Source organism: Diadema setosum, chromosome 3, assembly GCF_964275005.1.
Source record: "Diadema setosum chromosome 3, eeDiaSeto1, whole genome shotgun sequence".
NCBI classification, from domain to species: domain Eukaryota; kingdom Metazoa; phylum Echinodermata; class Echinoidea; order Diadematoida; family Diadematidae; genus Diadema; species Diadema setosum.
This window is the reverse complement of record NC_092687.1, coordinates 11,788,877-11,860,965: the sequence shown is the minus strand read 5'-3', so window position 1 is coordinate 11,860,965 and position 72,089 is coordinate 11,788,877. Positions and strand designations below refer to the sequence as shown.

The window sequence follows — 72,089 nt, the reverse complement described above, 5'->3', positions numbered from 1 at the left end:
TGACAAATTTGTTACAAATGTGTTGAATGTTCACCTTCCTTGACCTAGGTTTAATTGGATGAATAGGAGAGCATGCATTTGGGATTTACGGACTTTAACTTGACTTTGACCCATTCATACATTTATGCATGGAGTAATTTTCAAGGTATGGAGAAAACGTGCAATTTCTGTATTTAATAGTAAATTGTTACCATTTTCATCTGGCCTTTGACCCTAAAATTCATAAGATAATCACTGTCAGGCAGAACATGCACAAATATGTAGTACGTTTTTAAGATAACTTGAGCCACTTCCGAGATATGGAGGAATAACTTAGTTCAGCACTTTCACTTGATCTTTGACCTTTTGACCTTTGAGGCAAAAACAAAAGAAAAAAAAACTTTCCAGAGAATCTCTGTTAGGCTATAATACATGCATACACGCAGTGTAAAAAAAGAAATTATCCTGCTGGCATTGCATACAATTGAGGGAAATAGTAAAATTTTGAAGTGTTGCCCTTGACCTTTGACCCCTGACCTTTGACCCCATGAACCCTAAATTCTATAGATAATCACTGCCAGTCAGTACATGTATATATACTATGTTCCATGAAGATACCTTGAACAATTTCCAAGGTACAGAGAAAAAAGGTGAAGTTTTAATTTTTTACTTGACCTTTTGACCTTTGACATTTGACCTCATGACCCAAACTTTCACCAGAGAATCTTAATTGGGTAATACATGTATACACTAAGTTTCAAGAATATATTTTCAGGCATTGCATAGATATGATGGAAACAGTGAAAATTTATATATTTGACCTTGACCTTTTGACCTTTGACCTTGAGCATGTGCACCCAAAAGTTGATAGGCACAACTTCACCCCCTAATACACATACATGCCAATTTTCATTAGGATACCTCAAAAGGTTTTGATAGTTACCCTGTCCACAAAATTCATTACGGACGGACGGAAAGACGGACGGAAGGACGGACAGACAACCCGAAAACATAATGCCTCCGGCACCACTTCGTGGCGGAGGCATAAAAACGCCATTAGACAATAAGTGGGGAGCACACTGTATACCATAATGAAATTTATGTCGAGAAGTAGGAGATGCAAGTTTTTGTTTGTTTGTTTGTTTGTTTGTTTGTTTTTTAATTTGCAATTGTCATTACTTAATCGTAATATTCTAAGACAGTACATTTTTTGAACTTCTCATCCAGGCATGTCTGTGCTGGAGCACTTTTCAAAGTTAAAAGCTGAATAATGCTTTGTTGTATTATTTCCTCTATTTCCTCAGCTTTTCGCTGGTTTCTTTTTTTTTTTTTGTCTAAAACATATTTTTGTGCAATATTTACATAACTGTGATGTATGTTGCTGTTGTATTTACGGTTGTATTATGTATTGGATATCATTGTGTATTGAATGACGTCTTGTATGGGGCCAACTGAGTGATTACCACACTGTTTGTGACACTTAAAAATGCAATCTATACAATGTCCTGAAACAAATTAACGCACATTTTTACCTGATGATAAAAGGCTTTGAACTTTGAAGTTTGAATATATTTTATAGACATATAATCATAGTAAGGATAAGAATGTGTGCTAATGACCGTTCTCTTTGGTATACCCTTTTCTTTTACTCTAATTTACTAATATCCATACTTAATAACATTTTCTAAACATCTAAATTGCAATATTGTTTTACGTGATATGTACTGTTGTATTATGAACAGAGTGAGGGATGGGTTTTGGCCCTAAGTATAGAATTAATGTGCCACCTGGATTCGACATCGAAAGGCTAACACTTTGATAAAGTTAGTAAATTAGTTTCGGTCCATAAAAACGGTATGAATTAAGATATAATGTATTATGTAATTGCGACTGTGATATTGCGTACAGTCATTTTATCATTGTTTTTAAACAGTGTCATTTATTATGGAATTTTTTCAATATTAAGATATTCAGGCTAATTTTATTGACTTCCACCTATCGTATTTGCAAGATCTTTTAATTTTTTGCTACAGGAAGAGTAATATTGATATAACTTCAATCTGCTAGTATTTTTTATTATTTATTTTATCTTAATTTACCTTTCATCTGACACATTGCACCTTTCTAAACATAAAAACAGTCACTCCCACACCATAGCCAATAGGTATTTCATGATTTAAAAAAACAATGACCAATTTTGAAAAAAAAAAAGAGAATTTCAGAAAAGATATTCAAGGAGAATCACTAGGGTCTTTAAGAAGCCAGGAATATTTCGGAATACATAATGGTTACCTCTCACCTGTCAATGCCTACGGACGGCAATCCATGGATTAAATCATCCGAGTTTTGTAGCCGTGAAAAACACGAATTTCCTCCATGAGAAAGAGAGAAAGCATGTATGAAATCGCCTTGGAGACACAAGACGGATTATGTTGTCAACGACTGATTGAAGACAACCCTCATGGTTGCTACACTGGAAACACCAACACAGATGCTTATCGGCTATAGTTATTAAAGTAGGCCCACGCATTCGTCATTCAAATCTGCCTTTAAACACACACGCACACACACACACACAAATACAAACACACATACACATATGTATATATATCCACACACACACACACACACACACATATATATATATATATATATATATATATATATATATATATATATACCTTATACCGTATACCGTATGTCCCCTCTCCAAAAAAAAAAAAAAAATGATAATAAATATACGACGGAACCCTCCGCAATAATAACTTGAAAAATCGTGAATCAATCCAAACACAGTTTCAGGGTATAAAAACTATTACTATATCAACGTCTTACAGAAAACCTCATCCAATTTTCTTCAGTGGCCAAAGAAAAATGAGAATTTTTGTAGCCTAGCATGTCAGGAACCCCTCCCCTCCAGGTTCTGCCCATTGTGTTCACAAATTGATAAGCAGCTCCAAGAGCATCCAAGTGCTAAACTTGGAAAAAGCATACCTATGACATGCTTTACAGTAATCCACATTTCTCTGTACCCACTGAACCAAATTTAATTGGGTTTTCTGCAAGATGTAGGTAAGATATTATATTCTTAGATCGTGAAATGGCATTCAGACACTTTAATCATATTGGAAGTTATCAATGCGAAAATCCGATTGTAATTTTTGGGACATACTGTTATATTCCTATACACATACATACATAGTGGCATGATGCTGACATGTTTACCAAACAATGTATGTGGTTCATTAGTTTATTACTTATCGATTTTTTTGTACTGGCGTCATTTTAGTTGGTCAAGACAAACATATCCGTTCTCCGTGTAAAAGTATATGCCTATGAACTCGGAAACCTACAGTTTTACAAGCTTTAAAGCTTTTATGTAGGCCCCATCATATTTCTTATACTTACTAGTGACATTGTCACACGATATGCCCATGTACATTTGTGTCAAGTATATATATTTTTTTCTTTTTCTTCTACAATCAAAAGACATGATTGTATATATTTTGTATTCTTGTTTTGTTGTCAATAATTTTGTAATCGTTTCATTGAGAAAATGGAAATATGAAATAAAATTTGAACTGAACTGAACTGAACTTTTGTCATTTTGAGAAGGATGCTATTATTGTGACATTGAAGACAATTGCTGTCAAACGATGGCAACTACGCTATGAAGTATAGTTGTAACATTATGTTTGTCTATTTCTCTTTGTTATTTTCCGTTATATGATATGTCTGAATATAATTTAATGCCCATTTGAACTATGTTTATTCACAGTTACGTTGTCCATCATTATGTTATGTCATGAAATTGCCGAATATGTTCAATTCATTTCATTTTCAATTAAACTAAGTTTATTATCATCATTTTTTTTTCAAAGGAAACATAACATAAACTAATAGAGAATGCTCTTAAGTATTTGACTGAGAAAAACATAACTACCTGTTAACAAATGAAGATAATACATGCATACCGGCACAGTACTGATTTATGTAAAAAAAAAAAAAAAAAAAAAAAAAATCGAGAGTTTCACTAAAAACCATGCTTTTATATTATAAACAACTCAAAGAATTCTACGATTACTCAATACATGTTGGAATAAAATAGGAGAAACACAACATGAATGCGGCGTATATTAAAAGAAATGAAGGCAAAATACATACGACACTGCCACCAGGCTATCCCGGTTGCCGGCGGTGACACGATTAACTTTATAGAACAAAACCCCAAGCTCCAAAATTCCTACATTGTTATGTTAAGAAGTCTATGACAATTTCGGAATATCGAGGGGTTTCATACTCATTTGATGTGTACATGTTACTAATTCACAATGGTCCATTATCATAGATGTAGTGATCATAAGGATGGTCTCCCACGTCTTGTGAAAGAGCAATAACAGCAAACAAACAAACAAACAAACAAACAAACAAACAAAACTTACCTCACTACACCAGCACTGTAATTGAAGCGACGCACAGACTGAGCCGTCACAGAAATATTTTACAAACAATAACTCCACTGTCCATTAGATGGTTATACGCGGCGTGTTTAAACACGCACGAGTTTGAAAACAAGAACAGGGTACCTTCCATTACACCTTGAGATTATGTAAAGAATATAGCAGAGGACGACCACCACGAGCTATTCTTGTTTGTCCGCTGCCATTTGTTTTCATCTTCCCGTTTATGGGTGGATGGGTGAGGTGGGATTCCATTGTTAATCTTTGTCTGCAGTTATGTTACAGATCTTTGCGTGGAAGCGTATATGTGCATGCGCACTGTACCTCATTTTTTGCCGGCGCCGTGTGAGCCTTTAAGACTCGATCGCAATGGAATATAAATTAGCCCCTTCGTCGACTTCCTCTAACTTATGTCGTATCAGATAATATAGTGCCTCTCATACTCTCTGTCTTTTTCTCATTGTAAAGATACATTCGTCACCGCAAAGTAGAGTATGATATACTAGTGTTCCAATGCTTCAGGAGGCACATACCGGTGAGTCTTACTGTACATGTACTTCTTTCATCAAAAGGGGTGTCAGCGTGAGTATTCGGCGTTTTTTTTTTTCTATCGATAGTCTCATATATGACGTTTTCAGTCTACCGTCATTTGTAACGAAAACGATAATTAAAACATATCAAGAAATCACTTTGGGTACAGATAAGTCTCAATGAGAGAGTGAGACCTAGAGTGATACTTTTAGGGTATATATATAAAGGGCTTGTTTGCAAAAACCGATAAGTCCATTTTTGAAGATTTTGAAGTACGATCTCTGTCATAAAGTACAAAATAATACCTTTTAAATGATATATTGGTCACAACTATGAAAAGGTATATTTTTTAAGTTATGGTCAAAAGAAGTAAAAATTTTCTTATTATTCTCTTTATCTTTCTTGACCTTTAATCTCAAATATCTCCATTTGGCAAATATGGACTTATCGGTTCTTGCAAACAAACTCTTCATATATATATGCAGGTGTTCATGTCTTTTAACACTTACTGCCTTCTAATGGAGAAGTTCCCGGCCTATTTAAAGTCTTTATGCAATTATAGTGTATCTTTTATAGAAAATATGTTTGAAAGATAAATTGAAGAATATGGTCCCAAAAATGCGCTCAGCGTCCCTTTAAACAATAAAGTCCATCATCACGTAAAGCAAGATAAAGCTTTTCCGACGATACCACACTGAAAGACAGCATGGAATATACTTATGATAAAAGAATTTCCCCGTGTTTCCATATCATTTCCTTCTCTTTTAGCAGCAGCTTTATTCACATTTGCGATCAAAGTCTTAAATTGTGGTGGAAACGCGAGGGTATCAATTCTGTTTAAATGGCTGTTGTCGTTCTTGTACATAGAAAACGACTCTTTGTAAGCCGTGAACACCAGTCTTATTAACCCGACTAGTGTACCCACCATCCAAACCCTGATAATTCTCAATTTTTGCAGGCCCTGATTTTTTTTTTATTATATATCGTAATAAAAACACAAAATGCCTAAGTATATTCTAGAAGTTAAGAAAATACTTTACAATGATTTAAGTGTTTCAGTTTCAAGCGATATGACACGTTCAAAATAAGGTATATCAGTATAATACTTTATTCTGTGTGTGTCAGTTGTCATGTATCATGGGGAAGAGACTCGGGCATCACTTTTATCAAAATGAAATCAATAATTGCCTTTATGAAATAGTATTTTGCTCGATTTTTCCTTGTCTTCAAGAAACATGGCAATGTTTTATAACACGTTATCTAACAAAGGTTTTCGTAGAATATTATTTTACCCTCAGTCACCTCTAAAGAGAACATATGGACAACGATGCGTCAAGAAGATTGTAACCTAGAATAAGGAAATCTCCGCTGCCACTGTGCACGACCAGGCAAGCTCCTGAGGGAAGTTCTAAATTTGTGAAAGTAGCCTAACCTCAAAATGGCGTGAGTTACGTAGTCCAGTTTGCTGTGTCAGAAGTGTAGAGATTTTTACACTGTTACAGTAATTTCTCCAGCTAGTACACTTTTTTTGCTCTGTTAGAAAGTATACTCTTCATTTTTTCTTCATAGTTTCTTCTTCCTTCCGATAATCAGGGCCTCACTCGGTATAATTCATATCCCTAGGTCAAAAGTTGCACGCGAACTCAATTACTGCTTCCATAATACCTAGTAGCCGTTAGTTAGTTTACCCAACGTGATTTTATCTTGCTTTCTTGCATTTGACAAAATGTGCCATACTCTAGAGTGTAACTGTCTTTCTTTTTTTTTTCTTTCTTCTTTTGTGCTGAGTGTATTTAGGAATAAGCCTCGCCGAACAGAGATCACGAATGAAGAAAAAACAAACAAACAATAAGGAACAGAAATGTAACTTTGGACTTGAATTAATTGTAAAAAAACACTTTTCAAGTTTATATTTCTCATAGCATATTTGGCTAAAAGTTAATATTTCATATTATACTGAATTATGAAAGGTAATTTCATTGGCTATCACCCTGGTAGACCAATAAAAAGATACATTTTTACGCATGAGTGACCACCTTTGTTTGTTTGTTTTTCTCATGGAAGGAACAAAGGTAAAAGTTGCAAAAATTAGCAAGTTGTCATTCACGCGTGCTTCTCATAAGTGTTCTTTCATATAACAATAATTTTTTTTTCATATAACAATAAAAAAGATATATCTAACACACACACACACACACACACAAATGAATTAAGTTGCAAAAATTAGGCATGATTTCTCTGATATTTCTAAAACCCAAGAACTTGTATGCTGGAATAGCGGCATTGCGCAATTACCTTCCACACTTATATAGTACTTAATAAGGATGTCTCTAAGCGCATTAATCCGAAATACGAATAATAACTAAAAAATAAAAACAAGAATTAAAAAACGTATAATATTGTAGTGCTCACCCAAGTTGCATAACATAAGATGTTAAATGATGTACTTGCCATTTATAAACATCAAAATGAATTGAATTGCTATTGAATTGAAATCAAAGTTAACTCTCCTCGTCATTCTTTCCTTACCTTTGCAGCGAACAGGAACGAAAATGTCTAGCCAAGGACGAAAGCCGATAGGCAGTCGGTGTTATAGCCGCAGTTTTAACATGATGGTCTTTATAATGGCTACTCTTATTCCATCAACCTCCCTGGCTATGGTGTGTGAGGTATGTTCCTGCCTCCCCCATCTTCAAAGTGTCACCTGCACACACGTCTTTGATGCCCCTTGCTCAAGCTGTTTCCATCTCAGCTCATCCGGTGCCTCTATCGATACCCCGGAGTGGCCCTCAAGCATCTACGCTGAGTTTTTTCAGGAGGTGGAAGACACAAAATGGCTGATGCTTGACCAAAACTCATTTCGGGAAGTTCCTCTGGATTTATTCTTGCGTATGCGGCAGCTTGCCAGTGTATCACTTGCCAAAAACCTACTGACTGCGATCCCAATGTTCCACAACAACACCTCTCTAAGATGGCTCCATTTAGGACATAACGCAATTCGCGAGATAGGGACACACCTTCGCAATGACGTCCCTTGTCTAGAAAGCCTTTACATTAATAATAATAGGATAAAGACTATCACACCAAATCAGTTTCCCACCACTCTTCGCACCCTTGATTTAAGGTTCAATTTGATAGAAAACCTAAACGAACGGGCTTTCTATAATTTGCACCAACTTGACAGAATTGTTCTGAATAACAATCGATTAACGCATATTGTTCCTGGGACATTCCGTCTGCGGAACCTTCGAGCAGTGGAATTGGAAGATAATTACATATCATGGATTGCAGCCGACGCCTTACACATCAACCTGCATTATCTCGATCTTTCAGGAAACAGATTAAGAGAGCTTGAGTCTCCAGTGGGATCCCAGAATCTGCGTTACCTATCTATTTCGCGTCAACAAAGCAGTCTTGTCCATATATCGCACTCCTTCGAGCAGCTTCAATTCTTGACTATTGAGGCAAGCAACGGAGAACTGCAACTTATATCTTTTCTTGAGAACACTCCAAACTTAATTTCAGTAGAAATCGGTCATAGTCCCCTGCGATCAATTTCCTTCAGTAAACAACTTTCCCTAGAAAGGTTGATGATTCACACTTCACAGGTTGAAGAACTTCGTAATGTTTCGAAATTATCAACTTTATCTGTTCTAATGGCTTTTGGGAACAAACTACGGATAGTGCCAATGCTCGCCGGTTTGATGATGTTGAATACTGTCGATTTGACAGACAACAGAATTCAGTCAGTACAAGCTTCGACTTTCCAAAACCTTGTCAGTCTTGAGTATCTTGCCCTAGGCAAAAATGCGATAATTTCAATAAGTGGACAATTTCAGACTCCAATCCTACGCACGCTAGATTTGAAAGAGAACAGATTATCTTTTATAAGTGAACAGGCATTTTACTTCACTCTCCTTGAATTACTGGACCTTAGTCAAAACAGTATTCGTGATTCATCCATCTTACCTATGACTCCATATCTTCGACATTTGGTTCTTTCCGAAAATGAAATCAAAGTCCTAACTCAAGACACCTTTAGGCTGTTGTATAATCTGGAAACATTAGATCTGACTGACAACATTATCACTGCTCTTCTGGAATTTCCCATCTCACCACGACTCAAAGAGGCAAATTTTGATAATAATCCAATTTATTACATCCACCCTTCTGCGTTTTTCACTGCACCACAAATCAACCGTCTCCGCCTGCGAAATACTGGTCTTCTGGCATTCGAAGCCATCGTACCCTCCCTGACATTATTAGATTTACGCGGTAATTGGTTGTCGGACATTCCTGGAAACCTTACCGAAAATTTTCCCCGGCTAAAAATTTTGCACCTTTGTGAGAATCCCATCGAGCATTTGGATACCCTTGTTCTGGAAGCTCTCCCAATAGTTTCTGTCTGTCTCGGTAGCAAAAAGACGGTGTCTATCTCAGCTAGCTCAATGAGCAGCATGAACAGGATCTTCCGGGCTCAGTTCGTGTTTTCATCTAATGTTACACTCACATACAACAATATCATCGGCCTCGACACAGAGAGAACATTTTCCTTGATTGGGGGACAAATTCATGGAGTAAATGACAGCAAGTATGTCGCCTCCTTTGTACCACATCATGTCTCCCTTGAAGAAACGATCGTAGACGACAAGGTCATTTTGAATCTATTAGGCCTAACTACTGGACGTTCACTCTCGTTAAGACGAATTGCCCTAATTTCACAACTTCCACTTCAAAAAGTAATGCCGCCTTTTCACAGATCAAACCTCATGAGGTTAGAGTACTCACTGAGTGGATTGAATGACATTCCTAGAATCTTTGTGCCGAGTCTTTTGACTTTGAACGTCACAGGCAACCTGTTGAGAGATTTTGATTTCGACAGTTTTGTTGACCTTTATCCAAGAGTTCTTACAATTGACTTATCTTACAATCGAATAAGCTTTCTGTCAAAATGTTCAAGGCCAGATTGCGTCCATCCTCTCGAGACATTTATCCTGAAGAGTAATGATATTTGGCGATTTGCAACCACGGAAGATGATTCGTGTCTGAATATTTTTCCTCGCCTCTCATTCCTTGACTTGTCAACGAACAGCCTGCAGTATCTAACCAAAGTCATTGTCCCAGTGAGTTCAAGGACTATGCCATTGCTTTATCTCTCGATTGTTGCAGACGACAATCCGCTCATTTGTGACTGTAGCCAACGATGGCTCATGACTATAGAAGATCTGTTGACAATTCAAAGAGGTGTGTGTACGGCGCCCATGATGAACAAAGATCGCTCCGTATCTGATCTTATTCTAGGGGATTTTCCGTGCCCGCCGTTCATTGCGACTGGGCAGATTTGCAAGGTCAATAACTCAACAATAACAGTGGCATGCCCCACAATATCATATCCTCAAGATAATGTCACGTGGGTGAGTTCGCAATTTCTCTCACCGATTGATGCTCTGATTTATTCAAGTACGTATCCCGACTCAATGGCAGTGAAATTAGATATTCATAATGTGATGATTAATCGAGCTATCAATTTATCTTGTACCACTGATGGTGTTTACATCCCCTTGATCGTTGATATTAACGTAGTTGCAGAAATATCTCCAGCAGAGATAGACAAGGAGGATTCTCAAAATGTTTCGTGGGTCTGTACATTTAAGGAGCGGTCCGTTGGGGAAACGAACTTTACCACCGTCACTAAGGATTATCAGCCTTACAGCACAGCTGGTGGACACAGCTCAACTTTTACCACCTACAATTCCTTTTTTCTGCTCTTGTTCAGTTTGCACTGGGTGTAATGCTCACGAATGATAAAGTAACAAGAGGTTTATAGAAGCAAGAGTAGTCCAAATTAGATAGTTCGTCCTACATTTCACATAACATTAATCAATTAAGCATTTCCCTAAAGGAAATTAGGGATAAGATTTAGAAAAATAATCACTACTGATACAATTCTAATATCTTGTTACTATCGACTTGATGTAATATCAGATTTGATCGATCACAGCTTTCAATGATCCAGACCTGCAAGGAGTGATTTGGGCATCCGAAATCGGATTATTAATGCATTCATTTATAATGGAAAAAATCTGCACGGATCAGCGAGCCAAACTTCAAAATTGTGACTTTACTTACAGTTTTCTCCCAAACTGCTATTTTATTCTTTAAATGTAATGTTACAGACTTTATCAAACATTTCAAACGGCAATATATATTTTCAATACAATACTCATGCATCATGACATTATGTTTTATAACAATAATAATAAATCATTTATTAAGCGCAGAAACTATGTCTATGTATTCTACTGCGCTTCAAGAGCTCTTAAGTTCCTATGTTGCACAATGCTGCATGGGAAGTACAAAAAAAAAAATAAGCCCATGCTAAAACAAAAAAGTTTTCACTTTTGATTTAAAACTATTTAAAGTCTGACATTTCCGAATGTCTAATGGTAATCTATTCCACAACCTAGGGGCTGCACAAGAAAATGATCGGTCACCTAAGGTAACTTTTGTTTTGATTTGGGGTATCTGCAATGTCAATCGATCATTTGTACTGCGGAGATTATGGCTATGAGTCTGAGATTTAAAGTTCAATAATTCACTGATATAACCAGGTGCCTGACCATTAAGAGCTTTATAAACCAGCATCAATATCTTGAAATCAATTCTTTGGCGAATGGGCAGCCAGTGCAATTCCTTTAGAAGTGGTGTAACATGAGCAAATCTTGGGAGATTACAAATCAATCTTGCACACGTGTTTTGTTGAAACCCCAGCATCCTTGGACATTAAAGATGACATAGGAGTTATTGAAATTCAGGTAAATTGGCACCTCGTCTACACCCACCCTGTCCACTGTCCACCTAGTCTAATGCCATCTCGTCTAAACCCACTTCGTCTACTACCAACTCGTCTACCAACCATATTGTCTATATGCCAATTAGTCTAATTGTCATTTCGTCTACTAGCCATTTTATCTAATGTCCAATTTGTCTAAGTCACATTTCGTCTAACACCCATTATGTCTATTGACCATTTCGTCTAGTAATCATAAGGTCTATGAATAGAATAGTCTACAGCTCATTTTGTCTAATACCCAATTGGTCTACAACTCATTGTCTAATAGTCAATTAGTCTAATAACCAGTCAGTCTACTGCCAACTAGTCTACTGCCAACTGGTCTACTCCCAACTCGTCTACTCCCAATTGGTCTACACCCAATTGGTCTACTCCCAACTCGTCTACTCCCAACTCGTCTACACCCAAGTGGTCTACTCCCAACTCGTCTACTCCCAACTAGTCTACACCCAACTTGTCTACTGCCAACTCGTCTACTCCCAACTCGTCTACTCCCAATTGGTCTACACCCAACTCGTCTACTGCCAACCCATATCTACTGCCAACTCGTCTACTGCCAACTCGTCTACTGCCAACTAGTCTACTCCCAACTGGTCTACTACTAGTTATATATATATATATATATATATATATATATTTGTTATTTAAGTTTACTTCATCCATTTTCTTTTTTCCCAGTTAAATAGGTTGAACACTTTTGGTGCCCCATTTGGTTTAAATTTTTATGTTCTAATTATGACAATTTTTTAGGAAAAAAAAGATAATGTCACAGTGTGAAAAACTTGCTGTGTTATTTTTGTGTTGGATGTGTAATTTATATCAGAAGCAATCATGCAGCATTTATATGTCCAAACTTCAACACTCCATCCATTCAACTTTAATACACAATCATAAGTATATGGTAAAAATGAAAAGGAACACATTAGAAGTACATTATCAGTATTCTTTATTCTGTGTGCCACGTACTGATGTATGTAAACGGTTAAATGCACAAAAAGGTTGAAACATATACACAAAAATATGATTCATGTACAATTTATAGCTACTACTAAGATGAATAATTTACTTGCCTGCGTAAATCCATACTGAGGAGTGGGGGGGATGATCACCATCACCACGATTACAAGCCCATAACCGGACCGGCGCAGCCTTTTTTGGGGGGGGGGGTGGGGGTGGGGTGGGGGGGGAGAAGCTTTGTGCCCCCCTCCCCCCCCCCCCACACACACACACTTTACAGGGATCGGATGCCCCACTCTTTTGCATGAAATATAAAGTGGGAGAAAAGTGGCAGCAACAACATAAAGACTTTTTGTTCTTGTTGCTTTTTTTTTTTTTTTTTTTTTTGCTTGTCAGACGACTTTCGGCGGAAAATCAGACCTTAAAAGTATGAAAACATTTTTTTTTTTTTTTTTTTTTTGGGGGGGGGGGGAATATCTGTGAGAGGGAGCGGAACGACGGGGAAGGGTGTGTATGGGGGGGGGGGGTATCCCTCTCCCACACGAGGAAGATTTTGCATTTTCAGACCTGAAATTCAGCGATCTGGTGCTCACTTGTGGTGAAAATTTTGTTTTCTTTTCTTAAAAAAAAACAATAAGAAAATGAAATATTCACAATATATTATTGAATGACAAAATCGTGGTATTTCAGCTCTTGCTGTGCGACATCACTGTGAAGGCCTACTAAATAATGGGGCCTATCATCGGCGTAGACAGGATTTGATCTTAGGAGGAGCGGTTATGTGAGGGAACGAATCAAGCGAGGGGGGAGGGTATGGTAGGGGGGTTTCCCCCTCCTACAGTGAAATCTCTTTGCGTTGAAAATTTTGACATTTTTCAGTCCAAAAACTGCCGTTTGTAGCTATATTCTTCGCTTTGGAAATTAAGGGGGGCACACCAGGCGCAACTGCTGTCAATCACTGGCAGCAACATCAGGAGAATGGCATAGCGATTAAATGCGAGCGAGCGGAGCGAGCGAGCATGAAAATTTTAACATTTTACAGTCTAAAAACTGCCGTTTGTAGCTATACTTTTTCGCTTTGGAAATTAAGGGGGGCCGCATCAGGCGCAACTATGCTGGCAATTACTGGCAGCAACATCAGGAGAATGGCATAGCAGTTAAATGCGAGCGAGCGAGGCGAGCGAGCTTGAAAATTTTGACATTTTACAGTCCAAAGACTGCCGTTTGTGGCTGTATTTTTTCGCTTTGGAAATTATGGGGGCACACCGGGCGCAACTGCCGGCAATCGGGCAGGAACATCAGAATGGCATAAAGACTAAATGCGAGCGAGCGAAGCGAGTGAGCTTGAAAATTTTGATATTTTACAATCCCACATGTCCTTTGTGGCTGTACTAGTATTTTTTCGCTTTGGAAATTAAGGGGGGGGGGGGGGCGCACCGGGCGAAAACTGCTGGCAATTACTGGCAGCAACATAAGGAGGATGGCATAATGATTAAATGCGAGCGAGAGAAGCTCCTCCTACAGTGAAATCTCTTTGCGTTGAAAATTTTGACATTTTTCAGTCCAAAAACTGCCGTTTGTAGCTATATTCTTCGCTTTGGAAATTAAGGGGGGCACACCAGGCGCAACTGCTGTCAATCACTGGCAGCAACATCAGGAGAATGGCATAGCGATTAAATGCGAGCGAGCGGAGCGAGCGAGCATGAAAATTTTAACATTTTACAGTCTAAAAACTGCCGTTTGTAGCTATACTTTTTCGCTTTGGAAATTAAGGGGGGCCGCATCAGGCGCAACTATGCTGGCAATTACTGGCAGCAACATCAGGAGAATGGCATAGCAGTTAAATGCGAGCGAGCGAGGCGAGCGAGCTTGAAAATTTTGACATTTTACAGTCCAAAGACTGCCGTTTGTGGCTGTATTTTTTCGCTTTGGAAATTATGGGGGCACACCGGGCGCAACTGCCAGCAATCGGGCAGGAACATCAGAATGGCATAAAGACTAAATGCGAGCGAGCGAAGCGAGTGAGCTTGAAAATTTTGATATTTTACAATCCCACATGTCCTTTGTGGCTGTACTAGTATTTTTTCGCTTTGGAAATTAAGGGGGGGGGGGGGCGCACCGGGCGAAAACTGCTGGCAATTACTGGCAGCAACATAAGGAGGATGGCATAATGATTAAATGCGAGCGAGAGAAGCGAATGAGCTTGAAAATTTTGACATTTTCCAGTCCCAAAAACTGTCGTTTGTGGCTGTATTTTTTTCGCTTTGGAAATTAAGGGGGCGCACCGGGCAAAAAACTGTTGGCAATTACTGGCAGCAACATCAGGAGAATGGCATAATGATTAAATGCGAGCGAGCGAAGCGAGCGAGCTTCAAAATTTTGACATTTGACAGTCCAAGAACTGCCGTTTGTAGCTATATTTTTCGCTTTGGAAATTAAGGGGGCGCAACGGGCGAAAACTGCTGGCAATTACTGGCAGCAACATCAGTAGAATGGAATAATAATTAAATGCGAGCGAGCGAAGCGAGCGAACTTCAAAAATTTGACATTTTACAGTCCCCAAACTGCCGTTTGTAGCTATATTTTTCGCTTTGGAAATTAAGGAGGGCGCACCTGCTCACAATCACTGGCAGCAACATCAGGAGAATGGCATAGCGATTAAATGCGAGCGAGCGGAGCGAGCGAGCTTGAAAATTTTGACATTTTACAGTCTAAAAACTGCCGTTTGTAGCTATACTTTTTCGCTTTGGAAATTTAGGGGGTACACCGAGTGCAACTGCCGGCAATTACTGGCAGCAACATCAGGAGAATGGCATAGCGGTTAAATGCGAGCGAGCGGAGCGAGCGAGCTTGAAAATTTTGACATTTTACAGTCCAAAGACTGCCGTTTGTGGCTGTATTTTTTCGCTTTGGAAATTAAGGGGGCACACCGGGCGCAACTGCCGGCAATTACTGGCAGCAACATCAGGAGAATGGCATACTGATTAAATGCTAGCGAGCGAAGCGAGTGAGCTTGAAAATGTTGACATTTTCCAGTCCTAAAAACTGTCGTTTGTAGCTATATTTTCGCTTTGGAAATTAAGGGGGGGGGCGCACCGGGTGCACCTGCTGTCAATCACTGGCAGCAACATCAGGAGAATGGCATAGCGGTTAAATGCGAGCGAGCGGAGCGAGCGAGCTTTAAAATTTTAAAATTTTACACTCCAAAAACTGCCGTTTGTAGCTATATTTTTCACTTTTGTTTGTCCCACTTTTATTTGAGAACCATCCCCCCCCCCCCATCGACGCCTCTATACATATTAGGTTGCTTTTGTTAAGTGAAAGATCTGCTGCACACTCTTTGATAAATTAGGGAATATACGTCTATGTCAAAAGTGTACAAAGTTTATCCCTTATCCTGTATAACGGACCTTTTGCATGTTCATGATTGCAATACAACGATCTGGTGCATAGTTCTGGCGATATTTGGACAATTTTCCATGAAGAAAGTTCGAGATTTGTCCTCATCTCGGGAATTGCTTGGGGGATAAATGATTTGTCTGTCTAAACACTTCCTTTGGGGCGGGGCAAATGCCCCTCTGCCCCCCATAGATTCGACGTCCCTGATCTTCCCTTGGTATGCCCATAGATGTATCCTGACTGAGTCATCAGTCACTGTCGTTTCTCAGGAATGAGTCAGGAAATGGAGGGGATTCAATTATGGCGATAAAGTTGTTGTTATTGTTTGTTTGTATGTTTTCGTACATATTTTGCAGATGGTCCCCAGTTACTCGCGTCATAGCATGTTTACATGTAGACCTATACTATTTGACGTTGTCAACGCCATTTCTTACAGTGTATGTCGATGTTACTTTCTTCGCGAGCGAGCGAAGCGAGCGAGCGCTTGAGAAAATTTTACATTTTCCTACAAGATAGAATACTGTTCAGCTCTGTTACCTGTCTGAAGGCCGGCGTACAAACGTCATGCAATATGCCAAAATTGATACAATCACATTTCTGCTTCCTCCATTTTTTCCCCTCAAAATTCAGGGGGGGGGGGGGGGGGATGATTGTACAGGCCATCCCCCCCTCCTCCATTTCAGGGGGGGATATATCCCCCCCATCCCCCCCCCCCGGGATTTACGCCCATGCTAAATAAGCATTTATATGTCCAAACTTCAACACTCCATCCATTCAACTTTGATACACAATCATAAGAATAATAATCCATCCAACGACACGCCCTCATCGTAACAACTAGAATAGTCTAATATTGATTTTTGTGCTAATCAAGGGCAGGGTTTGATATGAATAGTTCATGACAGTGAGACGGACTGGACACTAGACAAAGTGGTATATTCATTATTAGCATGACCAGATGGAAATGATCAGTTTGGGTAAATTGTTGAGAGTAAAACTATATCAGTTGGGAGTACACCAATTGGGTATAGACGAGTATAGACCAATTGGGAGTAGACCAGTTGGGAGTAGACCAGTTGGGAGTAGACCAATTGGGAGTAGACCAATTGGGAGTAGACGAGTTGGGAGTACACCAGTTGGGAGTAGACCAGTTGGTAGTAGACCAGTTAGGAGTAGACCAATTGGGAGTAGACCAATTGGGAGTAGACCAATTGGGAGTAGACGAGTTGGGAGTAGACCAGTTGGTAGTAGACCAGTTGGGAGTAGACGAGTTGGGGGTAGACCAGATGGGTATAGACCATATTGGGTATGGACAAACTAAGGGTTGGACGATATGATAACTAGACAAAGTGAATGTAGACTGAATGACTTGTAGACGAGGTGGGAGTAGACTAACTAGTAGTAGACAAAATAGATATTAGACGACATGGCAAATAGACATTGTGAGTGTAGACGATTTGGCTATTAGATCAATTGTTTTGTAGACGAAATGCTCCTTAGACGAGTTGGGTATTAGACAATACGGGTAGTGGGCAAAGTGACTATTAGACAATATGGGTACTGGACAAAACGAGTTGTAGACCAAATGGGTATTAGACTAATCGGTAATAGACGATATGCCAGTAGACCAATTGGAAAATAGACATAGTGGCTGTAGACGAGGTTACTATAAACCGAAATTCATACTTTATTCTGCAGTTTCGTGATGATAATGATAATACTAATGATTACGACAAACATAATACTAATCATGATAGTAATAATAATTTTTACATCTTTATAATCTTTATACTATACGAACATGACGAACGTTAGTCTCTACAGTAAAAGCACCACTACCTATTTTACAAGTGAGTCGAAAGGGTCTTCATGAGTGAATCTCTCTTGTCCAAGGACGTAAGCAGTAGAAGTCGATACCGCGACCTCCGTTTGCAAGTCAATGCTGGAGTCTAATTCACTATGATTGACATTACTGTGCACTACCGTCTTAACGAACACGGTAATAACATCATTTCGGTTACAACGAAATGAAAGTTAAGGCCGCAACATTTTCCACTCTATGTATATTTATTGTTCATTTGCTTGGTTATAACGAAATTTCGATATAAGGAAAGAACACTGCCGGTCCGGAGGATCTCATGTAAAAACGGGAGTCCACTGTATATCACATTTCTCCCATGTAAGAGCCTAATGCTCTTACAATCAGCTGTACAGCATGAACCAGAGTATCTGGTATCTTTGTCTCTACGCGAGAGTAATTTGTTCGTTGTGCTTAAAGGGATGGTATAGTTTTGGTTCAGATGCAGATTTCCAACTTTGTGTGTGTGTGTGTGTGTGTTTTGTGAGATAATTAAGAATCTCTTGTGAAATATGAAAGAACATGCAATATCTTGTAAAAGGTTCATAGCTAAATCCTTACCTCAACCAATACTATACAGTCCCTTTAAATTCATACCAAACCTACACCCTAATTCTTCTTATAGATAAGGCTGAATGTGCAATGTTTACGTACACCTGCGTCTGTATAAGCGGGGAGCTACTTTAACCCGAAATCAAGTGAACTCAGTAAAATTCAGATCAACTCAAAATCGCGCGATTCATTCATGGTTAATATTTCTTGTTTTTGTTTTGTTTAAGAATCCATGAAAGCAGAATATGAAAGCGCCAATGAAAAGAAAATTGGATTCCCAGCAAAACGTAAGAGCATTTGAGTCACCTCCACAGAAGGCAGGAGGAACAATATCAACCATAACATAAAAATCAATATGATTAGAGAGTATCGAATGAATCTAAAAAAAAACAACAACAACAACAATTTATTTAGAATTCCGTTCTGCGGTAGGCCTTTGACATTATCATACTTCATTTTGCATTGTTACATACGTGAACCTTTTCGGAGGAATACCAAGTTAGGCTTTGGCATTGCAGTCTTTTGCTTAATCTGTTCAGTCTGTCGCCGTGACTGTGGTAGCTATATGTCATATTTGATGCGAGGATTTTGGCACAAGGATTCTTAATGAAGACGAATAAATGATGGAGAGTGACATTTACATAATACTACACGATTCAGATTTGATATGTCGCATTCTGCATGTCGTGGTACCGAGTAGTACGTTAAAAACGGGCTCTATGTTACAGTATAAGCCCATTTAGGACTTTATACTGCCGAAAGGTAGCCTATTCCAAGGTACTTTGGATTGCCAATCGTTAATGATATTCACTCAGCAAGTCTTTGTAGTGTACACATTACCTTGTCTGGATTTTCTGTTTCAATTACATGGTATCTCATAATATTATGTGCATATGATGGTGTTTCATGCATTTTCTTTGCGTGTGTGTTTGCTTTTATCAAATTTATTCAATATTAAATGATAATTACTATGTATTAAATAAGATTTATCCGCTGAGAAGCTGCTCAAGGGCTGGATTGAATTTGACTTTTACAGAAAACTTAGAATGTAAATCATAAAGTTGAAGACATTTCATAACATCATCGCACGAAAAAAAAAAGCTGAAACGACCTTATTTATATATTCATTTCTTTGATTTCTAAAGGCATGGCTCCATCAGTGAGTTGAACACTTGTTCGTAAAGGTCTTGCATGAAAAAATATACATACAAATATTACAAGATGGAAACAACGTAGTAACAATAGAAACAATAGTTTTAGTGCATTGTGCAACGTAAAAAAAAAAACAAAATCAAAACACACTTAGTGATTTCATCATTCCAAAACATTTACGTATATAGAAATGACAGTTATACAGCTTCAAAAGGGTTATTAAAACACACAAATATAAATGTCATCTTGCTTCGCATGCATATAGACTGAATGTGAAATTCTGGTAAGACATCTTTCATATTTATTAAACTCTAAGCTTTCCAGCAATGTATATAGCATGACCATGTTATAGGATAACATAATAATAATTACGTTTATGTGATACACTTAAGGGATTTTGTGATATCACATATTCAATTCTTTATATCACAAATTAATAATGTGATTTAGAATTTGATTTTTTCGATACACCAAAATGGAATTCGTTATATCAGAAAGTAATTTCAAATGGTGAAAGGCTTGTCATATGATCACGGCCATCTGCTAAAATGCGTGAAGTCGTGAAGTAAAATACTGAGCCGCAAGTTATTTTCCACTTTTCTGAGTGAGAAAAACACATCAAAGCAATCTATACACTCACAAACTTTGGCTGGCCATTGAAACATATCTCTTCTTAAAAAGTGGTGGCCCGCCATCTATTTCTGGTAGCCCCGGGACACCGAGCCACTGCTAATGCCGACCCTGGATATTATGACATAAGAAAAAAAAAAAAAAAACCTGCAGATATTGGTTTCTTCATGGTATCCTGTATCACCCCAGGCTAAAGCTTCTTCAGTGTTGCCACTGCTCCACCAGAGGTCCCTGCAGTTATTATTACACTAGTGTTGCCAGGTACCCATTTGTACACATGGGTCATGACGGACATGGCACGAAGATAAAAAAAAACAAAAACAACAACAACAACGTCATGTCCTCGGACCTAATCACTTGGCTGGATCTCATCGTAGGTTTTCCGATTCAAAGTCAGAAGTTTTATCCACTATGCCACAGAATCTATGCAATTGAACAAATCTTACTAATTTTAGTGGGAGAAACTTACTGTAAATTTGTCACGTAATTAGTAAAGTACCACAAAACTTGTTTTTCAAATTCATGAAATTCTTCCGTCGAGTTGTTTTCATTGCAACTGATTGACAAATTGCCCTACATCCTTATAGCTGCATGCTATAAGGATTAGAACCAACACTTGCTGTCGGGCGAAAGCTCGGTGGTCTAGTGGAGATGACGCCTGTCCGGTGATCAGGAGGTCGTACATTGTGACTGCTCCGAGTGTGTACGCCCATGATTTTTTTTATCATGGCTACTACTAAAATACTGATCAATTCAGTTCTTATTTACGTCAATGTAGGGCAATTTGTCAATCAGCTGCAAACTTGTTTTCATTTCCTTCTTTAATAATGAACATAATATTCACCGTTGCAGGCATTAGATCTTTCATATGTAGCACCATTTGCCGTAATTGTCTGCATTTGATTGTCCGCCCACCCCCCCCCCTAATAACCACACATGTTATACTTGTGAAGATGATGGCTATCGCGGTGAGTTCTAAGACGATAGGGGTACATTAATCGTTTGTCTCTCGAAGAAAAATCGTAGGTGAGGTGTACTGGTCATTTGCGATTTTTCGTCGCGAGAAAAAACGATTTATTGTACCCCAATCGTCGCACGTTACATTTGACAAATTTGGTGAGTGAGATTTCCATCGAAAACTTTCACTCCTTAGCATATGAGATATCATTCCGGTTAAAGTCTAATTTGACAAGCTCATCGTCAATCGCTGCCTTTATGATATTTTCATCAAACTGTGGAAAGTGGCGTTTGAACACTGTGATCATCTCATCGCGTGATCTAAGGTAAGTTTTCTTTATGGACCCATCCTCCTGTTCTTCCAAGAGCGTGGCGTTGTTAATCGAGAGCAGTCGACCTTTCGGGAATGCTTTACACCATATTTTGTTGAGAATTTGTAGATCATCTAGAAACTGGGTGTGAAGTATTTCCATTACTTCGTCAAAGTAGGACACTTCAACAGGCATGTTGTAATGGATGGAGGAATAAGTGTACCATCCGTCCTTCAGGGATATCTTGAAGAAATTGGCGCCTGCCGGATCGCTTTCCGCGTTGTGCAGGCGTAAGATAAGGTCCCCTTGTCGCACAAACTTGTAGCGCAAGAAGGACTCGTGGTACTCTGGAGATTCCTTCTCAAAATCCAGCGGGATCAACTGGAAAGTCGGCCAGCCTCCTGTGCCCACATCCGCCAGGTGCTTGGTATCTTCCCCTGCTAGGTTGAAGACGATTATGGCTACGTGGGCGCTTCTAAAACCGTTGGCGTCACCGGGTACCAGGGCTACCCGGTATCCAAGAGCTTTGATCACCATGTAACATCCGACATTGTGGTGGTAGCAACAACCTCCAAACTTCGCCATTATATCATTCTTGATTTCAGGCAACGTGGGAAGATGTCTGTCCTTCTTGGGCGTAGCGATACTGTGGATTGTCTGGTATGGTATATTTTCCTGCCAGGAATACACGATTTCATTCAAAAGAGCGACTGGATCGGAGGCCACCTTGTCTTCAGGTGACGTCACTCCTAGTACTTTGCGAATGAACGTAAATGCTTCATCTGATGTCATTACATCTGATATTCTTTCAGCTGTAGCCATAGCAACATCCATCGTGTCGTTTACACACTTCGAATGCCTGAATAAATTGAAAATAAAAATGTTCTTTTAATTTCAATGCAAAGCAAAACTTGATCCAGTCTTGACTTTTAAATGTTACTTTTGCTCGTAATCACGTATTGTTCAAATTCGCATTCATATTCTCCTTCCCCGATGCGCCATCGGCGTTCACACTGGCTGTCAAGTTATAATAGGTGCATGTACCATAATTAGTAATCACCATTCATAGTACCAGTGTGATGCTTACTTGGTACACGTCACACGATCGAGACCCTCGAGTCATAATACCCATGCATGATACAACCCACAAGTAACTAGACACTTTTTGAAGTGAACGTAACCCACGAGCTATATAGACGTCAAGTTAGATAGGGTCACAAAATTCCTCCACGACATAGACAGCAGGCAAATATGATCTATGAGCTCGACACTATAGATAAAAGAGGGCTGCAATTACATCACGAGGCTTAATGCACGTAGTATCAAGCTCCTTGGACTTTTTGTGCAAGAAATGTTAATTCGTGGCCCTTGTTTGCCTAATGTCTACTTCATGTGTATCTTTTACTTAACGTCTTGCTGGTTGACTTGTTTTATTTGATCAAACTCATCATCAAAGTCATAGAGTACATGTGATCCATACTTCGCAAATATAAAGGCCAGTGAGTCCGACAATACAAAGACCACGAATACACTGTGTACATTAAGACCCGTGATGCATGCCTAATGACGGTTTCGATGGTCTTGCTCGCTTTAAAAATAGTGTTGGACTTATGGGCCTTGTGTATGTCAGAATAGTGTCCAGCTCGTGCGTTGTATATGACTCGTAGGCTGCATGACTCGTGGGTGTCGGATTAATAAGGTACTGTAGGTACACCCGTTTTATTCCATGTCTATATCGTGGCCGGATGAACAGGTGGATGTATAGTGATGGACCTTTCTTCAATGTCTATAGCTCGTGTGCAACATTATACGCTTTGACAGGCTAAACCTGGGATGGATATAGTATGACTCCGGCTTTAATCATGCCGGGCTCAGCAGGCCAGGGGACTGCTTATACGGCTCATTCATTCGTGCGACATTTTCCACCAGAAGTAGGCCTTTGTGTGCTTTAAGAGCCATACAAACAGCACATGTTATAGCATGGCAGGACATGCGAGAGCATTGAAAGTTCACATCTGATATAACAGGATACAATTATACTGAAGGAGTATCCATATGCAGCTTGATGTGACTTTAATATTACCAAATTTCTCTTCTTTATAAATCGTGCAATTCGTTTAATTCAGTCAAAAGTTTCTTGACACGAGATAATTCTGAGATCGCTTTAAGAGAGTACTCAAATAATGTATTTCATGAGCGAGATATATAATATTTACAACAAGATAGAGATATCAATACAACGAAAGGAAGAGAGAAGTTAAATATGGTGTCCAATGAAATCACACACTTAGCCGTTTGTTACAATATCGCTGGTCACGGGTCATTTTATTGGCAGTCAGAGTCTGAGTTTACTCAGGGGAAAAAAAGACTGACGATGGATTATAACTTTGCACACATGTCATGCAACGAGCTGCTGTACGAATTGTCAGGATTTGAACCTTCTTCTTGCCCCTTACTTCTAATGAGGTGCATCTATAGGTCGTTGAACGTTGTGTGCACGAAATTCTCGGACCGCCCTGAAAATGATCTTGGTATAGCATGGCGGCGCGAGAAGTTCGTGCACACAAAGTTCAACGACCGAGATGCACCTCATTAAAAGGGGTACAAGGATAAGATTCAAACCCTGACAATTGTTTTACAGCAGGTCCCTGCATGTTTACAGAGTTATAATCCATTGTCATTTTTTTTTCTCCATGATCATTTTCATCCCGACATCGTGTCAATGCGTTAATTCGTTATCACTGTCAATTAAAGTAATTGATTTGAGTTACCACACTAGCTTTTGATCATAATTTGACTATTAAGTGAAATGGTGTTTTCAGAAACTTAGTGCAGGAAGATTCAAAACTCTTTAAGCATTATTTTCGATTTGGTGACATATACCTTTCTGGTCGGTATCGGTTTATGATAGCATAAAGTTCATCCGGGGAGGCACTGGAGATAAGAAGGCGATTATCAGATTTGAATGTTTGGGTGACTTTTTTTATTTATTTATTTTTTTTTTTTTTGAATTTCGTTGTTGCATCCCGTTAACACATTGCTGCTAGTAGTAATCCTCCTATGATTTTTTGAATGCCGATTTCTTTATCTTCTTCATTTTACGTCTGTTTTTCTTCCTACAGGACAATGAAAACTAATATCTTATTGTGATAGTGCCAATGACGATGACAACAATGCTACTAATAGTAATAATAAAAATAATAGTGTTAATGATAATGATAATAATAATTATCATTCTCATTATCATTATTATTAGTATTGTTGTTAGTAATAGTAGTAGTAGTAGTAGTAGTAGTAGTAGTAGTAGTAGTAGTAGTGGTAGTATTATTTCTCCGAAAGTGTTGATTTATAAACCCTGGGAATTAAACTTAAAATTATCCTACGGATTGTTTCATTGTAGCTCTTTTCGTCTGATGAATGGAGGCAGATCTCATTATGATGTCACCCTACTTTTTCTTTAGAGTTTGCTCGAAGTTGTCATCTTATTGATGAAAGTAAACTCTGACCCATGTTATTTATACCTGAAATAAACATATGCCATCACATAATTATATTCTATCTCATTAAAAAAAAAAAAACACCTGTATGATGTGTTGTACCCAAGCTCTATTTCCAGGTTACCTACAGTCACTAAACATTTGTTTCACCCACCCACGGCCATCTCTTTTTGCAGCTATTAAGAGCTTGCCTCTTTCTACTGATTTTTCAGAGGTTGTCACACGTCACTAACTTTTACCAATAATGAAAGGGAAAAAGAATGTCATTATATCCGGTTCGTGAATGTTTGAGGGATGTTCATAAATCCCCTGTTGAATGTCAAAATGTAAAAACACCCACTAATGTAGAAGAACATCAACCCCAAATGTAGAAATCGACCACAAGTGATTAAAAAAAAAACCATTAATGTAATAGTTTTCAACGACAAATGTTAAAACTAACAGCCCTCATCACTAATGTCCAGAATGCATCAACCAAGAGTATGCACAAAAAATCTGCAGGCCCCTTCTCTATGACTGGGGGTTATTGTGACTTGGCTACTTCCCTTTTCGTGTAACACAATTAGGAGTCTTAAACATTCACTTAAACTAAAGTCAGATTTTTGTGCCTAACCTTGGCTCAAATCCTATTCTATCAGCCTACTCATACAAGTATGTTGATTCTTATTACAGGGAAGAAAATGTCAACATGCAATGAAAGTTAGCTGAAAATGGGAGGGCATTTAAAACAAAGGAGCAGAAACAAACAAAACACGGAGTCGTTTTCATTTCTATACACAATTTAGTTTTTAAAAGCCGAATGCCCACTGTGCGACCTGAGCCTGCGAGCATGGTGTGAGCAACGAAATGACAACATTTCGTTGCAAAATGGTTCATTTTGTAACGCAATTAGGCCATGCGACACTTGGCACCAGTTCGCACCAGCTCGCAGGCTCAGGTCGCACAGTGGGCATTCAGTCTTACGCATGTCTTGTTGCATTTTTGGTTGGTACCGGACCAGCGCCCACAAATTTGAAAACGCCACTCCACCAGAACAAAGAAAACAAGGGTGTCTTATTTGTTTGTTTCCTTTAGTGCCCTCCCATTTTCACTGAACTTTCTTTGCATAGATATTCATAGTCATAGATTACGTTAATCTACTTCATACCAGTTGCATACTGTGTAACAAAGCTTAACAATACTTTTCACCTTTTCGTATAAAAAGTAAGACACTCTCCATCACAAGCACGCTCACACACACACACGCGTGCACACACATGCATGCACAATAACAATGTCATGTAGGCAACGCGTTACACAGATACCTTGTACGTAAGCACCCTTAACTTCAATGCCGGCCCAACCTGACAGGCAGACAGACAGACAGACACACAGACACACACACACACACACACACACACACACGTATTAAGCTACTCTCTCAGAAGATGTAATACAATTTAGGGGTTCCTGCTTTCTGAAGAGCTAAGGCGAATTCGAAGAAAAACAAACAAACAAACAAACAAACAAATGGGCACCTGTAGGCCTAGGCCTATATCAACGAACACGCGAATTTCAACAGGCCGATGTCTTAAAATCTGGTGAACGAGATGTCACAGGCATCTTCTCCTTGCAAAAATAAAAGAAAACACACAAACAAACAAACCTAAAATTTCTATTGCAAAATCTTTTTTTCAAATATACAAAATGACCTATAACGCAGGTAAAAAAAAAAAGGCTAACTTCAGGCAATTTGAAATTTTGACGAACACCTACGTGCACGTATCCATCAAAAGCTGGCAATACATGATAAGATGCCATGTTACTTAAAGTGTATGCCTTCCAAAATTGGTATAGAAATTACATTTAGCTTAGCTCGTCACCCACGAATCATATGGCCCGCGAGCTATAGAACAAAAAAAAATTAAAAAAAATAACAAGGAAAATAGGTTGATTAGTCATACACCCCCAGTCCTCCTGGCCACGAGATAGACACGAAATGATACGAATGCACCTCACGTCAACACACCCACGAGTCATACAGTCGACGAGTCGTATTATTTACAAGTCATAATTATTATGTCACTCGCACACACCTACACCTTTGTCTACTATACCATGCAGTAGTCAATGGTGCTGCGTGCTGATTTTTTTTTTCTTGTTTTAAAACGCCAAGTCACTATTTTTCTTTTCTGTTTTTTTCTTCTCTAGCAAAATGTGTTTGGTGTATTAAGATTAAGAGTTTTATGAGTACATAATATGTGACCGTGCATCACAAAACGAACAAAAAGTCACACCCCTTGATTTCACGTAAGGACTCCAAAAAAGGTGAAACGGGTCAACCAAGTCAATATTTAGTTTTTCATATTTCATTAAAGAGTTATCCTTCTCCTAAATCATTCTTAAGTTTGGGATCATAAAATGAATGGGAAAGTGCACTTTCAGTAGTTTTTCTACAACCTGTCTTTTGTAGAGTAGTGAGATCAGGTACGTCTTAGAGGTCCCTTTTCATTTTTTGATAACCCTTTGCACACTCTTCACTTTCAAGTCTGATAACTTTTGCAGGGATAAGGCTACTGCTTTGAAAGTTGGCATTAATCATGGACAGAATGTATTAATGGGACATGCTCAATTTCAATTTAATCTGATGATTTCTTCATTGTTGTTGCTCCATTGGTTTACATCCTGTTTTTGTCCCATTCATCGCACAGCTAGCACGGTTTTTGTAAAGATTAAGCGCTTGAATAGACAGATAGACCGTGTACTTCAGAGCCTCTTTAATCGCTTCACACTTTTCCAGACTGTGCGTTTTCTGTCCAATATTTAGATAGGTTAGGAGAGTCCATTTGAATTGAGTTATACATCATTTTAAAGCTTAGAGTCTGCTCTTTCAGAATCTGTCCTTAACTGAAAATCCATGTCTGGCGACTTTTTGTTTGTTTTGTGGTGCAGGGTCACATAGGGTGTTGTACACCGTATTAGTTGTATTAGTATCACATATTCAGATAGGGCCTCATCCACGTCAAGCTCTGCTTATGATGACGGTCCCCTGTATTGATTTCCCCTTTGTTAATAGATACAGTATGCTTTAACATGTTATTTTGATTCATATGTCACTTCAGACTGATGTTGTTACGCAAATGATTTTTTTTTTGTATTGATTTGTATGTTATCTGTATCATTCTGTTTTCATTTGCAATTGTATTCGGAGAAAGAAAATGCAGAAATAAACCAGACTAACCCAAAATATACAGCCCATGAACTCGACACGAGGTACAGACTGTAAAAAAGCCCATGAATCCGACACAAGGTAAACTCCTGCCCCCCCCCCCCCGACACACACACACTCAGGCAGTCAAAAATGCGCACAGTATGCTTGTTCCCGATTCTCAGAGATACCCCTTCTTTAGGGTGGGTCAGGAATGGGTCAGGATTGTGCACCCTTTTCTTTTTGAAGGGAACCAATCAGTTTTTGAAAGGGAAGATTATTTCGCGATGAAGACTCTCCACAATTTCAGCTCTCTTATAAATGGACAGTGTAGAATGTCTCTAGAGACTTTCTCATGCCTGATATACCAGAGAATGTGTACTTCCTGTGGATAGAAGGGCTAGCCCGGCATGCGCTGCAGCAAAACATGCAGAGTATGTACATTTATTTGGGGAGAATCGGGGGTAAACACCAAAAAATAAAGAATGAAAAAGCTCACTTGCCCTAATCTTGGATTCTTGGGGTTTGAAACCAATTTTGTTCGGGACCCTATTTCAGGGATGTTGGGGACAGATTTGAAAACCATCCCTAATTAAAAATGTTTCGGGGAAAATAATTGTGTAAGACCCTCTATTTCATGGACTTTTTCGGGATTTTTCCGCGAATTGAAGCCTTATAAAGATACAACCCTTTTCTGAAAATTCGGGAACGCGCTGGCGGCATTGATGACCACCTGAGTAAGGGGCCGGCCCGAGACGCAAACAAGGCTCATGAGTTCAACACTTAGGAAAACAAGGCCCATAAAACCGACATTACATATCCCGGGACTTCATCATGTACGCATGTAAAGGTAACCTTCAAAGAAGCTGTGATGATAAACAAACACTTGAGTATAGTTTATCGGACATGAACTTCACTAGTAACGGACTATACGTGCTACTGCGGTCATTACACAGGCCACTATTAGTAGAAATGAAGCCGAAACTTATGACAATCCAAAGAATTAACGATATATAAAAATCATATTAAAACAGTATATAATTAAACTTCGAATAAAGTGTAGCCACATAGTAACATCAGACCATTGCTTACCCTCTTCACTGTTCGTGAAAGAAAAATAGCAGAGGTCACGTCGTCAGATTTAAGGATGAGAAAATACCATTCGATGGGAATTGCAGATGTTCGATAGAAAGCTAGAAAGTCTAACAAAGCATTTAGGTCAGTCCTGAAGATGGTGTCGTCACTGTTGTACCAGAAAGGCCCTAAAAAAAGAAAAAAAAATAATCCACTGATATTAAAGTGAATAAGGGCTCAGGCAGGAAACAAGCTATTCTTGCGTAGTTCTCACGACGTATAGGTAATGTATGTGTAAATATCATGAGTATAGGCCTATATATACAGGAACTGCTGAGGGTGGCGTCACGCTAATCCCGAAATTGACACGAGATGGCCAAACGAAAATGGAATTTTCAATTTCGATCTCACGAAGTTGGCCCCGAACTTGATGAAAAGCCAATCAAAAGCCCAAGCAAATACTGTGCATGCCTACGGAGGGTCACCCGGTAACATCCGAACCGCATTAGGCTTCACGAAGGATAATGATGAATCTTTATCATGAAAATAAAAACATTTGGTATGTTTGGAAGATCTTTAGTGTAAAACTGTTTTTTTGTTTTTTTAATTTTTTTTTTGTTTTGTTTTGATTTTTACTCCCTAACGATTTTGTCGCCGCTCAGGAGGCTGCTGGGTGCAGGAGATTAAGAAACTTCATCTGGGCTTTATACCATGGCGTGAAAGATGCCCTCACGAATGACAGAAAGGGATATCTAAAAACTAAATGCAGAGGCGGATCCAGGAATTAAGTAAAGGGAGAAGCCTTTACAAAATTAAAGGAGGGAGCGCACGCACCCTCCCCATTTTCCCTTTTATTTCTTTTGTTTTGAATAGAAATGAAGACTAAGAAGGCACGCGCCCGGTGCGCCCCCCTGTATGGATCCACCAATGGAATATACAAAATATTTCTACATAGAAGGGACAAAATCTGACAAAACTTCCTCTAATAATAGTGAATACGTCTAGGTACGATCTTCTGCATGCTTAGTTGATACAATGGATCAAGAGTATACTGGAAAGAGGGAGAAGGAGAAGAGGGAGAAATTTAGAAGGGTAAGGTGGAGGGTATTAAAAAAAAGAACCAATGTGACCATACATCACAAAACCAACAAAGAGTCGCCAGTTATGAATTTTTAGTTGATGGCAGATTCTGAAAGAACAGACTCTAACCTTTATAATGATGTATAGCTCAATTCAACGTGGACTCTCCTATAACCTATCTGAGTACTGGCAAGAAAGCACGCACTCAGGAAAAGAGTGAACTCAGAAAAGGGGCTCTGAAGTACAGAGTCTATTCAAGCGCTTAGTCTTTACCAAACCGCTATTGTGCGATGAATGGGTCACAAAACAGGATGTAAACCGCCGGAGCAACAACAATGAAGGGATTATCAAAGTGATCTGAATTGTGCATGTTTTATTATCACATTCTGTACATCATTAGTGGCAACTTTCAAAGCGGTAGCATTATCTTTTCAAAAGATATATATTGGGGTTGAAAGTGAAGAGTGTGCAAAGGATTTTCAAGAAATGAAAAGGGGCCTCTGAGACATACCTCATCTCACTATACTCTGCAAAAAAAAAAAAAAAAAGTCGGAGAAAAACTGCTAAAAATACATTTTCCCATTCATTTTATAATCTCAAACGTAGGAACAATGTATAATAAGAACATAGCTCTTTCATGAAATATGAAAAACTTAAGATTTGACTTGATTGACCTTTTTCACTTTTTTTTTGAGTCATGTAAAATCAATGGGTGCGACTTTTTGTTGGTTTTGTGATGCACGGTCACATATTTTTTAAGGGGGGAGGAGGACGAGGGCTGAGAGACAAAGGATGGGTGGGAGAATATGTATATAATATATATATATATATATATATATATACATATACGGCAGACTGAGGAATAGGAAAGAAGGGCACGGGAGATGGAGACGAAGCAGATGGACGTCACGATGGAGACCGATTTGATACCCACGAGTTATATAGCTATAGCCCACTTTACCTAGTCATACAGCCTATGAGTTCGACACTAAGAAAACAAGGCCCACGAGACCGACACATTAAGCCCGTGTTATGTAATGTCAAACTTAGGTATCTTTACCTATAGTGTCGAACTAATGGGACATAATTGCCTATCATAGTGTCGATTCGTCGGTTGTGATACGACTTGTGGGCTATTGTATTATAACCCACTGACTTTTTGTTTTCAGTGTCGAGTTCGTGGGCTGTATAACTCGTGGGTGTCGCTCTGGTGGGGTGTCCCCAAACAAAGTCGGATAAAGGAAAGGAACGTGTGAGAGGATAAAAGAGATCTCGTTCACTTCGCGAACCTGGTGAGCTGTGTATTAAGTCTATAAGGATTTCAAAGTTAATTATGAAAGTGGTTAAGCAAATACAATAACGACAATAAACGAGAAGCGGTGTGAGGAAAATAAGAACAAGGTCCAAGACGTGTGATTATGGAGAAACAGAAGGAGACATTATTGGCGTCTTTTTTTGCAGCATGTATCTCGCAAATTATTCAAATTAGAATAAAATGTAAACTTAGCATTATCATATCAAAGTGTGAGTTATACAAAATAAAATGCAATATGAGGTCTACCATTTCACATCAGCATAGCTCATCAAAAAAATAAAAAAAAAACACACAAATAAACAAATTATTAATAAACAAAAGGAAACCCGTCAATGTTCATGAAAAGTGATATGACCTATTATTTTTGATAAAGTAATATGAAACTGATTTTCCAAGTGCCACGTGCATCATGATGATTATTGTGTTAGATTCTACTTCTCGAATTATGTTAGAAAATATCATTTATTTCCCTTATTATTTATGATCTAAGTTATCCCATACTTCTCAATCATTTTGTTTGGTTTGGGGATGTTGTTTTTTTTTTTCTTTCATGATCATTATTATTACAAATATATCTAATCGACAAAATAAATATAGCTCGTAGATTCTTTCCCGTTGAGTCACTTATTAAACTCTTTTCTGTTTCCATCGAATTTGATTTGATATCTATTCCTAATTGTTGTTTAATTAAGTTTCAGAATTTGCAAAACCTTGTAACGGGTCCTTTAATGGAAATCTAGGACTGATTCTTTTGCAGTTGGCTTTGTGCTTTTTCATTTTACTTTTTGATAAATTCCTACTCCTGATCATGTGGCAATGTTTCCATGATACACAATAAATGCATGCATTCATTTTGTTAACACTGCTGACCAAACTGAGGGCAGCTGGGCAGAGCAGCAGCGCGGCAGCAGGTAGGCGCTAGCAGGCTAGCTCGTCTGATTTTGTTTGCTGCCATCAACGCTCATTTTTCGCTACAATCGCGTGTCGACTGTGTGAACTCTGTGGTCTACCCAAAGAGATTATACCATAATCTCTTTGGGTCTACCTCTAGCTCTCGCCTCGCGCTCGCGCATGATCGAGTTCTAACCGCACCGGTGTACATCACACGTACGGCGAAACTCGGGAGTCGGAGACTGCGGTGGAGTATGCAAGACTGTAAGAAATTGGATTGTAAGATATTCGTGAAATTTTAAATTTTGAGGTATCTTACTGGGCTATCCTTGGTTCAATTGCACAACACCGTTTTAAATCAGAGTAGTACCAAACCTCAGTACAATCGCGCGTAAAATTACACATAGCCGCATTGTGTTGTGCCCTGTCTCGGGATTCCGTCGCTACTCCTCAGCTGCTGCACTGCTCAGCAACCGGTTACCGGACGGGGAAGTTCCGGGCGATTTTAAGTATGCTATATGGACCGATGCGATGGTTACCAATACATGCATCGAGTTTCTTACCGACTTCATACATTTTACAAAAACGTGTTGTTTTATATTTTCGTAGTAGAAGTTTACGCAGTTCACTAGCGTCAAAGTACTCAATATGTGAACGGATAAAAATTGTTTTGACAAGGCAAAGATGTGAGCTCAAGGCAGGGACTGACTTAACTGCGACCAGCAGCCCCAACGTACAACGTACAGTCAGAACGGCGGGTCTCCGGGGCTAGGACTGACTGAGAGGTACGAACAAGTCGCTCAGCTGCTGCATGACCGAACGAAAGCTCGGTCTGTAGGCCTATCTTGCGCGGGCGGGCGAGAATCGGCCTTCAGGGATCAGATTCTGTTCTGTGGAGACTACGTCTGGCTTTACGGAGGAGAGCCATAAAAGGAAAAAAAAAAAAAAATGATAGAAGACTCCTCTGGACAACTGGACGCGGACTTTCCAATATGGACCCTAAAGCCCTAACTTAAATAGCCGTATGTTTTCTGTCCAGTCGATCACTCACAGTAACGTTAGAATAAGAATCTAACAACTCGGGCCTGCTGTGCCCTGTTTTATGAAGACTTAAAATTGATTATAAAGACTCCTATCATTAAAGGACAAGTTCACCTTCATTAACATAAGGATTGAGAGAATGTAGCATTATTAGTAGAACACATCATTGAAAGTTTGAGGAAAATCGGACAGTCCGTTCAAAAGTTATGAATTTTTAAAGTTTTTGTGCAGTCACCGCTGGATGAGAAGACTACTGCAGTGTGTGTATGATGTCACATGCGTACAACAATATAAGGAAAATATAAAGAAAATTTCACAAAATTTCATCTTTTGAAAAAAGTACACATTCCCTTGACTCGTTACTGATCGACATATGTTATGGGTAATTGTATTATTCCCATTCCCACTTCAGAAAGAGGCAAGTCAAGTGCTCTTTTATTATGCGAAAAAAGTGAAAATATGTTGAATTTTCTTTACATTTTCTTTTTTATAGAACCCGTATACTGTTGTACTCATATGACATCACGAGCCTTAGTAGTCTCCTCATCCAGCGGTTCCGACACAAAAATTTTAAAAATTCATAACTTTTGCATCGATTGTCCAATTTTCCTCAAACTTTCACTGATGTGTTCTACTAATATTGCTGCATTCTCTCAATCATTATGTTAATGAAGGTGAACTTGTCCTTTAAGTGTATGGCAGCCTGTGTTTTAAGGAAATTTAACCCTAACTAGGCCGGGGGGGGGGGCCTCCGAGGCCCCCCCCCCCCCCGACGTTCCGCGCGATGTATCGCTAACGTGAAAAGCTATCGCCGCGACGTTTTATGGCTTTTTTCTGTCGAGTCTCCCGCATCTTTTGACACCAAATTTGCGATGCCCGGGCGCGCGGTTCCGAAGTTTCGCATAAATATGTACATGCATGTCAGACCAAAAATTGCTCAAAAACGTGAATTTGTGTACAATTTCAATGGAAACTGTGCTTACAGGCAAATTTCATAAAAGCATGATTATTTTGGGGTTTTATTGATTAAAATCAATTAATAACATATTTTCTTGTTCAGAACAATGTCGCGGACAAATTTCATAGAATAAACAATGAAAAACAGAAAGTCGAAAAAACAGAGAAATACATAAGAAATTCAAAAAACAATAAAATACTTAAGAAATTTTCTCGGATAGCTCAATTTTTTTCTCTTATATTTGCTTAGGACACTAAAAAGAATATTTACACCAAAAAATGTGCCCATTTCGAGCTTTATTTAGTGATTTATACCAAATTGTCCGATTTCATGCATCATTATGCATAAATTAGCATAATTTAGCATAAATGAAAATTTTTTTAAAATCTAACTTCGTAGTACTTTAGATTACATCATAGGCAATGTGTGTGCCAATTTTCGTCGCAATCGCGCGGTCAACGGCCGAGATCTGGCCGAGATCCCCCCCTCCCTGCTCTATGATCTACCTAAATAGCCCGGCCTAGTTAGGGTTAAAATAGATTTTATCTTTTTTTAAAACAATTAGGCCCAGGACCCTGTTTTATGAAGAGTTTAATAGATTTATTTCAACTGTAAGTGTACAAGTTGTATATGGCACCCTGTGTGGTACCGGTAAGGAAATTTAGAATCAATTTTATCTTTGGATAAAACGGGGCCCAGGTGTAACGTTAGGCCTGGGTTTTCTAAACCTTTTTCAACCCTTCTTTGCTAATAGTGTCTGAATTAAAAGTAAAAAAAAACAAAACAAAACAAGACAAACAACACTTTTATAAAATATGCTTCTTAGTTGCTTATAGTTAAATATTAACCAGGTCTTCCATTTTTTGGTGTTTTTTCTCCAATTGCTCTTCTCAGGATATCTTACAGCATCATCAGTAGCCATGGCAACCAGTGGAGGATTGAGATTCCCTGTCTGTCTGGTGGCGGTCGAAAAACGTTCTAAACAGCAGTCAAACAGCCGTGATAATGACCCGGAACTTGGGCCAACTTCAAAGTCGAAGACAGGATCCCTTGACGAGTTCACCTCTCACACTGGAAGCAGTGGTATCATACTCGACCCCAGGAACGGACTGGTCATCACTTCTGCTCTGCCTTTCATCGAGTTGATGCATTGTGACCAAGAAGGGAGAAATGATCACCAGTTGCGATGTGACTTATCAAACTTGGAAAGTGAGGTGGAGGAGAAGAGTTATATTGTGGGAGAGGCGCTGTCAAATCTGTCGGTCTCGGTGATCACCCAGCGCCCCAAACATAATATCAAGAACTTTGTTACTAGTAATTGCTCTGACCTGCTTAGCTCTTCCAGCCCCATTTTGCCTCCAAAAGATGTCTCAAACCCCGAGAGATATTGCCAGACGAACGTGCCAGACGGATTAACGATGAGGAGGCAGAGGCAAGGCAAACAGCTGGAGATGTTTGCCGATGAGGCTCCAACCGAAAGTGTGGTGGTGAGTGATGCCCATGTCCTGTTGCTATGGAGATGCCACGCCCTAGCTGGCGAGATAAGTAGACTGGTACCGCACAGTGAGGGATGGCAGCTGGACTATGGGGAAAAGGACAGTGAGACTGGTGACAGATCCTATCTCTCTCAGAACGACGACGAAGTACAGCTCAACACTGTGAGGGAGAAAACCCCGAGAGGGGGTAACACTCACCACAACTATTTGAGTTGGTTCGCCTTGCTGAAAGTCGACGGCATGCTTGCTCAAACATCACACGTGAGGTAGCTACTGTCATTTATCATTCAGTGGAATCCACGAAGGTGTGCATTCACTTTAGTTTTGCATCTACATTACACATAGATTTATTACCAGTGTGTGTCTTTTAAAATGAGGAATGTTCGCGTGCATTTTTCGTTCACGAAATTTCATGAGAGCCAAGATTCGCAAAATGAGTCAGCGTGCAAAAGTTCTTACCATTGAATGCCAGTGGCAATTTGCGAAATTTCATGCCGCAAAAAAGGCGGTCGGCTCCGATTCGCGAAAATTTCATGCCTCACATATATCGTGCTTTACAGTAATTATAATCCTTTGTGTAGAATTATGAAGTCATCCATTAATTTCTGGGTTTTTTTAGATATAAGCATTCAATAATATTAGCGTTAACATTAATCTTTCACATTGATGGGAAAATAGATGATGAAATTGTGAATTCATTTTATTCCACACTGTTTAATGAGCCTACATTGTAATTCTCTAGAAGCTACAATGTATTAACATTTCTTGATGTTTATACACCGTACCAACCCCATTTTGGTTTCATCCAAAGCATTTTCCCCAGACCAGAGCTCCGTGTTGGCCAGCTGGTTGTGGCGTGCGGCACGCCTTTCGCCACCCTCTGCCCATCCATCTTCTTGAACAGTCTCAGTACCGGCATCGTTGCCAAGACGACAGGCGGGAAGGGCGTCCTCGTCATGACGGATGCGCGCTGCATGCCCGGCACAGAAGGGGGCGGTGTCTTCATCTGTGATAAAGGAGGGAAATCTCTGTAAGTTGGAAGGGCAGAAGTGTAAAATGCTTGGATAGAATATGAAGCCAATAACTGTACGAACTGAAAATTTCGCGGTGGTTTTATTTTCGCGAATTTCGCAAATCGCCTCTGAACCACAAAAATAACAACACACAAAAATAACAGCGCGCAAATACCTAAGTTCAGTTCGACCCTCGCAACCGCGAAATTAACAACACGCGAAAATGTCCTCCAAGTAGCAATTCACGAAAATATATGTACGCGAAAATTTCAGCTCGTACAGTATTACACAATACAAGGCATTGACTGGAAAAATCTATTCCTGTTATGTTAGTAACATATATTTGTGTATTTGCAAGGCTCAACGTCAGTAGAACCATAAAAACACACACACACACACACACACAATATATATATATTTGTTCATCAGTCATATGAAGTAAAACGTTAAGGTGTGAATGGGTACTAAGCAGATGAATCAACATTATGATCCAGTTGAAAATAACTGAGAGCCACTAACAGCATTGATGTTTTTTGTGAATGTGTGAATTCAGTCATAGCTGCAAAGACACATCCAGCCTACCACAAATACTTAGTCTTTTCCTATATAAAAGTGACTTGTTATAAAGTGCTAGTCCGCACAATGAAAATTCTGTTTCTGTTTGCTGAAGGTATTCATAATAGGTGAGTTTTGTGATGCATTCTCTGACATCTGTAAACATTTGTTTTCAAGTGATTTTATGAGTAAATTCTATTTCCTACCCTTGCTGCATAGCTGTGGAACGTGTCTACATAATACATTTGTTGTAACCTGAGGCTGAAGTAAGTTGTATTCACAAGTTATTTGCTAGTTAGGACAAGGCCAGGCCTATAGCTTTCTTGTCAGGAAAAAAAAGAAATGTTCCCAATTTGTACTTCAAAACATCTAATACATCACCAAACTCCCTTCTAAGCCAGTTTTATGATTTTCATTTATTGTATCTTATTCATATTTTGATAACAGCTGGAGCACTTTTTTTTTTTTTTTTTTTTTTTACAACCAGAGTAACTACGAAAAAGTCACCAGACTTATATTGTAATATTAGTGTCCAATGCAGCAAGCTAGATTCTGTTGTAGTACCAAAAGAAGTAGTAAATGTTTTCCAGTTTTATTATTATCATTTTTTGTCTATGAGGGAAAACAAACGAAAACCTTTCAAGCCTACTGAGAAAGGAGACAAAAAAGGGGAGGGGGGTGAGAAATGATTAGGTATGCCCAGCATTATCTCTAACATCATATCATAGGTGTTTGCAAATACATGGTGTATATAAATAAAAGAATAGTTGAAAATCTAATTAGTGGATTTGCTTGGAGAAAACAGAGACACCAAGATGTAGGATATAACAGAACCATGTCATAGTGATCTTTAAGTGATTTTGCGTTCTCTCTAATTGTACCTAATAATAAAACAAGATAATTGTCATGGTTTTAAGGTCCTTTCTGTGACAAGTTTCCCTATACGGTAAAATGGAAATTTTTTGTGGTTTTAAATGAAATTTTTGTGCATTTCCTGCCACAGACTATATCGCGGAAAGTAAAAGCATGCAAATATTTTTACTTGCTATATGTTTGAGGAGTTGATTTCTTGATTCTGCTGATTTTATTAAAAACTCATCTTACCAAACGGAGCGCAAAAAATTACTGGCGCAAAAATATCCACTTTTACAGTTAAATTACTCTTATGAATATCAACTGGCCTAGCAGTCAAAATATTCATCACCTATATTTCCAGAGCGCTGGCAGCCGTGATAATATCTCCCTTGTGCTGGAAAAGCAACGAATGGATTGGCCTGACCCTCGCCTGTTCCGTGGGAGCCATTTTGAATTCTCTACAGGGCGTGACATTGGGGTGTCCTTCCTTGGGGTCAATGAACTTCGCAGATTTTCTTAGGAGTACTGCGCCGAGAAAGTCCCTAAGCAGAGGTAATTGTAGTGCAAAAAAACAACAGGAATAAAATTTTTTGATAATTTTCCACACAATCAAAGGTTTATGTATTAGGTGGTTGTTGTCTTTTTCTTTTTTTTCTTAGCAATTGATGGTCAGGGGTATTTTACAAACATAGCTGTACAATTTCCATTTATTGCCCAAAATGTTGTGTAGAGTTTGGTAAGTGTATACATCATATATGGCCATGTCATAATGTACAATGAATGAAAGGCATTGTAGACATTGTGGAGTGTGACTTTAAAGGCATTGCAACAGATCCAATCAACTTAGGGAAAAATGAAAATTCTTAATAGTTTTCAGACTTTCAAACTGCCATGATTGCTGGTGGCACCTCTAAAGACAACCTTTCTTGCCTTTGAAAGTTAATAATGTTGTTTAATACCTTGTATGCTTTGAGTGCTGATAGCACAGAAAAGGTATTTATACTGTGAAACAAGGAATGTTCGCTTGTATTGCAATTTCGCGAATTTCGCGAGAGGCAAGATTGGCAAAATTAAAATTCACACAAAAATTGTTGCCTATACTCTATGCATTGAATGTAAGAGGCAACTCGTGAAAATTCCATGACACGGAAAAGGCCATTGGCCCCAATTCAAGAAAATTTCATACTGCCAAAATATCATGTTTTGCAGAAGCCAGGTGAACACTGTGCAAAGTCTGTGGCACAGAAAGGGTTAGTAAATTGTCATTTTCTCTTTTGCTGTTTCAACAGAAGAGCGAAAGGGTGTGTCCGCTTTTGACAGTGTGGTCCTTCTGCGCGTTGGTCCCGTCTGGGGCTCGGGAGTCATTGTGAATGCAGCACAGGGACTCATCGTAACCTGTCGGCATGTTGTGAAGAGGGCGCCATCTAGCAAAGGTATTAAAGACGTCAACCAAAATCAGACAATGAGCCAGTGCTCCCTTTGACAGACCAAATGGAGAGTGATATGAAATGTAAAGTATCGTTTTCATCCTGTCAAACTTGTAATTCATATCAGGCAGCCTTAATCTGGAAAGTAAAAGTGAGTACTTTGTCGACATCAATCCACTCCTACCCCAACCCCCTCCCCCCCCCCCCCCCAAATCAGGATTTTATCCCTATTAAACTGTCCACAACAATCCCTCTCACAAATCACCGCAACACCCATGGCTGTCTTTGTGTGTGTGTGTGTGTGTGTCTGAAAATGGTTAACATGAAAGTCTAGATCGTGTATTGTAAAAGTGAAAATATTCATGGTGTGGAGATTTTTGCACATTTTAGCGCAACCAAAAACTAGCCTGTGAAGGAAAGCATGCAGATATTTGCTTGCTATTTGCACCGCTGATTAAAGTCTGGATCCCGCGGAATCAAAACACCCCAAAACTTTTCTCACCCAGCTGTGTACAAAAAATTTCTTCCCCCCAAATATCCACTTTTATAGTAATCTATATGGTGTCTTACCATATATTAAAGCTAATCGTATTATTCATTTGCAGCATATGTCTGCACCCACACAGTGTAAACACCACTACGTGTGTACTTACCCCTATTGTGAGTAGACTACAGTACAGTGTACAGTGCACACAAAATTCCAGTCACAACGAAGCAAAAATTCAGGACACAGCATTATACACTCTATATATTCTCATAGCTTTTTTGTTCAGTTATAAAGAAATTTCAGTATAATGAAAGAAACCTGCCGAGGACTTCATTATAATGGGAGTCCACTGTATAGATATTGGTAGAAATCTGAAACTTCCTAAGGTTCAATGAACACCCAAAGAGCTTCCTTTTCTTTAACTGTGATGTGATAACATGTTTGAATCATGTCATGTAAAATTTTCCTCATTTTGTCAGTGAGAGTGAAGGTTCCATCACACCCCTGGGTGAAAGGCGACATCCTGTTCGTGACCTCTGACCTCTCGCCCCTTGACCTCGCCATCGTGAAGATCAGTGACGTCACCGGCTGTGGCAGCCTGGTTGAAGCGGAACTGTCTTCAGATTGTGCAGAAGGTATTTCTGAGCATAGATATGTCATGTATGTACATGATCCCTCTTCACTCATTTGTCGAAAAGTGCAGGGTGGTAACCCAGTGAAGTGGTCCCCCAGCCTACCCACACAAGTGAAAAGGGGGGGGGGGGGATGATGCCGACCCCTCGTGGTTCGCCCAAGGTGACTAGAAATACAGTAGTCAGCAAACTGTATCAACAAGAAAGAAAGTACCACTGACAGGACACACTATGTAATTGGAGTGCTGTAGTACAAGTATAAAATGATAAGGTCAAACCTGAAGATCAAAGACATATTGGGGTATTTTGTGCAGGATTATTGTAAGGCTACTGGGTATTGTACAGTTAACCTATTCCTTCCGCAATTCTTTGAGTGCCTTTAATGCCCCTCAAGCAGGATTCTTTTAGGCCCGTCGGCAGAGAATGGACAGGTTGGTAATCCACCTGTGTGAAGGCAGTCAACCGATGCATGTATCCCCTCTCCATGGTCAACTACATGTGCTTTTGAACAATGGAAATATCGATCGGGTGCAATGTGCCGTATGTATGAATTGAGCATGCACTGATGGACTCACAGACTCGTTTGTTCTACACAAAACCAGGCACTTGAATGGGATGACTGGGGACAGCGAACTCAGAAATCTACTGAGCTCATCTTTGATCGCTAATGTACATGTTCATAGAGTTTCATAGCAGAGCAAGGGCAAACTAAATCAGAATAAAGGTAAGAAATACTTCCAAAAGAAAGAAAACAAGTGCTGATAGAATAAACTCTAATATTTTTATCATACCCATTTTGCAGGACATTATAAAAGCAGGCTCTCTTGTCTTCATCTTTGGAACCTGGTATATCGGGTTCCCGTATATCAGTTGCTCCCATAAGGATCGGGGTAAAGAGTACATACGTACGTACATGGGTATGGAATATTGTGCCTGGTTGATGCTGTTTGCTGACTGCTGTTAACCACTTGGGGAGGAACCACCCAGGTTGGCATCATTTGCCCATTTTCTTGTGTGGGTAGGTAGGTGGACCACCACCTAGCAGGGTTAGCACCCTGTTTTTTTGCGATGAATGAATGAAGCAGGATCTTTTAGTGTAGAGAGTGTTTACCTCTTACTAAAGTAAGGGGACATTATGATGGCACACAAGATTGCTTGACTGGACTCCAACCAGTGTAATTTGGATTTGGAGGCAGATACATTGCCGACTCAGTCACATCACTGCCCTTTGATATAAAGAAGTGATAATGATATTAATTGAGTGATAGCATTATCAATGGTAGATGAAAAAATAATTCTTGCATAGAGGGAGTTGTTTTTCTTGCATCTAATTGACAAATTGCCCTACATCGATGTAAAAAGCACTAAATTGATGAGTGTTTTAGAACGTAGTAGCCATTACAAAAGAAATCATGGGCATACATACAGGTTATACTCGAGCAGGATTCTACTAGATTAGGTTTCTACTCAATTAGGAGGATCTAGGTTTGCGCCGTGCTTGAGTATGTACACTGTATGCTCATGCTGGTTTCTTTTGTCATTACTACTACTAAAACACTGATCAAATCACGTCTTATGTACGTTATCAATATTATGGTAATCATAAAAATGAGGGCTGGAAGTGTAAATTTCGATATCAATGTGTATGTCATTGTTCTCAATGCTGGTTTGTATGTGAATGATCTACTGGTTCCTGTTTTGTTGCTAGGTAACAGGGTCTTTGCTGTAGGTTACCCCCTGTTTGACCCCAGCCAGAGTACAGATTATGCAGTGACCTCTGGGGTCGTGTCAAAGGTAGTGCGGGTCGACCACACACCAGTAATGATCCAGGTTAGTCCAGTGCTACTCACACTGATTACATATATTATTATTAGCATCATTATCATCTCCACTTACGTTACCATGACAATGATCATCATCATTTCACTGTCATCATTGCTCCTTCACAGAGCTGTTATCTTGCTAATTCTTTGTCATCTCTTCATGTTTGGAGAAGAGAACACAATAAACGTGACTATTTATCACAAAATCAACAAAACAACTAATCCTTTATGCCCGCTGACAAGGAAGGGACAGGCTGGTGATCCACCTGTGTGGAGGCAGTTGAGTATTACATGTATCCCCTTTAAATTTCCACAGTCAGCTGCATGTGCAATCGGAACAATGCAGAATATTGAGATATAAATAGAGCATGTCCTGGGCTAGCAAATTCTATTTTTAAACACTACAAGGACTCTTGCATGGGGTCAGCGAACAAGTCAGAATCTAGTGAGCTCAACTTTGGTTGTCATGTACTGTACGTATTCATGCGCAGTTTATTGCAAAACAAGCACACCGCTGTGTTGGAAAAAGGTAGATTAGACAAAACTACGGATGTACACACAATAGCAGTGATGGTTGTAGTACTGCTGTCTAGTAGTAGTAATAGTGGTAGTAGTAGTAGTAGTAGCAGTAGTAAAAGTAGTAGCAGTAGTAGTAGTACAGTCCAGTAGTAATAGTAGTGGTACACATGGTAGTAGTAGTAGTAGTACATGTAGTAGTAGCAGCAGTAATAAAAGTAGTAGCAGTAGTAGTAGTACAGTCCAGTAGTAATAGTAGTGGTACACATGGTAGTAGTAGCAGTTAGTAGTAGTAGTAGTAGTAGTAGTAGTATAGTAGTACTTAGTAATAGTAGTAATAATAATGATGATAACTTTAATAGTAGAAGTGGTAGTACAATGTAGTAATAATGATAATAGTAATTTAGTAGTACAGTTGAACTTCTTGTATCCGGACAAGTCGGGACCGGGGCTCATCCGGATAAAGGATTTGGCCGGATACGAGAGACTCAGTGCTTTATACATGAACATATACATACACATGTACTGATGTAGCCCATTGTAGTACCACTTGTAGTAATGTGTATACTGCAACCTTTTCATTGTTACACTCAGTAACAGACCCCAAAATAGAGGTTCGTGTTTGCAAGAATGAAATCATTTTCTTTTATAAATTCTTGGGATGATTTACCTAAATAATTATTAAGATATGTATCAAGTATATGTAATTCATGTGTGTTTGTGTAGGAGTTCTCAAGGAGTTGGGAATCCCCCTTTCCTACCGTAATTATCTAAAAAAAAAAATCACGGCGAGATTGCGTCCGTATAATAGAGAGATCCGGATAAAGGGAGGCCGGATAAGGGAGGTTCAACTGTAGTAGAAATAGAAGTAAAGTAGTACAAAGTGCACTAGTAGTAGTAGTAGTAGTAGTGGTACAAAGTGTAGTTGTACGTACAGTAGTACTAGTGGCACAAAGTGTAGTAGTTCAGTTGAACCTCTCGTATTCGGACAAGTCGGGACCAGGGCTCATCCGGATAAGGGATTTGGCCGGATACGGAAGACTCAATGCTTTATACATGTATACATACACATGTACTGACGTAGCCCATTGTAGTACCACATGTAGTAATGTGTATACTGCAACCTTTTCATTGTTACACTCAGTAACAGACCCCAAAATAGAGGTGTATGTCAATCATGTTGGAAGTAATATGTAATTCATGTGTGTTTGTGTAGGAGTTCTCAAGGAGTTTGGGAATCCCCCTTTCCTCCCGTAATTACTATTTTTTTTTTAAATCACGGTGAGCTTGCGTCCGTATAATAGAGAGATCCGGATAACGGGAGGCTGGATAAGAGAGGTTCAACTGTAGTAGTAGTAGTATAAAGTGTAGTAGCTGTAGTAATGATAGCAGGACTAGCAATATTGATGTAATTTGTCAATCATCCATAATAAATACAATGTATCTATGGTGTATCATTTCAGTCCAGCTGTGCAGTACACCCTGGGGCCAGTGGGGGAGCACTGCTGTGTGCCCACACAGGCAGACTGGTCGGCATCATCGCAAGTAACTCAAAGTAAGATGCTCCGCATCCTACGTGATATGCAGCGTTTGTGAAACTTCTTATTTTCTTGAGTGATTTTACTGATGTCAGCTGTGTGTAGTATTCAGAGTTCTGGGGGGCATTTCATGAAGGAACTTGTCGGATAAAATATCTGACAAGTCAATTATATCGGACAAGTTTTGAGAAATTCTTTAGTCTGATTGGCTGATTTCTCTGAACTTGTTGGATATAGTTGACTTGTCGGACATTTCATCCGACAAGTTCCTTCCTGAAATGCCCCCCTGGAGAGAATTTTTTTTTTTATTTGTGTCTGTTTTTCTTCTTCTTCTTCTTCTTCTTTTTTCTTCTAGGAAAGATTTGATAAAGCTGGCATTGGGATACCAAGTCAATGAGAGCTCTGCTCATTGGATATTATCAGCATTTTTCTGACCAAGTTTGCTCTCCCCCCCCCCCCATCCACTCAACACTTTCATATACTGGTCAATTGAAAAACAAGTTCTTTATGTTCTCTATGTTATGAACAACTTTCATTGTTAAAGACTAATACACTATCTTGGTGTTCTCATTGTATCACTTCTATTATCCTAATTAGTATTGTAAATATTGTTATTATCCTTTTTCCTCTCTTGTACATAATGAGATTACTTTTTAAAAGTAATAATGGTAGAAGGAGTAGTAGCAGTACTGGTACATGTAGTTGTAACTACTATTAATGTTGTTATTGGCATCATTATTATTGATGATGATATGTGACCCGCTACAACAAAAGGATCCTAAAGTCGCTGACGGGCGAGCCGAGCATGGCCCAGAAAAATGCTATTTTCAGGCCTTTCCTTTGATCATTTAGCTTCGAAATTTTGGCAGATGATAGAAGATACATTAGACTACAAAATTATGTTAAAAACAGAAATCCGAACGTTTGACAGATTTTGGTGATCTGACTTCAAACTCGATTTTCTCGGCTCACCCGTCAGCGACTTTAGGATCCTTCTGTTGTAGCGGGTCACATATTGTCAATGTTATCATCTATATCAGTCCGGTAATCTTGCCATTGATCTATCTCTCTTTTGACTGGACAGGGATGCCGAGAGTGGGGCCACATTCCCTCATGTAAACTTCAGCATTCCAGTGAGCTGCTTCAGATCTCCGCTGGAGAAATACATCCGTACCAAAGGTAATTTACATCACTGTGCTTACACTCGATCGCAAAGCGTCACTGGGGCGACAAGACCTCGTATCTAAAAAAATGTCAGATGTTCAGGAGAGCCGAAAAACATGGCAGCCAAAGCACTATAGCGAATGGGAGAGCCTTTCCTTTGACATGCTGTAGTGGCTTCAGTTTTGGGGTGAGACAGTTAGGATTTGGACTGGACATCACCAAACCAATTATTTGACCATTAACCCTATTCTAACTGGGCTAATTGAGACCAAGTTTTCACTGAGGGGGGGGGGGGTCAATTTGACCCCCCCTTCAGATCTCGGCCGCCGATCGCGCAATCGTCGCGAAATTTTGCCTGAAGATAGAGCTGGATGTCAACTACAAGATTACATGGTCATACAATAGAAAAATATTGCCTTTCTATTTTTAATAAATTAATTATGCAAATTTGTGCATGAAATCATATTTTCACCTATAACTCCATTAAAAAGACTGGAGGATTGCTAAATTTTTGTGTCAGAATTCCTCAAGACACATCAAACAATTTTAGAGTAAAGAAATAGCACAATCGAAATCAATTTCTTTTGTTTTGTATTGTTTTGTTAATTTCTTATGTATTTTATTGTTTTTTTCGACCTTTTGTTTTCTATTGTTTTTTTTTGCCAAAATTTGTTGCAGGCACTTTTTCAGGCTTATCTACACTAGAATTGATTAATTTCAATGGTTAAAAGTTGAAAATAATCTTAATTTATATCAATTTAACCAAAAAACACAATTTGCATTGGATTTGCACACGTTATCATGAATTTGAGCTGTTTTTTGGTTGACACGCATATGCAAAACATTACGTAACTTCAAAACGGTGTACCCGGACGTCGCAAATTTGGTCTCAAAATATGCGGGAGACTTCAATGAAAAAAGTCCTGAAACAATGCGGCAAAATCTTTGCGCATTGTGAAATCGTGGCGTGAAACGTCAAGGGGGTCAATTTGACCCCCCCCCCCCCCCCAGTTAGAATAGGGTTAATCCCCAAAAAAGCATATTCCCCAAAATTTCAGATACAAGGTCTTGCCACCCCAGCGACAAAAGAGTGTTTCCCTTGTTTGCATAGGAATGAACTTCAGATACTTGTCATTTTGATATGAGACCAGTTTCAGAAAGAGGTTTTGCAATAGTAGCTTACAGATAGTTGCTGTCATTGCAGGTTAATCCAAAGTTATAGACAACATGCGCACTGCTGCTGTCTATTAGCGAGCTGCTCCCATAGGGATGGTAGAGTAATTGTAAAAACTCTCATAGATGAGGACCAATATTAGATGAAGTGTTGAATCTTTTGAGATGTTCCAACAAGTAGATGAATAGACAAAACACTTGATGTGTGAAAATGTTAATTGAAACTGTCAAAGCAGAATATCTGTGCCCTCACATTTTACTTGCCGGGTATTTTTTTTCTTACTGGGGAAAGGGGCTATATAATGACAGCTTTTACTTTAACATTTTTCATCATGTAGCCAAGCTTGGTTTATTGCCATTTGGTCTAATATCAGGGTGGTCTACTTTCCAGTTTGTCTAGCGTCACAATGGCTAAACTCGTTTTGGTCTACTGTCAACTTTGTCTAATGCTGGCTTGGTGCAATTCTCACTTGGCCTAATGCCTAGTTTGGCTAATTATCATTTCGTCTGATGATCAGATGATCTTATTGCAATTTTGCTTCCTTGGATTTTTTTTTTCCTATTGTGTCTAATAAACTATGGGTATTAGACGAAGGTGGCATAGCACGTCTGGAAGTAGACCAACTGGTTATGAGGCTATTAAGTGGCAATTGGACTATTGAAATGGTCATTAGACAAAGTGGGAGTAGACGAAGTGATAGATCACCGCTAAGCTCGACCTTACCGACCTGTTTAGACTTAAGAATGTTTCGCTGATTCCCTCAGACCTACAGAGTTTCCATGAACTTAACACCAGCGAAGACTCTCTGTGTAGGGTGTGGTCACTCCAGGAAAGCGGGCGGTACCAAAGGATCACTCAGAGCAAATTGTAATGGCGAGAACGAGTGAACGCCCTCGTGCAAGGAAACCAGCTGGGATTTGTGCTTGGAGTCTATGCTGTAATAGATTTCATATCTTCAAGGATGGATACTCAGGGTGTTTGACCCCTCGTGGCTTGACTGTGGTCAAGTGTGACTGGTCACTGGTAATCGTCATCAAATAGGCACCAATGTGCCACATAGATAAGGAGGAGTCTTGGAGGAATGAAAAGACAATGGTGAATAGGGAGAACATCAAGAAGGGGGTGATTGTGGAGGAGCAAAAGTGGAAGAAGGAAGAGTAGAAGGAGAAGAAAGAGGAGGAGGAGGAGGAGGAAGAGGAGAAGAAATAGATGGTGTAGATGGAGAAAATGAAGGAGGAGGAGGAGGAAGAAGAGGTGGGGCAAAATTGAAAGAATGAAGTGGAATAGGAGGAGAAAAGAAGAAAAAGATGGTGTGGATGGAGAAAATAAAGGAGGAGAAGAAGAAAAAGATGGTGTAAATGGAGAGAATGAAAGAGGAGGAGGAAGAAGAGGAACAAATATTTCAGAATGAAGTGGAGTAAGAGGAGGAGAGGGAGAAAAAGATGATGTAGATGGAGAAAATGAAGATGGAGGAGAAGTGCATTTTGCACGTTTGTCACTTTAAGTTTGAAAACAAGTGAAGTGCCTACCCATCATAGAAAAAAAAAAAGAAGTTCATTTGTACTGGTCAATATGTATGTGTACATGAGCTTTACAGTTGTATGTAACTACTCAGAAAACATTGTGTGTACCCTGTAAAGTGTATTTGAGCATGGCAACCATTCTAGTTTGGACTGACTTAAAAGGGAAGTACAGTATAGATAATTTTCATAACTTCACAATCATGATGTGGTACATAATCAAAATCACCATGTACAGATCTGTGGAATTCATTGCGGTCCTTCAGCAGAGAAACCGATACAAGTGAAGAGTTTGTTTGCAAAAACCGATAAGTCCATATTTGCCAAATGGAGATATTTGCGATTAAAGGTCAAGAAAAATAAAGAGAATAATTAGATAATTTTTGCTTCTTTTGACCATAACTTCAAAAATATACCTTTATATGTAATGACCAATATATCATTTAAAAGGTATTATTTTGTACTTTATGACAGAGATCGTACTTCAAAATCTTCAAAAATGGACTTATCGGTTTTTGCAAACAAACCCTTCAAGTGTACTCTGAAAAGCCTAAAACAAATATATAGACTGAACAAGGATGATTATTAGCATACATGCATATGGAGGAAGCCCACATATTTCAGAAATGATGCAATGTAATGCCATTACATTACCACTTGCTTAATAAGTTCACCTGTGTAGAATTTGCACATACTTTTATCTCTTGCTCTGCTTTCTTTAGCCCTCAACTCAGGCATTCTTATGGTGAGACTGCCATGTCATCATCCTTGTTCATTGTGATTTGTTTGAAATTTTGAAAACACTGTAATTCGTCATCCCAATCACTATCTGTACACTACAAATTTGTACTGTATTTATTAATTATGATACTCCGTACCAAGTATAACCAAGTTATAATTCAAATTCATGAGTTTCTTCCATCGAGATGTTTTCATTGCAACTGATTGACAAATTGCCCTACATGGACATAAATAAGCACTGAATTGATCAGTGTTTTAGTAGTAGCCATGATACTACTAAAATGCTACTACTAAATGGCTACTACTAAAACACTGATCAATTTAATTGCAACTACAATCTACTCCTGTTATAAACAACATCGCTGTTACAGATTCTTGTTGCAAGGAAGTAATAATTCACTCAAATTTGTTACATGCATTATTCGTTATAACGAAATTCCAGTTACAACGAAATAAAATTTAGGGCCATAACATTATCAACTCTATGTATTTGTATTGTTTATTTATTTGGTTATAGCGAAATTTCGATAGAACGAAAGAAAATTGCCGGTCCCCAGGACTTTGTTAAAACGGCAGTCAACTGTATTTAGATTTTACTGTGCAGCTGTAATGGAATTTCGATATAACGAAAGAAAACAACCTGTTCGGTGCATGTCCCCTGTACAGTGTATTATGCATACACATGTGCCCTGCATTGTCCTCGCATACGTTATATTATAATGCCCTTAACTTCCTTGGACACCTTATTCTACTTTGTATACTTTGAATCTTTATCAAGTACTTGTATTTTGATTTTATGTACCACTGTAAAAAGGAAGAATTACTCTTTGATATCAGTACATTCTAATGAGAAATGTTGAGAAATAGAGATAATTTATGGCAATAAAGTGACATGAAAATATTCTATATCCTTGATATTCTGGTCACTTTTGAGGTTTTTTGTCTTGTTTGTCTTTTTTTTGGTTGGTGTTTTTTTATTTGTTTTCATTTGTTTTGTTCTGTTTTTTGTTTTTTTAGCTTCAATGGTTTTGACAGAAAGTCTTAAAGGGACATTCCAGACGATTTTCACAATTTCACATCATTGTAATACATAAATCGACAACTCCATGTATAGATTTGTGGAATTTATTGTGGTTCTTGAGCAGAGAAACAATACTTTGAAAAAGCTTAAACAAATTACACTGAACAAGGATGATGACATAGGAGGTTCACATATTTCAGAAATGTAGCAGTGTAATTCCATTACAATACTGCGTGCTTGCGAGATCACCTGTGTATAATCTATGCATGCCTTCTTCTTTTGTTCTGCTTCCTTGAGCCCCAACTCATGCATTCTTGTGGTGACTCTGCCATGTCATCATCCTTGTTCATAGCAATTTGTTCTAAATTTTGAAAATATTCTTATTCTTCATCCCAATCATCACAAATTCTGAAACTCTGTCCTCAGTATAACTAATTTATAGTTGTTCAAAAGTAAAAATCTAAAAATCATTCGGAGGTCTCCTTTAACATCTACAAGTCTATGTATTTGGAGAGCGTAATCTAAGTCTAGTCAAGAACAATACCTCTTCCATACCAAGTTCAAAGGAGTTCTAGGAGAATCGGGAAAACTCGACTGTGATTGGATGGCAAGCCTTGCCATTTGTCTATGAAATCCTTTGATTGGTCAATATGGATCTAGCTGGCCTTCTGAAGGTCACACTCAGAATTTGCAATTTGTTTAACGCGAAACTAGCCAGACTTTTTGCCTATGTTAAACCCGGCGCTGGTTGGGGGCTGATTACGCACCCCCCGCCCCCCGATCTCATCCTTCCATAGCGCGAAATTTGGCACACATGACACTCATGTCGTAATCTACATGATTGTGTTTTAGATTTTTTTAAAGGGAACGTAAACCCAAAGAGCAATGTGGATTGAGTGAAAGCAGCAACATAAGTAGAATTTATCAGTTAAAGTTTGAGGAAAATCGGACAATCGATGCAAAAGTTAAGAATTTTTAAAGTTTTGGTGTTGGAACCGCTGGATGAGCAGACTACCAGAGGCTATGACGTTTGAGTGGACAGCAATATAAAAAAAAAATAAAAATAAAATTCCACAAAAATTCATTTTTCATAAAAATTACAATTCCATCAACTTTATACTGACATGTGTTAAGGGTAACAGTTATCCACATTGTTTTCTGAAAGCGGTTAGTCAAGTGCTCTTTCATAATGCCAGAAAAGTTAATTTTTGTGGAATTTTCTTTATATTTTCTTTGTATTGTTGTCCACTCATACGTCATAACCTTTAGTAGTCTCCCCATCCACCTGTTCCAACACCAAAATGTTAAAAATTCATAACTTTTGCATCGATTGTCGGATTTTCTTCAAACTTTCAATGGTGTATTCTACTGATGTTGCTGCTTTCACTCAATCCACATTGCTGTTTGGGTTTACGTTCCCTTTAAGTATCAATTTCTAATTGTTTTAATGATGTAAGTTAAGCGAAACATCTTATTTTAGCTTGTTACACACTATTGAAACGTACTGAAAGTCTATATTTTAATTCATTTTAGGATTCTCCCTATTCTAACTGGGCTATTTGAGACCAAGTTTTTACGGGAGGGGGGGGGGGGAATTTGACCCCTCTCCCCCTTTTGATCTCGCCCGCTGATGGCGCGATCGCCGCAAAATTTTGCCTGAACATAGAGCCAGATGTCAACTACAAGATTACATTGTCATACAACAGAACAATTTTGATTATCCATTTTTATGCCTCCGCCACGAAGTGGTGCCGGAGGCATTATGTTTTCGGGTTGTCCGTCCGTCCGTCCGTCCGTCCGTCCGTCTGTCCTTCCGTCCGTCCGTAATGAATTTTGTGGACAAGGTAACAATCAAAACCTATTGAGATATCCTAATGAAACTTGGCATGTATGTGTATTAGGGGGTGAAGTTGTGCCTATCAACTTTTGGGTGCACATGCTCAAGGTCAAAGGTCAAAAGGTCAAGGTCAAATACATAAAATTTCACTATTTCCACCGTATCTATTGAATGCCTGAAGATATTTTCTTGAAACTTAGTGTATACATGTATTATCCAATTGAGATTCTCTGGTGAAAGTTTGGGTCATGAGGTCAAAGTTCAAAGGTCAAAAGGTCAGGGTCAAATACATAAAATTTCACTATTTCCACCATATCTATTGAATGCCTGAAGATATTTTCTTGAAACTGAGTGTATACATGTATTACCCAATTAAGATTCTCTGGTGAAAGTTTGGGTCATGAGGTCAAAGGTCAAAAGGTCAAGTAAAAATATTAAAACTTCTTTTTTTTCTCCGTACCTTGGAAAATTGTTCAAAGTATCTTCATGGAACATATCGTATATATACATGTATTGACTGGAAGTGATTATCTAGAGAATGTAGGGTTCATTGGGTCAAAGGTCAGGGGTCAAAGGTCAAGTGCAACACTTCAAAATTTTACTATTTCCCTCATATTTATGCAATGCCAGCAGGGTTATTTCATTTTTTACACGTGGTGTATGCATGTGTAACCTAATAGAAATTCTCAGGAAAGTTTTTTTTTTCTTCTTTTTTCATCAAAGGTCAAAAGGTCAAAGATCAAGTGAAAGTGAACTAACTTTTTCCTCCATATCTCGGAAGTGGCTCAAGTTATCTTGAAACTTCGTACATATGATGCATGTTCTACCTGAAAGTGATTATCTTATGAATTTTAGGGTCAAGGGCCAGATGAAAATGGTAACAATTTACTATTCAATTCAGAAATTGCACTTTTTCTCCACACCTGTACCTTGAAAATTACTCAATGCCTAAATGTATGAATGGGTCAAAGTCAAGTTAAAGTCCTTAAATCCCTAGATACATGCTCTCCTATTCATCCAATTAAACCTAGGTCAAGGAAGGTGAACATTCTTCACATTTGTGACAAACTTGTCATTTCAATATTTTGCCAATTTTGTGAAAATGTAATCACACATTGTCCACATGTACTATCTAGACCTATCGGGAAAATCATGCATTATGGCGGAGGCATACCAGTCGCCAAAGCGACATTTCTAGTTTAGTAAATTATATAAATTTATGCGTGAAATTTATATTTTCACCTGTAACTCGATTACAAAAACTGAAGGATTGCTACTAAATTTTTGTGTCAGAATTCCTTTACACACATCGATCAATTTTCATGTAAAAATATAGCACAATTAAAATCAATTTCTTTTGTGTTTATTGTTTTGTTAATTTGTTAAGTATTTTATTGTTTTTTCGACTTTTTGTTTTCCATTGTTTTTTGACCAGATTTTGTTGCAGACACTTTTCCAACCTTAAATACATTAGAATTGATTAATTTCAATGATTAAAAGTGGAAATAATCTAATTTATATCAATTTAACCCCTCCCCCCCCAAAAAAAAAAAAAACAACCACAATTTGCATAGGATTTGCACACGATGTCGTGAAATTGAGCTGTTTTGGGGTCGACATGCATATATGCAAATCATTACATAACTTCAGAACTTCAATGTAAAAAGTCATGACATGACGCGGCACCATCTTTGCGCGTTGCGGAAGCATGGCACGAAATGTCAAGGGGGACCAATTTAACTCCCCCCCCCCCCCCCCCCGGGCTATTTAGGCCGGGCTATTTAGGTAGATGATAGAGCCGGGAAGCGTGTTTTTTTAGACGGCACAGATTGGGGAAACTAAAAATCTATCGGGGACCCTATCCCTAAACCTAACCCTAATCCTAATCCTAACCCTAACCATCAAACCCTAACCCTAACCCTAACCCTAACCCTAACCCCAACCCTAACCCTAACAACCATAACCGAAAACCCTAACCCAACGTTTTTCCCATAGGTTTAACACGCGCCATGCCCCAATCTGTGCCGTCTTTAAAAAAAAACGCAGCCGGAAAGGGGGGGGGGGGGGGGGGCTCAACGGCCCTCCTCCAGTCAACCGCTCGATTGCGACGAAAATTTTGCACACATATTGCGTATGACGTAATCTAAAGTACCATGAAGTTGATTTTGCAAAGAGTTATCATTTATGCTAAATTATGCAATTTATGCATAATGATGCATGAAATCTGACAGTTTGGTGTAAATCACTAAATAAAGCTCGAAGCAGGCACAATTTTTATGTTAATATTTTTTTTTGTCTTTAGCAGGTGTAAGAGAAAAAAAATTGTGCCATCAGAAAAAAAAGATCTGAAGTATTTTCAATTTCTTATGTATTTCTTTTTTTTTCAACTTTATGTTTTTCATTGTTTGTCGATTAGATTTGTCCGCGACATTGTTCCAAACAAGATAATACATGTATGTTATTAATTGATTATAATCAATAAAACCCCAAATAATCATGCCTTTATGAAATTTGCCTGTAAGCACAGTTTACAATAAATTTTTACACAAATTCACGTTTTTGAACCGCGGGCCCGGGCATTGCAAATTTGGTGTCAAAAGATGCGGGAGACTTGAAAGAAAAAAAGTCATGAAACGTCGCGGCGATAGCTTTATGCGATAGCGATACATCGCGCGGAACGTCGGGGGGGGGGGGGGGGTGGGGGGCTTGGAGGCCCCCCGCGACCTAGTTATGGTTTAACCATCAGAGGATTATTCTCCCATTAGTCCATGGGCCAGGCCAGATATTGGTACCATCTGAGGTGGCAAAACCTTTTTGGTGTCATTTTGTTTGTCGGGCATAGATATGCTTATCAAGCTATGATAGCATTTCCAAATGAGTAGCTTAGTCATAGTAAATGAATTTTTAACCAATTTGGTCTTGTTGTTATATCCCTATACTTCTGAATCGAAACTAACCGCTATACAAAGAAGAGCACTGTCTTCTGTACGTTCCATAGAGCTGTAAAATGCAGCTTTATGGTATGTTCACAGGTGTTCTATTGTAAACGCAGTGCGCTTAGTTTTTATTCAAGGCAGCGAAGGGAATATCCAAAGGTTATGATGTCCACAGCGCTTAGTCTTTATTCTAGACAGTGAAGGGAATATCCAAAGCGTATGATACAGTGTATATCCTTTTATCTAAAAACAACAATAACAACAAAAGCAATTCCTCGTGAATTTTACCGTATCTTTCAATTATTTATCATTTTCCGGCAAAAACGCTACGGTGAATAGCTGATACCACGCCAATGTCGCTTTATTTCCCTCCAACAATATAAGATAATGCAAAAACAATGTACCGGTACACTACGATACATTATAATGAATGATATTGTAAATGAACAGAGTGATTTTTGTTTAAAACTGATGTATTTGTTGATAGGGTAGTATAAAAACATTATAGGTAATCCCTTTTATGGGGAACTTTAGATATGACAACGGTACATTGGTCTAGATAAAGACTAAGCGCACCGCGTGACAGCTGTGGACATCATAACCCTTTGGATATTCCCTTCGCTGCCTTGAATAAAGACTAAGCGCACCGCGTTTATAACAGAACACCTGTGGACATACAGAAGGCAGTGCTCTTCTTTGTATAGCGGTTTAGTTTCGATTCAGAAGTATAGGGATATAAAAACGAGACCAAATTGGTTAAAAATTCATTTATTATGACTAAGCTACTCATTTGGAAATGCTATCATAGCTTGATAAGCATATCTATGCCCGACAAACAAACTGACACCAAAAAGGTTGTGCCACCTCAGATGGTACCAACAACCCATTTTTCGGGTCTTGGCCCATGGACTACATATACCCAACTGGAGTGCTGCGTGTTTCCAACCTGACGGGGGGAAAAAAAAAAGAGGTATGTATGCCACATTGAGATTGATATTGAATGACAATTATATCAGATTTGATATCAAAAAGAAGGTCTGGTTCAAGAAGTATGATATCCATTTGTTCTAGAAATATGATATTCAAGTAATTTACTTGGTGATATTATGGTGCGTTCATGCCACAAAGAAAATCTCACGAATCACGTGATTTCACGTGATCGAAGATTTGCCACTAGAGAACTTTCAAAACCTGCTTATGTACGATGTGCTCATCATCGTTCCTACATACAGGCTGATCTGCCGGCTGACTGATTTGAAAACTAAGGCCCGAATTCACGAAGGTGGTACAAATGAAACCATGGTTTAAACCATGGACAAAAACCATGGAATGCCACGTGTCGCATGGGATATTTCGCTACGAAATCAGTAATTTCGTCGATGAAATGATTATTTTTTAAAGAAATGACAACATTTTGTAACTAAATGAACATTTCGTCCATGAAATGATAATTGCGTTAACGAAATAGTCATTTTGTCGACGAAATGACCAATTTCATAACGAAATATTCCGTGTGACACTTGGCGCTCCATGGTTTTTGTCCTTGGTTTAGACCATGGTTTCTTTGTACCACCTTCGTGAATTCGGGCCTAATAGTCTTGATCCTTTACATTGTGCCCCCCCCCCCTTGTATCCGAAAAGGGAGAAAATAGAATCTAATATATGCATGAGGTGAGTGAAGGCTTTCTAATTTAGCGTGACAGTCAAGTCGTACACTGATGGTCTCCTTTATGTACGCAAGTCAGTCTGCACAATTGGAATATTCGATTTTGAAAAACATGTAACTAACTAACAGAACAAAAAAAAAAAAAAGTAACGACAACAAACCCCAAGACATATGTTAGCAATGTGTTGGAAAGACGTATGTCGGATTCAATATTCATTATATTAACACACGCAGACATACAGACACACACATGCACACACACACACACACACAGACGCACACCCTAAAAGCACACTTTCGCAAGCGCAACACTCACACAGACCTATTAAGGCTGTAAGGGGTGGGGATAGGTGACTGTAAAAGGTACAACCTACCAAGCTTTATACAGGGCGTGATGGCGTTCATGGTCGTTTTTAGTCAAGGATTTAAATGAAATGATTTATATTCTTACTTAAACTTCACGCTTCCATGGTCATTCAAATTGGTTCTCATGAAATTGTTATTCTTTATGTTGAGGGAAACTTTATGTCTGTACACGTGCAAAAGTATAACAGTAGCCCAAATCAGTAAAACTATTCATTACATACAACGTATACAAGCAAAAGTGACAGACACTTAATAAAATATTTTCACTTACAAAAGGCTTCCGAGAACATGGGTTCTTGAGGATATATGTATATATACATGTATATATATATATATATATATATATTTGGCCAATGTTTATATACCTTAAATGTTGACTTGGGTTTTCACCTTTTACCATTATCTTTTCCACCAGTCAATGTGCGTTTTATACATACATAGGTCTACATAATTATACAGTGCACTTCCGTTATAACGAACACGGTTATAACGAAATAGCATTACAGGCACCGACGTTATCCCCTCTATGTTTCATATTGTTTATTTGTTCGGTTGTAACGACACTTCGATATAAAAAAAAAACAAAACAAAACAAAAACAAAAACAAAAATGCGAGTCGACTGTGAGGGAAACTGTAAGACCTAATATGTTGTTTTCTCCAATAACTTTGTTACGATTAATATTGTGTCCTATGTTGACCCCATGCAACCGTATGGTAGGCCTACAGGTCTGATTTCCGTAAATATACACCATTAGTAGCAATCTGTGCAGTGTGACATAGTATACTCCTGGGAAAGACAGGCTCTGCGTTAAGACACTAGAAAGTGAAGCGAGAAATCGTTTTATTTCTTCATCCAACTTTTATTTTATTGTTGATGACCATGCACTAAGCTTCACCCCTACTTCTATTCAGACTTGAAACACAAGGAAAATACATGTACAATACTAGAAAGCACTAACTTGGAGGGTACAGACCTCTCCAAGCCAGCAATTACTCATTTCTACCTGCGCGGCGCCCTGACGGAGCAGAGCATTTGTTTACCTCCGGTACGGCTTGAACTCCCAAGTTAATTATCCTTTTATGAAAACAGAAAGAAAAAAATCGAATACACTGTATAAGAAAAAAAAACCCTCTTACAACAAGGTAATTCACAAATTCCTTACAGTTTTGCTCATATTTCTCTAATTGCTATCCTATAAAACAGAGAGAAACCAGCAATACAATTGTTACGTAATGGGAGCTAGTTAGTATAATGAGGTAGTAGAAGAACACCATCTCACAAGGTAATATTGGCATGTCAATACGTCTGCTAATCATATTCCAATATCATTGTGCGTAGCTTTGACATAATTATTCCTCTTACTGTTCCTCCTTTTCACCGGTACATACATGTAGTTATAAAAAAGATTCACGGGAAGCAATAAGAAATTTTATTGTTCCATTGGGCCTTTACACTACAGCTGTTTTCATGTACATGTTATTGTATTGATTAAGAGCAAAATTGATAAATCAAATGAGTAGAAATCTAATGATAAATTTGCAAATTCGTTTCTTGTGACATGAAGATGGTTCTCTTTATTATTGGACCTCGTATAGACCTACTGACATTTCACTGTATCATGAAATAATGAGGAAAGTCTCTACAATATGCTACTAGATGCATTAGTATAAAATATGCCTACTAAATGTTGACCGATTGTACGACTGTGTATTATACACTCAACGTTTGTTTGTGTGTTTATGGGTCTAGAATACGCGCCGGTCCTTTGCAAATGAAGTGACGAATTGTGTCGGAGTTACAGTCTATATCATTCCATTCGTTACGACTCACATGGGCCAAGCCTATTTGCACACAGTCTTCTTGCCCCCTATAGTTGTCTGGCTGATTGGGTCTCCAGTTCTGGTAGGAGGCATTCGATCCATCGGACCACACGAATTCCCCCTCCTCGGCGATGTCGTTGATCCCGATCCAAAGTCTCACGCCCGACGTCGACTGTCCAGCCAGAGACAGAATGCAGGTGCATTATGGGAAGCCGGAAGTAGCGCAGAGGGATTGGGCAAAAAATCAAGTGAGACAGACAAATCACCGTAAAAGAACAGAAACCAAACCAAAACTTTAACCAAAAAAACGAACAAAACAAAAACAAACAATACAAACGACGCAGAAACAACCAAACACGTATTTGAAGATTTCTTTAATGAGCGTTCCCTCATTCTCTTAAATAAGACATACTATGTATGCAAAAAAAAAAAAAAAGAGAACACGCTAAATTCATTTCTTTTAGGAAACTTTTGAGAGTCAATGGTCTCGCGCACATTTTTGATGGAATATTTTGGAAAACCGTCAATTCCCAAGGGTCGGAGGCTTATATAGCGAGGGGGGGGGGGGGATGGAAGGGGTAGGAAGGATATGCCTCCCAAACCCTCCAATTCAAGGAAGCTTTTGCATTTTAAGAAGCGAAATGAATATATCTCGTATTTATCATATAACATTTGGGAAAATATCAAAGAAATTTACTGAAGGTATACGGGAGAAGGGTGTAAATTAAAACATGTGTGAACTATTGAATTTCTTGGAATTGATGTGACATATCTGGTTTACACTTTTTGATGAAATTTTCGAAAATGTGTCAATCTCCAAAATGTACTTAGTATATGAAAGGGGACCTAACGGGAGGTGAGGGAGGTCCGGGGTGGTAGGGGTGAGGGGTGAGAGAGGGATCCCCCTTCCACGCTTGTGAGATTTTGCATGTTTGGAACTAAATGCAATAATCTGGGTGGAATGTTTGGACAGTTTCCTATTAAAAAAAAAAATCCACATTTCAGAAATGATAGGGGTGGGAGGGGTGACAAAATGATAAGTTTGCATCCTCCGTATTTTCATGGAAAAGGGGGGGGGGGCAACTGTCCCCCTGCCCCCCCCCCCCCCCCCCCCACCCGATCGATGTCCCTGAGAACGAGTGATTGTGTGAAAGGATAATGTATCCTCTGCTGTATTAGGCCTATAAGTGTGTGGACCTGCATGCATTCATTCAACCTCGCCTGTATTGACCTAGCACAATTGGAAAACTGGCGAAGTCCCGGAAATTATCTAATCTACAAAGCATAGATATTCACATAATTATGTAAATTTTAGTATAAACCGAAGAATATTATGTTGGTCTCTAAGAATAGATTTGACATCGCCGAGGTTGATTGCCTATAAATATCATACACATAATCTTTTTCCTGCAGCGTATTTTTAAGGATTTGCATTTTTTTTCTTGCGAAATGTTATAAATATGAAATTAGAATAATACAGTAACAGTCAGCATTGAAAAGAACAAGAAATTATTTCTCATCTGTACCACTCTCTCTCTCTCTCTCTCTCTCTGTCTATCTCCTTGTTCAATTCAATTCCATTGATTAAGTTATTCTACTGAAATGATTTTATTTCCGTATAGAGTTAAGGTAACATACTACTAACATGAGTACAGAATTTCATATCACACAAGATTTCAATAATATTATAATATAACACAATCATTGCATTTCCTTCTATTTCAGTAAATGAACTCCGTAAGCGATTAAAATTATATTGTTTTAAAACTGAAATGGTAATGATAAATTCACAGGAAAAGCTGTGCTTGTAAATAATTGAATATCTTTTCTACTTTCTATTACTTTGTATATAATTACCATTTGAATATATGAAGAGATCGCTTCCAAAAGGCGCTAAATCTATCATTTTCACTGGATTTAGCGCATTTTAGAAGCAAGCTCTATACATTGCTAAGATATATTACATTGGTAATGTTCACTACTTTTTTAATATCAAACACATGTAGTACCAAATACACAAGCCCCCACCCCCCCCCCCAAAAAAAAAAACAAAAACAAAAACAAAACAAAACAAAACAAACAAAAACAAACAAAAAACAACAACAAACAAACAAACAAACAAACAATAAACAAAGCAAAATCAAAACAAAAACAAAAACAAAAGCGAGATAGTTACAGTTAATGACATCAAAAAACATGTGGCAAATAGAAGAATCTATCACTTCTAACTTGACGTAGGACCCTACCTGTAACAATTCCCGTTGAATTCTGTCCAGTACGTTGGGCAGATCGAGCCCGCATCCACCCGGAGCGAAGCAGCCAAGAGGATCCCGGCGAGTATAACCAGTGCGCGTGCCATCCTGGTCCCTGGTCTGAGTGTGTGCTTTGGAGCGGCTTCAATCAAACAGTGAACCAGATTGATCGATTGCCTGGTCATTTATAAGAGCCGCCAAACGCCCCTTTCCACCTAGTCTAGCCGCCGACGTATTTTTAGCCAAGATCAGTCCTTGATTGCCAGTCAATAGAGGGCGCGACGGTGTGGTTGGTCGATTGACTAAAAATACGTCTAGTAAGAAACCTCCGAATAGAGGTGTGGAACCGGGCGTGGCAAGACAGTTGCCATTCTTCAATATCGAAGTTTCATTGGCTGAGCACCAATGTCAATCAAAACACATTGCAGAACCCGACGAAATTCTAGTCTACTCTCCTAGGTATGATACAGATTGTCTTTCAGTTAAAATAGAATTTCCGTGTCTCTTTCACATTATTATAATATTTTGTCATTCTTTCCCATTCATTTTGAGGTGTACGACATCTTACCTTATATACTTAATAAGAGAATGATAGAAGTCAATGAAACTACATGCATTTGAAAATTCATGAAGGTTCTGCACGTGGAAACTACCCAAAAATTACTGCCGAATGCAAACCTCTCACTGTTGCTGTAAAGTCTACGAGGTATTCACTGTGTTTATTGGTTTTGAAAGTGAATTTTTTTTTTAATGTGAATTTTTCTTATTGGTAATTTTTTCACTTTGAAATACTCTATATTTTCATATCAAATCTATTAACCCATTTGCTAAACAACAATAAAATCTGCAGTCAAGACAACAATCTCTATTGTAAAGGACCATTAACATTGAACAAGCATTTCACATGTGATCACACTGTCACATAAGAAAACCGGTCCGTGGTACATTTCATGTGAAAGGGAAAAGAGAGGATCTGCGACACAAAAGGATTCCTGCAAAGCGAAAGGCCTAGGGAAAATATGGTGCATTCTTTGCAATCACGAAATTACGAGACGCCAGTCCTACAGAAGGCCAAGACCCCGTTTACAGTGCGGGGCTGGGCCGAGCCGCAGCCGAACCCAGCCTCAATTGCGGGGCCGAGCCCCGCAATTTTGTCCGTTTACACTGCCGGGCTCGGCCAACTGATCTCCCCTCTAACTGGATGTGCGGACGTGCAGTGATTGGCCTATTCCGCGCGGAAGTCACCGGAAGTTGTACAGTCGCCATGTTTGTTCCCCCAAAAGCGAATCCGGAGACGGAGAAAAGTACACGCTAATCACGCCGATCTGTACCGTGAATTCCTAATTTTACTTCCTTTACTCCATTTTTCAAGTGGATGTGTCATGTAATGAGAAGTTGAAAATGCCGTCATGCGCTGCATTTGGTTGTACCAATCGGGATGACCGTAGGAACAGAGAAAAAGGTGTTACTTTTCACAGATAAAACATTTTTAAAAAGCCCCATTTTTGTTCTCAGTCCCATCTATTATGTTCAAATATGTGTGCGTTCTTGAATTAGTCATTGAAAATATCCCGTTAATGTGTCCTAGTTTATTATCATTATTATGATTAAAAGCATGTGAAGTTAATGTAAACTAATGTTAGAATATTAATGTGCTGCATGACAAGAATTGAAGGCTAAATATGTAATTGCTCTTTTGTGAGCTGCGATTCCCATAATGTTAATTACAGTCATGTATTCAATACGCGTGATTACATGTTGAACGCGATCTTACATTTTACATTCTTTTCAACCAATCAGATAGCATATGCAATCAAAATCCATGTCTTAGAATGTAATTGCTGCTTGGTATATAAAAGAAATATAGACTGTTTTGATATTCGAGTCATGGCTGATCTTATAGGCTCGCGGGGATCTCAGAGCCACGCTATGACCCGCGGCGCTTGCGCTCTCTGTATGGGTCATAGCATGGTTCTGAGATCCCCTTGGGCCTATAAAATCAGCCATGACTCTCATAGCCGTCTATTTTCTATATTATATATGTGTAAGGGTACAAGGGCAATAGAAGGCAAAGTTTTGACCAGTGCAAGTCATCACCACTAGTTTCCAATGTAAATCCTTTACATAAATATGCAATACATCAGTTTTTACGCAATAATACCTGTTTTTTGCCTCTTAGAGGGGAGATCAGTGGCTCGGCCGCGCTTTTAATTCATACCTTTCAATATTTTGTCGTAGTGGCGCTCTGCTTGTAAACAAACGCAATTTGGTATAGTCTGGTTTTCAGAACCTTTGCCAACTGGATTCCGTGGCGACGAAGTCGCCGTTCGGGCAAAGGCCTTTGCCGAAGGAAAAATCTTTTACAGGACAAATCCACCTTAAACTATACTAGCTTTCGACGTTGAGGGAGTTAATATCCTGAATAGCGAAATAGTAAGGGCAGAGGGTTTGGAAGCCAGACTAAAATTGGCCGCGCATTTGGCCCAGTTTGCGTTTACACTGAGAAATGGCCGGGCTCGGCCGCGGCTCGGCCGCGGCCGAGACCACCTCCAGAGCGAGGCCAACTGCGAGGCCACTTGGCCCCGCATTTGGCCTTTTGCGCGTTTACACTGAAGCGGGACTGGGCCGAGCCGCGGCCGAGCCGCGGCCGAGCCTCGCACTCTAAACGGGGTCTTAATGATGGCGGTACAGGAATACTAGTAAAGGGAAGTCGATGCTGATTAACATTTTCTACACAAATAATTATGTAGATGAGGATATCTCTTCTGTCCATTCGGAATGCATGCCTTTGCAGAAAAAAATGTGAATCTAAATTGAATAACACCAACAAGTATGTGGATGATGTACAAAAAACGACATGTTAAGAAAGTGGGGCGCAAAATGCAAAATCTATGACTCAGTCCAAAGCGCCAGTCAAGATCCGTGTGGCTTAATTGAAGCGTCTGGCACCGTTTTCACCATAAATATTCTAATTAGAGGAAAGCCATTGTTGACTACGTAGATACTTATTTGTTCAGATCTGTAAGAAATAAACTCTTCCCATCTGTCGTGACAGGATTTTATTAATACTGTGTTCTTTCATTTTCTTTGTCGAAGGTATTCGAAGGATCGTTAATCCGAAAACAAAATACAGCTCACGATTCCGAAAATAAAATGAACTTCTTTTAGAGACCGAAGACTGTAATATTTTGTTATTGTTACTCCAAGGTTCCACAATTATCTTTTTCTCAAATTACTTTGTTTTGGTAATGCAACCTTATTCTCTGTTACCAAAGAAAGAGATATGTTTATGTTCTTTTCGAAAAATGAGATAGAATTTGAATTGAATTGATTATAACAAAAGGTATGATATTACGCAGTGAAAATTGAACGAGAATAGGTATTATACACCAGAGATGTGGAAAATAAACACCCCGATACAATGGAACACAATCGTACAATTTGCAAATTGCATTGTTAATGGAAACATGAACAATAATGTCCCTCTCCGCCGTACGCTCCCATAGTCATCTATGACATCATTATGATGAGCCTTGCATGACGTATAAATAGAAACAATTATTACAAGAGGCCACCTACGGGCTCCCCCCCCCCAAAAAAAAAAAAAAAAAAAAAAAAAAGTTACGCATTACGCGTAAAAAGTTACGCATGTACTGATGATTATCCTCTGAAAGACTACTATGTACATCCTTGATCATTATCAGCCCCTTCCCAACCTCATAAAACTAATCTACAGAAACGATGACACCTCCCCCCCCCCCCCCTTCTCAACAGTCCCGGCTTCTCAACAAATGAATATATTTATGTTCGGATTAACGAACCCTCATTGTGGGATTGACGAGGCTTAATTCATGCTAGAATTAACAAACCTTATTACATTTTTAGATTAATTAATCACTGGAAGACTTTGTTTCATTTTCGGATTAACGAACCTTCGGAAAAACGAACGCAATTTCATTTCCAGGCCATCACACCTTCGGAATAACAACCCATGTATCATTTTAGATTAACAAACTTTAGGAACTATGAGCCTTGTTTCATTTTTCGGAATATTGAAACGGTCTAATTTTGAGATCTTTGCGTATAACACAATAACCCTGTTTGAGCTCAATTCCTTCACATAAACATGACGAAATCAGTTTCATCCAGAATATTGCTATAAACAGTTTTTGTTTTTGTTTATAAATTGTTAGACCACCTTGCTTAGAATTGCATTTTTCTCAGTGTGCTATATCAAGAAGTCTCCCATGGGACAGGTGCTTTCAATAAGAGCCATCAAATGACACAGTTGTAAATTAAGGGTGACGAACATGGAGGGCAACGGTGACAAAATCGATTAAGCGTCGATTTTACTTCTTGATAAATAAAGTAAAGTGGTATTACGACTTGAATTACCCAATCATGCTGTGGGATGAATCGATTTCGTCATCGTTGTCGTGTTTTTTTTTTTTTTTTTTTCGATTCGAGGGTCTGAAATACACGAGGCAGCTGTAAATAAAACGTGAAAAAAAAAGACCGAAACAGCGGTGACGAAATCATTCCGGCCTAAATGTATATGGTTGGGAGATGCAAGAACTCATGCCACTTTGCTAAGAATTGCATGCTTGTTAATGTGCGATAGCAAGCAGCTTCCTAAATGAGACATGTCCTTCGGTCTGAGGGCCTTAAGTACGTGAGAAATACATGAAATACATGAAAAGGTTGTGAATAAAAGGTGACAACCATGATGAAATTGATTTGGTCCAGTATATGCTCAAGTACTATAACTTGTCATATCACTTAATAATTGCAAGTTTCTCAATGTGTGATATCAAGAATTTTCCGCTAGGAGACATGTGTTATGGGTTACAGGAATCAAATATATGAGACACGAAAAAGGTGATAACGGTGACGTCAGAACCGTATAATAAATCTCATGTTAATTGGAGGTTATTTGTTACCATCGCCCATTAGGAAGATTGCAAATCTGATATAAATGTTAGTGTACCAATATCAAGGGCGCGAAACTGCTTTCGTCATCCTTGCCGTCTGCTCTCGAAAGTCTAAAGCTGTCCTGCTACCCAATGGGAAATGTCAATTCGGCATGTTAATGAAATGATTTATCGAATAGAGATTGTCTCTTGTTAATTCTTATTCAAAACCGTACATCCTTGGAGCTATATGACAATTTACTATTTCAATTCGACATATTCTGGGAAACTTTTTTGTCGAAAAGTTTATAATTATCAAGAAGTTTATAATTATCAAGAGTTATAACCAAACTACATTAATCATTTCTTTTACGAAATTCCAGATATCGCACATCAAGGAACGTAATACAATGTCTTACAGTGCAATTCATTTACAAAACATATTTATGGTAGAATTGATTTTGTTACCGTAATATTTTATTGACAATTTTTTTTTTTTTTTGTATTTAAAATGCATGTTCAGAACCGCAACATACAATCATCAAAAGATCTCAAGTCAGGTAGACAACAAAATGGTAGAGTTTATCAACACAATGTATCGCATATTGAGATTTGATTTGATTTGATTTGATTTTATTTTATTGTTCCACATTTCAAAACATCAAACATGATACGATCGATTGAACATAAGATTGAACATAGCGTCGTAAATTACAAAAAATACAAGAGAAGACAATAAACAAACATGAAATGTGGGGACCTACTAAAAAGCAAAGCTTGTAATGTATAGGTCCCTGTATATATGAAAGTGTTGGTCTTCTTAAACAACCTAGAAACGAAAACTATGAAAGGAAGGAAAGGGACGTAAAAGAAAAGAGAGCAAAAAGAGCAAAAGAAAGGAATAAAATATACGAAAGCATAGCGAAATACAAAGTAGCCACCTGTAGCGCGTTTACAAGACTCCTTGTCACCCGAGCAACACAGTTACGTAACTGTAAGAATGCGCAAAAACGCACATGATACATAATGATTCATTAATTCAGGAATAGCCTTGACATAAATGACTCAGTAAAAAAAAAAAAAAAAAAAAAAAAAAAAAAAAAAAAAATCTGACAAATACATGTGTCAATATTCTGGACAAAACTGACCTTGCTATGCGATGGAATTGGGATCAAAAGGGTTGTGTCTCGGTGATGGTGATTTTTTTTTTTTCAATGCCTCCGCCACGAAGTGTCGCCGGAGGTATTATGTTTTCGGGTTGTCCGTCCGTCCGTCCGTAATCAATTTTGTGAATAGCATAACTAACAAACCGTTTGAGTTATCTTAATGAAACTTGGCATGTAGATGTATGAGTTGTTGAAGTTATGCCTAACAAAGTTTGGACACACATGCTCAAGGTCAAAGATCAAAAGGTCAAGATCAAATGCACAAAATTTCACTATTTCCCCCTTATACGCAATGCCTGAAGGTTTTTTACTGAAACTTCGTGTATACATGAACTACAAAATGAAGATTCTCCAGAGAGAGTTTTGTGTCGCGAGGTCAAAGGTAAAAGTTCCAGTGAAAATGTTAAAATTGCAAAATGGAACTTAGTACGTATACAGGCACTGACTGGAAGTGATTATGTATCAATGAATGGAGGGGTCATAGGTCAAGGGTCGAAGGTTAAGGTCAATTCCTCCAAATTTGACTATTCTCCTCTTATCTACGCGATGCTCCCACGATTTTTCTTGAAACTTAGTATTGCAAGTATTACTCAATGAGATTCTCTTGGAAGTATCGTGCCGTAAGCTCAAAGGTCAAAAGGTCAAAGATCAAGTGAAAGTGCTAAATTTCACTTCTTCCTTAAATTTATGAAATGGTAATACGTTAAGTAAAAATCTTCGAATCCCCAAATACCCACACTCTTAGACAATATAGCCATTCATCCAATTACACCTAGTTCAACGAAAGTGAATATTCAACACATTTTTGTGACAAACCTGTTATTAAGATATTTTCTCCGATAGGTATTATGTGAAAGTGTCACCACACGTCAAGACACTGTATTTTCAACCTATAAGGAAAACCATGCATTATGGTGGAGACATACCAGTCGTCATAGCGGCATTTCTATGCCTCTTAATGCAATAATTATTTCTACGTCAATATTGGCTCATCTTGATGATGTTGCAGACGAGTATGGGGGTATACAGAGAAGAGGGTTAAAAAAAAAAAATATATATATATATATATATATATATATATATATATATATACATATATATATATATACATTTTTGTTTTTATTTGAGCCAGCCAGCCAGCCAGCCAGCCAATCAGCTATCTTGTCCCCACCCCTCCGTTCTAACGGGATAGCGAAACTGCTTAGATAATGGGGACGGGAGTCCAAGTACGGGGACTTGCGAGATATTTAGAAACCACTCAATGAGATGTCAAAGAGCATTCAATATTCTAAGGGGTATCAAAAGTTTATTTGATGAAAATCGGTTTTGAAATGGCTGAGATATCCAAAAACATTATGAAAGAAAGAGATCCTAATAAATGGCGTGGTCTGTAGTCTTTTATTATTATCACCTTTTTGGATATCTCAGCCATTTAAAAACCAATTTTCATCAAATAAACGTTGAATCCTCCTTAAAATTACATGCTTTTTTCATATTTCTGAAAGCCCACCGCACACTACACAATTTACCGATTCACCGGTCGTAAGACCTTAAGACAAGAAGTGTGACGTCACAGGCTTGCCATTTTCTAGTCGTACGACTGGGTCTTAACGCCAATCGTAGAGGTTCTCTTTTCTTTCTTTCTTTCTTTCTGTTTTTATGTCGCTGCTATATTTCCTCGTCGATAAACCCTATATGTGTCTTCTATTAAAAACATGTGTACAAAAATCGTAACAAATGGGAATCAACTTAGTCTTGCTCGCAGTCGTCCGGGCGTACGGATATGTCGAAGGGTCTGGCGATTAAAGATATAGCTTACCATTTGCAATTGAAAAAAAAACAACAACAACAACATAAGTGCTTTAGTTCTAAAATGTGAGTTAGGGATAGAAACAACCACTGCAAAAATTTGAATCAGTGTAATGGATGCTAAGTACTGTTGAATATACAAAATGTTAAAACAATCATAATAAGAATGTTTCCAGACTAAACCGTCTACAGTTATGGTTTAATGAGAAAAATAGTGACATCTCCCTATTTATGCTTTGTTGGAAAGATTTTATATGGTAGGATGTTTTGTGATACAACTAATCTACACATAGGCCTATGCATCAAGAGTGATATCTTGAACATTTTTAAAATCATGCCCCCAAAGAAAAAGAGGACCTTTAAGGCATAATGTGAGGAGAAGCGGTTGGGAAGGCAAAGACGAAATGAACTGTACAGTCGACTCCCGCTTCAACGAAATTTCGTTATAACCGTGTTTATACTAACGGGAGTGCACTGTTGTTACTTATCTAATAGTAGGCCTAGTAGTAAGTAGTAGTAGTAGAAGTAGTAGTAATTTTAATTATAATAATACATTGTAATAATAGCAATAATAACAATAAGCATAATAATAATAATAATAATAACGATAATAATAATAATAATAATAATAATAATAATAATAATAATAATAATAATAATAATAATAAACAACGGTCCTGGGGGACCTTCACCTAAACTAAGAAAAAATGAAATCGGAACTATGGAACATATCGATTCTCAGTTCGCTTTTTTTTTTTTTTTTTTTTTTGGTCGTTTCTATAGAAAACCACGGATGGCATGTTAAGGAAAACATCCGTCTACAGAGCGGACTGCAGAGTAGTGTTACTTTATTTTCGGATAGCATCCAGCAAAAAGTATAGAAATGATGAAAATATTATGTGTCTTTTCACTTTCTTACTTGCCGCTTACCACCACTATCCATATTTCCTGACTACTGGGTAGTACCTCAAGGCCTTTATGATAATATTCTCTTTTACTCTCTCTTTGGTGAATCAGATTCATCTCCTTTTTTTTTTTGTTTCTGTGAACTACCGCTTATATTCGGGTTTATCATTTCCCCTCTCCCCTTGATGGAGGTCCTGAGGTCAAACATAATTTTCAATTCTTCTGCCTTTATTCTCCTTTTCTACTTGTTTTCCTTTTCTCTCAAAATTTATTTTTCTTGCTTGTGTCATTTATATACCATAATTAAAAATGATTTAACTTTGTATTCCAATGGTTGAAATCAATAAAACATATAAATGAAAAATAACAATATCTTATCAACAGCAGTTATAATGTTTATGAAGAAAAACCTTCACTGTACGCTTTATACCCGATGCTTTCATATGAAGAATTTGTTTGCAAAAACCGATAAGTCCATTTTTGAAGATTTTGAAGTAGGGTCTCTATCAAAAAGTACAAAATAATACCTTTAAAATTATATATTGGTCACCACATATAAAGGTACATTTTTGAAGTTATGGTCAAAAGAAGCATCAAATTTCTTATTATTCTCTTTATTTTTCTTGACCTTTAATCGCAAATATCTCCATTTGACAAATATGGACTTATCGGTTTTTGCAAACAAACTCTTCATATACTCTTTACGTCTCCTTTAACTGCCATCTTGCATGAATAATGCGATGCCATGTGTCAATCTTCAAAGCGACAAGGACACTTATTGGAGGTATTGATAGAAATTACCCACAAAAAAAAAAGTTTCATTTATATATTTTTGTAAGTGTGCATTTGCAACAACCCCAAAAAAAAAAAAAAAAAGGTTTCATTTATACATTTTTGTAAGTGTGCATTTGCACAAAAGTTTTATTAGCTGTCATAATTCTTAATAACACAGTCTGGTGTGTGATGCATAGTGCTGTATGCATGCGAGAAAATATAGGTTTTCCCGTCCAATTTCACTAGATTTGCATTCGATTTAATGATGCGAGCATTCATTTTCGAGCGAATTTGAATGATCACCGAGCTCAACATTCAAAAACCCAAGTAGTTCATTCAATTTAATTTCATCAGCATTCCAATTCCTGATTTTGTCACATAAACGTGTGAACAGCGCGTTCAAATTAAGAATGCACGTGCAACGCGTTCAAATTCGCACCTGCACAGCTGCGATGAACATTAAGGAATTCAAATTAAGGAAAAGGGAAACATTTACAGCATCTGGGCAGTGTTTTCGTTGCTTCTCATGTTCGCCTTGTATAGCAGACGTACATAGCATTTGACAAATATGGACTTATCGGTTTTTGGGAACAAACTCTTCATATACATATATATATATATATATATATATATATATATATATATACATATTATAAATCATATATACACACACACACTCACACACACACACACACTATCACCTTTATAAGCCAGATAATTAAAACTTTTCTTATGTCCACAGATTGGTTTGTCCTATCTCATGAAAGCGCTGTAAAGGTGAACAGTCAGTCTGCCATTGTCTGTTTCAACAATTAACACACAAAAACTTCACTTTTTCTTCACAAACGTGTCACATTTAATGATAATCGCACCATCAGTTTGCAAAGTATTTACAGCATTGTTGATACTATTTACAATACATTACAAAATGCAGCAATAATACAGCAAAGAATACTGGGCTTACACTTCCTACTTTCTCCTAAACATTTAAGGAGAGAAAA

The 72,089-nt window shown here is 38.4% G+C and overlaps 3 protein-coding genes across 3 annotated transcripts; 1 reads left to right on the top strand and 2 right to left on the bottom strand.

Annotated features, from left to right (window-relative positions):
- Nucleotides 1-21,513: 21,513 nt before the first annotated feature.
- On the bottom strand, nt 21,514-22,473 carry LOC140246548 (uncharacterized). The gene has a single exon (XM_072325891.1). The coding sequence runs from the start codon at nt 22,471-22,473 to the stop codon at nt 21,514-21,516; it is 960 nt and encodes a 319-aa protein (XP_072181992.1).
- Nucleotides 22,474-35,602: 13,129 nt separating this feature from the next.
- LOC140246547 (peroxisomal leader peptide-processing protease-like) lies at nt 35,603-50,538 on the top strand. The gene is made up of 9 exons (XM_072325890.1): nt 35,603-36,444; nt 36,990-37,208; nt 38,963-39,153; nt 39,891-40,034; nt 40,995-41,150; nt 42,856-42,977; nt 44,950-45,041; nt 46,109-46,203; nt 48,127-50,538. The coding sequence occupies exons 1-9, from the start codon at nt 35,603-35,605 to the stop codon at nt 48,231-48,233; spliced, it is 1,968 nt and encodes a 655-aa protein (XP_072181991.1). The 3' UTR covers nt 48,234-50,538.
- Nucleotides 50,539-58,160: 7,622 nt separating this feature from the next.
- LOC140246546 (alpha-N-acetylgalactosamine-specific lectin-like) lies at nt 58,161-61,675 on the bottom strand. Its single transcript, XM_072325889.1, has 3 exons — nt 61,518-61,675; nt 60,388-60,400; nt 58,161-59,443 (listed from the first exon to the last, which is right to left on the bottom strand). Exons 1-3 carry the CDS (start codon nt 61,628-61,630, stop codon nt 59,189-59,191), a joined length of 381 nt encoding a protein of 126 aa, XP_072181990.1. The 5' UTR covers nt 61,631-61,675; the 3' UTR covers nt 58,161-59,188.
- Nucleotides 61,676-72,089: the final 10,414 nt, after the last annotated feature.

What these genes read in the sequence shown, in the direction of transcription:
- LOC140246548 (XM_072325891.1), bottom strand. Translation starts at nt 22,473, where the DNA reads ATGGATGTTGCTATGGCTACAGCTGAAAGAATATCAGATGTAATGACA.
- LOC140246547 (XM_072325890.1), top strand. Translation starts at nt 35,603, where the DNA reads ATGGCAACCAGTGGAGGATTGAGATTCCCTGTCTGTCTGGTGGCGGTC. An exon ending in ACACACCAGTAATGATCCAG is followed by an intron (nt 42,978 to 44,949) that starts GTTAGTCCAGTG and finishes GTATCATTTCAG; the next exon opens with TCCAGCTGTGCAGTACACCC. An exon ending in ATCATCGCAAGTAACTCAAA is followed by an intron (nt 45,042 to 46,108) that starts GTAAGATGCTCC and finishes TTGACTGGACAG; the next exon opens with GGATGCCGAGAGTGGGGCCA.
- LOC140246546 (XM_072325889.1), bottom strand. Translation starts at nt 61,630, where the DNA reads ATGGCACGCGCACTGGTTATACTCGCCGGGATCCTCTTGGCTGCTTCG.